Genomic DNA, 72089 nt, shown 5'->3' with positions numbered 1-72089 from the left:
GTGCACAATTTCTGGAAAAATAGTCATAAAAAACTAGAAATCATGAGGAACAACATGCAAAAATTCCCGTGCCATTTGGATCATTATTGATTGAGTTATGAATTTTGGAAGTGGATTAAAAAATAAAATAAAAACATGAAAGCAAGGTGCATGAATAGCATGGAAAAAATGTGAAAACAATACAAAGCAATTTTGGAAATAGCCAGAGCCAGGACTCGAACTGTGCTAACATTTGAATTGAGGCGCTCAACATATGAAACGCGCCGTTTCATTAAAGTTGCGTGGCAAGGCAAAATAATTTGGACCAATCAATCTGACACGCAGGATACACGTGGTCCAGTACATGGCCACAAACATAAATCAACATGCAAAAACGCGCTAGCGGGATCAAAAGACATTCTGGACAAGAAACCCTAAGATCTTCATCAACCTTCAACGTGTTCTTGAGCTCAAGAACAAAATCATCCAGAAAATTCAAAACAATCACACCATTGGATAGATCTTCCAACGTACATTAACATGCCATGCTCAATTTACCCTAATTCCACATGCATCAAAAATTTCGAGCAAGAGAAATTTCATGTATCAACCTTAGATCTAACATATCTCACTCGTTTATTCATGAAAATTAGTGAAACAAAGCTCAGTATACTAAGGGATGAAAGATCTACAGCATGCATACATCTATTTCATGAATTGTGAGAGTCGAATTCTAACCTTCAAGGAGATGCAGAACTGGATTTGATGGATTTAGGCTTGGCAATGCAGAAACAGATGATCCTAAGGTCTCATATGATTGAATGAATGAATGTTGATAGCTCAATCTTGCACGATCTTGCTTGAATTACCAACTGCCATGGATGAATGCAAAGTTCAAGCAGCTTTCAATTGCACGATTCTTGCTGGATCTAGCTTCAAGGATACTCCACAATGCTTCTATGAGATGAATCAATCAAAGAACATGCAAGGTTTTTGAAAGAAATTGATGAAAAGTGGGAGAAAAAGTTTGAAGAGATTTTTCAGATCTGGAAATTATGAAGTGTTAATGAAGTTTTCTGTTATGCTTTAGCTTTTATATGGCGTGCTAATGATGTTGGTTAATCATAATTAAGCTAATGCAAGTGGATTAGTGAAAACCAAGTGTTGATGCAAATGTGCAATTCACCTTATGCATGTAATGACCAATGCTACAGTGCACGAAATTCAATTGGAAATCCTTTCAAATGTTGTTTTGAACCAAATGCAAGTGGTGGGAAGTGAAAACAATGAGCCAAATTTAAATTACCACTTTCCCTCCAAAATTCAAATGGAAATGCAAATATTTTTGTGATCAAAATGCATGGCATATGATGCATGAATTGGATAGTACATATCAAGAGAGAAATGTTGCAAAAAGAACCATCTCATTTGGCCTTATGGTGTGAAAGTTATGCCTTCTTGAAGTTCAAATTCACTTGGCAAAGATTGATCCATATCTTCTCAACCATACATGAGAAATTCATGTTCTTGGACTTTTTGGAAATGGGAGAACAAGATCTTCAACTTTCATGTTTGACAAAATTTCATTTGAAGCATTTGTGATGATGTAAAATTGAGGAGAAAACCTTTCCATTTTTGGCAATTTTGAATTACAAGTCACTTTCTATTTTTGGACAGTTTTGTCCTGACTTTATTTTCTTCAATGTTGATGTTTGAAATGTCAAATGAGACTTGTTTGAACATGAATGAAGTATTTCTAACCACTTCCCACCTCCAAATTCAACAGTTGACTTTTGGTTGACTTTTGTGGACTAATAGATGACTCGGTCATGCACAGATGAATTTGAGCCTCAATCTTCTGATGAAATGGCTCCAAAATGAAACCCTAGCTTACACAAGCTCAATAAAACCATATGATGATCCCCATCTCAATGCAAACCCTCATCTCCTTGAAAAACCCTAACTGGTATAGTTCAACTAATTAGGGTTGACCAGAGGTCAAAACCCTAATCCCAAGGAACATGACCAGGCACAATGAACCTCTTGGTGATGATGCAACCATGATGATGGTGATGTACCACTTCAACCAAGATAACATCCAATCTCCTTGAAGAACCAAAAAAACCCTAATTGAAGCATAATCCTCAGATGATTAATGATCAATCCATGAGACCCTCAAGCTTGAATCTTTTCACCTCTTTACCTTCTGAACAAGACCTAGGAGGATGACTTGCTTATTGTTTCCACATGATATGCAAAGATGCAATGACTAATATCCTAAAAAATGAAAATGCAACATGCAAAGCTAGTCCCAAGAGAGGAAGGCAAATTTTGAGGTGTTACACATGCATCTTTATTATTGTCATTTATCTTTATCGTCATCATATATTAAAAACAACAAAAACATGAGAAAATGATAAGAAAAAAAAGATTCATTCCACTTATAATCAACTTGGACTTAGAGGATATTATTTAGGACTTTTGCTTGGAAGACCTTACCATTTCCATATCTTATGACACTTTGTCTTTGACTTTAGATTTCATTTGTAACTTACATACTGGTTGTAAGAATGACATCATGGAACTACCCTAGGGAAACATGTTTGTAAGACCATTATCCTTTATTAGCTTAGGTCACTTACGCACACACAAGGCTTTCTCTTGGGCTACCTTACAATGACACTCTTTTACTTTCTTGTTTGGTTACTTTGTATAGTTTATACATTACCCGATTTCATATTCAAATAATCAAACCCTTGATCCTACATCAAGTGGCATTTTCATAATCAAATTCAAAATATAATAAAATTACGATTAGTATTGTGTGCCATGAGCCTTAAGTGGTGGAGAATGAGTAAGAATGGAGTTTTCCTATCCTTACTCTGATTATTTTGGATACAAGACGTTTGGCTTGTTTATCTAGAATTTTCACTTCCGCCCATAGACTTTAATACAATCTAATCTCAAACTCCTTTCATAAACCCTTATTCAAGGTAAAATCAATATAACCCATCAAAATCATTTTTGTGCCTTAGGGCACCGCCCCGAAAACCCTTTTCTCAAAGGTAAAATCAACCAACACACAAACATTTTCTACTCCGAACTACGGAGCTCTGATTTCTCATCACCCGATGAGTGATACGTAGGAACAAGGGCCACAATCCTTGGTGAGCACAATAATAAAAAACCCAAAAACCCTTTCTTTCACACTCTTTTGTAAATAAGAATAGAAGTAAAAATAAGCAAGATAAATACCCACGTATGCTGACAACCTAAACGGTTCCCATGGAGTATCATGGACATGAGGGGTGTTAATACCTTCCCATTACGTAATTGACTTTCGAACCCAAGTCTCGGTTGCGAGACCGATTCTTTATCCATATTTGCACTTCCCGTGTGCACCTTTTCTTTTCTTTTTGAGGGTTTTATCGACTATTTTCCCTCTCTTTTCCCATAGAGGAAATCCAATAAAATTCGATGGCAACTTTTCTGTTTTGCTCTCTTGCTCCTTTCTTTGATAGAGAGCATTCTTTTGTTCAGTCTGTCCAGTTTCGTATACCGACCCCCTTTTAAAACCATGGTAGCGACAATGGGGTACACCCCACACCTCTGAAAACTCAAAAATAATTTTAGTTATGTTCGAAGATGAATTTTTGGACATATCTAACATCACATTAGTCATTGTATTTCAACCATTCATTCCATTTTTTCTAAAATCTAATCTAGAGATGCATCTCTGTATTTTCAAGAGTGAATTCAGAGATGCATCTTCGCAAAATCCCTTGTACTTATTTATGGCGTTTTTATTCATTGAATTGATTTATTTAACAACTAACTTATGATTTCGAAAATGCATATCCAGAAATGTCAAATGAAAAATTTGAATAAAACATCATCTTCTTCTTTCTCATGATCAAACTCAACTTCACTTTCAAACCCCTTAAAAAATTTCTTTCATTCTTAATCGACTTTTCAACACCAAAGCATAATTCATTTATTTTATCACATCAAATAGAGAAAACAAAGTTGGAATGTAAGATAAAGTTCATTCATTTCATCTTTCATTTCTTGCATTAATTTGATTTTTGAGCTGAAAAAAAGAATGTTGAGTTCGGATATGCTTCTCCGGACAAAGTAATCGTGACTTAGTAAGTCTATGGGAATCGTGACTATAAGTGCTCAGTCGTATCACGTAGTTTTAAAGATTATTGAACCCACAAGGACTAATAATTGAATGTATCGTTATCTAATGTTACTATATAAATCTAAGGTTGATGATCGTTCTAAGATTGGAGGGATGAAGAGAAATAATTATAACGTAAATAGAAGATTAATAAAGATATTTGATAAAAGGATATCGGTATGCAACGCATCAAACTTCGGGGATTCGATAAAGTGTTGGTGTAATCTTAAAGATCAAAATATTCTTCAGTAGAAATTATTTATAAAAAGGACTTAGTCTCACACTCTCGTTTTATTGACTCTGACCATACTCTTAAACCAGAATGCTTGGATCTCGCGGTCTCATTTTGAATTTAAAAGTAACTTTTGAATATGAATAAACTCTAATTAATCCTAAAGCGCTCTTGTTGTGTTTAGGATTAATGTCTAGTTTCAGCTATCTGGTTAAAATCTCAAACTCTCGTTCTTATTGATCGTAACCTTTGTTAGTTTTGTACTCTTGTACGAAAAGCAATTTTGAATAAAACAAGAAAATAAAACCGGAAAAGTAAATTTTATAAAAGTCAACACCAATTATTTACGAATCTCGTCGTTTCGACGGTCTTTACATACTGATACCTAAAGGTTTAGCCAGACATGGATCTGGTAACAGACATGGTATTCAGACAATCAGGCATACAATAAGGCATAAATAATTAAAATGGTAATTAAAATAAAACCTAGAATATAAATCGAGAACTTGCAATAAATCATGATTCTTCGAATTAAACAATGCCGACAAGCTAATTATCCTTTCACATTAAGCCCATTATCCTTTCACATTCATAGCAAGATAATTTGTTAGTGACTATTGTCGCATCCGCAAAAACCAACCGGCGGGCTAAAACAAAACAAACAGAGCCGCCACCATGCGTTATTTATCCCAAAAGAGGGAAAGGAAACGCTCGAGGTAAACCTGGAAAAGACATGGTCTCGCGACCAAAGAGAGATGGGATCGGGAGTCGGTTATGCGAAGGGAAGGTATTAGCACCCCTACGCATCCGTCGTACTCGACGGGATCCACGCTCAGAAAGAAAGGATAAGTTTGCTAAAACTGCTCACAAACATCACACACGCACACTGGAAACAACACAGGTGGAATAAGAGAGGAAAGGGCTCGCTAGGATATCGCATCCTATGCCTACGTATCTCATCTGGAATGAGAATCAGAGCTACCGTAGTTCGGCTCACGCACGCCGAAACAAAACCCACATAGGAAACCGACTGCCAATCGCTGGACTTATGTCAGACTCCCCATAAACAGGCAAACATGGAAACCGAATGCCAATCGCTGGACTTACATCAGACTCCACACCAACCAAACACACACAGGAAACCAACTGCCAATCGCTGGACTTATGTCGGACTCCAAGCAAACACAAAAGGGGTTAACCGGACACTGAGTCATCAAAAAGCAACAAAAAAGTTGAACAAACAAGCTAACAGGGAGTCTGGTACTCGAGCCTGCTAGCTGTCAAGCAAACACACACAAAAAAGGAAAAGGGTGAACACACAGACTAACAGGGAGTCGGGAACTCGAGCCTGATAGCTACTCAAAAAAAGAAAAGGGTGCCCGTAGAGATCTCGTACGATCTTCTGCCTACGTACCTCATCTGGTATGAGGATCAGGGCAACGTAGTTCCCCTTAACAGGGGAGAAACTTTCTCCTAACCAGAGACTGGGAAATGATAAACTAAAAGGGAGACTGACTCGAGCCTAATAGTTATCATGTAATCCACCATGGTCCTAGGTTGAGTTTTCTATCTAACTTGCACAGGCAGCAAGCTATCCTAAACAGGCAAAGCAAACATACACACAATTAGCACACACTATATACAAACAAAGTGGGCTCACACAAGGTTAGGCTGTGAAACACAAGCCAACTGGAGTCGGGTGTAGTTAGCTCTTAACCCTAACATTGAGAGTTAGGGTGAAGCAGATGAAATGGGAAGTGAAGATAAGACCTCGCAGCTCTTATCCCTGGCCTGGGAGAGCTTCAGACAAATGAAAGTGGGAGTTCAGAAAGTTGGAACTCTTCTCCACATATGACTGACACAGCAAAGATCTTGGGTTAATATCCACAATGCATCAACACAAGGTCTGCGAGCAAAGTGGATGACACACTGAATAGCAGGAGATGGATTGCACATCTCTTTTATCTGCCAATTGCCTTATCAAAGGACTTTTCCTGCTTGGCACAAAAATAAACAAACACAAGCATTGCCTCTTAAGGAGGACTTCAGACAGGTGCCTGCCCAAGTAACAGGACAGGTCTTCCAGACTACATGAAGTCAGAGAGTTATACCTATGTGGTTAAGCGACCAAGCAAAATCAAAGTTCAAATTGAACTTAAGCAACTTATGTACCTGTAGAAACATCACACAAATCAGTTCAACTGTACAGACAAACAGACAACATGAATATCAAACAGTCAAACCCAATGGGCAAAGGCATAAGCCAACAAGTCAAACTCAAATGAGTTAACAATCCTATAAAACACACAATGTTAGTAGTCAAAAGCAAGCATCAAATGCTCAAGTGAGGTTGCATCATGAACCATATAACCTGGATGTTCAACCTGAAATCAAAGCTCAAAGATGAGGCAAACCACTAGGGCAAGGCCTAGGGTCAAAGAGGGAGAAAAAATTCAAAACAGAACATGAAATTCAACATGAATCAACTTCAATCAATTAAGAACATAGTCCAAAAGGTCTCATGTCAATAGTATTTACCAAATTCATTTCATGAACCAAATATGGCAAGGTATGCAAGTTGAAAGCACATTGTGACATCAGATTGAACAAATGCACATTAAATCAAAAATGGTTTAAATAATTTTGAGAAAATTCATGGGTAAACAGAAAATACAACATGATCATCACACAAAAAATAAGAGCATTTGGACAACATTAGGCATGGTAATCAAATTATATAAGGCAAGGCAAGCACAATCAAGCTCAAATGTGACACAAATTGGTACATCAACTTAGCACAAGCGTAAAACAGAAATGGTAAAAGGTAAAAACCTCAAACCAAAGCCAAAACAACATTCAACATGTCTAGAATTAGTGTGCAAAATTTCACATCCATTGGATAAACCACAAGCATTTCACAAACAATTGAAGTTCAAGACAATTCAGAAGCTCACAAATGGCAATCCAGAAAGAAAAATCTCAATCAAATCAGAAATCAATCCAAAATTCCACAAAAAATCATGAACATTCACAACATCCATATCAAGCACCATACAAAAAATCAGAACATTTGGAATTCATTTGGCATGGAAAATCAATTATTCAAGTTGGACATCTCAAGGTGTGACACAAATTGTCACACCTAACTTAGAAAAATCATAACTCAGCAATGGCAGTTGATAAAAATGCAAACTCAACATCAAAATGTCCAGCAAGATGTCTATTTTCTACATGTAAAATTTCATGATCATTGGATAAGAATTGAGCATTTCACAAATGAAGAACCAAGGCAAGGTCAAGATATGCTATGTATACACAAACCCTAGGGCAAAAAATAAACCAGCCATGCACAATTTGCAAAATAATCTTCAAAAAAAACTAGAGAGAAAATGTGACACAATGCAAAAACAACCATATTTTTTGGATCAATTTTCCATTTGTTATGAATTTCTAAAGATAAAAAAAAATTAAAAAAATGCATGAAGAAGCATGTGGAGATAGCATGGAGAAAAATGAAATGAACATGTAGAAATATGGCAAAACCAGGACTCGAACTCGGTGCCACTTCAAACCAGGATTTGGCGCGCTGCATGGCAATTCCATGCAGCCAATCAACGTCCAGCGCTAGCGAAACATTAGGGAACGGTTTTGTGTGGCCTTTGGAAAGTGAAAACCGTTGCCTAAACTTATCATCATCATCTTCATGTGCGCGCTTCACGTGAACAGTAGGTGTTCATCATGATCAAGAACAAAATTTCCAGTTTTTGAAATTGGACATATCAATAGCTAGATCTTTCAATGCATAACAAGAATCCACAATCAATTTAACAAGAAACATCAAAACATGCATGAATCGAAGGATTTAAGTTTCATCATCAAAACTTCAAACGCATGGGTCTCACTCAATTATGCACGAAATCACTCAATTCAAAGTGCAGAATTATCACCATTAAGAGATCTACAAGAACATATCAACAATTTCATGAATTAATGAGGTCGAAAAAGTGACCTCTTGAAGTGCAGCTTTGGAATCCACGTGTTTCTTGGCTTGGCAACGCTCAAATCTTGCTCCAATATGCTTCTTGTAGTAACTGATGATGAAATGGATGCTTGAATGTGCATGAAGTCTACTCAATCTTCACATGCCATGGAAACCTCAAACCTTGAACATGAACACTTCAGCCTCAATTTCCTTTGAATCTTGATCCAAATATGCTCAACAATACCTCTGGATGATGAATGAACCAAGAAAGAATGCAAGTGTTTGAAGAATTTTGGAGAAAAAAATGAGAGAGAATTTTTGAGATTTTGAGAATTCTAGATCTAAACTTGGGAATTGTGAAAAACAGTTAGAGATTAGGGCTTTATATGCAATGCTAATCATGATTAATTATGCCTAAACCAAATGCTAATGAAATGGATTAAGTTTGGAGGTGTTTTGGCAAAAATGAGTTTTTCACCCTATGCATGAAAATGCATGGTGAACAGTATGAATTTCCACTTAATTTCACTTCAAATGATGTTTTGGAGCCAATGGTGAGGGTCACAAGTGCAAATAATTCACCAATTTCAAATTCCAATTTTTCCCTCCAAAATGCAAGTGAATTTCCAAATATTTATGTGAATGTAATGCATGTCATGTAATGCCAAATTTGGAAACTAGAGGTTAAAACAAGAACAATGCAAAAAGAGCCATCTCATTTGGACTTATGGTTTGAAAGTTATGCTCCTTTGAAGTTCCATGTTCACTTGACCAAGATTGATCCATATCTCTTAAACCACACATGAGAAATTGATGATCTTGGACTTTTTGGAAATGGGAGAGAAAGATCTACAACTTTCATGTTCAACAAAATTTCATTTGAAGCTTTATTGATGATTTAATCTTGAGGAGAAAACCTTTCCATTTTTGGCAATTTCAAATTATAAGTCACTTTCTATTTTTGGAAAGTTTTGTCCTGACTTTATTTTCTTCAAAGTTGATGTTTGAAATGTCAAATGAGACTTGTTTGAACATGAATGAAGTATTTCTAACCACTTCCCACCTCCAAATCCAACAGTTGACTTTTGGTTGACTTTTTGTAGTTGATAGATGACTTGGTCATGCACAGATGAATTTGAGCCTCAACCTCTTGACTAAATGGCTCCAAAATAAAACCCTAGCTTTCACAAGCTCAATAAAACCATGTAATGATCCCCATCTCCATGAAAGACCCCATCTCCTTGACAAACCCTGATTGGTATAATTCAACTGATTAGGGTTGACCAAAGGTCAAAACCCTAATCCCAAGGCACATGATCAGGCACAATGAACCTCTTGGTGATGATAAGACCATGATGATGGTGATGTACCATTTCAACCAAGATAGTGATCAATCTCGTTGAGGAACCAAGAAACCCTAATTGAAGCACAAACCCTCAGATGGCTAGTGATCAATTCATGAGACCCTCAGGCTTGCATCTCTTATCCTCTTCATCTTCTGAGAAAGACCTAGGAGGATGACTTACTCATTATTTTCATATGATATGCAAAGATGCAATGACTAATGTCATACAAGATGAAATGCAATATGCTAAGCTAGTCCCAAGAGAGGAGGGCAAATTTTGAGGTGTTACAGCTGCCCCTATTCAATCCACTGTGAACCTGTCGATATGAATAGCCTCAGCTTTCAGATGATCAGGGTGAAGGGTGATTGAATACCAAGAACAGACGAACAATTTGCACTCTGATGGGAAATAATTACCAATGCCTGTCAGAATCGGCAAAGAAGCAATCTCAAAAAGAAGAATCCGTCTGGTACGGAGAAAAGTCGGCCTGAATACCGGAACAGAAATACTGACCTGGATACATAAATAAATGGTAACACAGGAATAACCATGGCCTGAACACCGCTCGTCAGTCTGAATACTGAACATCATAATATGAGAGTATTAATATCGGTCTGAACACCGGGAGATTGGCCTGAATGCCCAACAACTGGCCTGAACACCACTTTGGTCTGAACATCACTTCGGTCCGGATACCGGAAAGCTGGCCTGAATGCCACAAGCTGCATCGATCTGAACTTCGGAAGCTTCTTCGATCTGAAAATCGGAAACTGGCCTGAATGCCACAAGTACGTCAACCTGATTGTTGGAAACTTCTTCGATCTGAATATCGGAAACTGGTCTGAATACCCACCTCGGTCTGAATACCGGAAAACTGGCCTGACTGCCACAAGTACTTCGACCTGATCGTCGGAAACTTCTTCGATCTGAAAATCGGAAACTGGTCTGAATATCCACCTCGGTCTGAATACCCGCCTCGGTCTGATCACCGGAAAACTCGTCATGCCCGTCAGTATCGGCAGAAATAAGAGATAGTGATACCTGAGGCGGCATGCGTGCCAACGACCCAAGCTGGGGATAACAAGCCATGAGCATGTCATCCTCTATTCAACCCTAGCAAACAAACAATTTGCGCTCAGCTGGGGATTATCCCTTTCTCTTTACTTTTTCTTTTCGAACCCCGAAACTTTCTGATTATCATTTCCATCTCCGCCCGACAGAAACTCTTCCTCTAATATCGCACTACTGGGGAATACTGTTGATTCAACACCCCGATGCTAAACTCCTCAGAGTAACATCTTCACCATCCGGCGAAACCAAATCTCAAGCGGCAACCACGGCTCGAGTAACTGATACTTGCAATGCTGCTGATTTCCCAACTAGCAAAACCACTCCTCAAACGGTAACCACGACTTGAGTAGCATCTTCATCCACTGGCGAAACCAAATCTCAAACGGTAACCACGGCTTGAGACTAGCTGATGCTTGCAATGATGATGCATGGTTATTTTTTAGCGTAATGCTCCATAATCATGGAAATGCTACGCAATTTATTATGCAATATGCTATGATCTCTTAAATGATGAATGCATAAAAAGGTATCCCCCTCAAGGGACTCTTCTGGGGAGCTCGAGGCACTCTGCTGAGGAACTCGACAACACTCCAATCTCCACCCTGCTGGGGAATAACACTGCTGCTGGGAAATAGGCCACCCTTACCAGAGATAACCTCCACTGATCCCGATCCGCTTGGGGACTTCGCTGGGGAAGAAACCACCAACGCACTCTGTGGGGATAACAATCTCCGACTCGCTAGGGATACAACAATCCCGACTCTGCTAGGAGAAACCACCACCAACAGATACCTCCGCTGGGAAACAGCGACCTTCAGGCCTGGCTGCTGAGGAAACACCGATCTCAAACCCGCTGGGGGAGATAACCATCCCGACCCTGCTAGGGGAAACACAGACCTTGAATCTGCTGAGGAGGTAACAATCCCCACTCTGCTTGGGGAAACCAGGAAAGTCTGGCGCAGAACACCGGTCGACTCGTCGAACCATGGCATTCATCGTCTAGATCCACTGTCAGCTTTCCAATTTTGAGAACTCCCAGACTCGTCTGGACTTTTCTGATTCATCACCTTGTATTCCCGACTTCTCCGTACTCCACGGCGATCGAACCCCTTGGATTTATACAGACTTTTCAATCTTCAGACTTTGAAGAGTCTTCTTGATTAATTCTCAAGGATCGTCGTACGTCTTTCCGTCGTCTTTTCACCATTCTCGACCATTCCCTTGTCCCTGATCGGACTCCACGGGGATTATTCGTCGAAAGCTTCCACATCACAACCTGCAAGTGAGTGAAAGATATCTAACAGCGCCTGCAAAAGAGATTGTTAGATAAAAACGTGCCCCAGGCGTGTCAAGATTTCAACACATGGGTCACTCAACCTTCCAAATAAGATTTCAAGTTTTCAATCTTATAAACATGCATTGGAAGGGACCTGTATGTCTTGAAATGCAAAGATTCTTTATCAAAATAAACGGATGTTTTTAGAATCAAAGCGGTTATGAAAACAAAAACAAAATTATTTGACTGAATATGCATTTTATTGATTGAAAAAGTGTGGCTCAAACTGAGCAATACAAAGGAAGCAATTCCTGAAAAGAGGTAATTGCGCACAAAAGGAAAAATCTATCCTAATGGCAATGTGAAACCGTAATCTCATCGAGTTCCAACTCAGTTACACCCCATATGTCCTCAGACTCTCCGTGCTTTCTGCCTTCTGAACAAGACGCTTCTGAATGATCCCTACCGGGGATTATCCATGTGTCATATCCAAAGTGCAAACGATCATGCCAGACGCAGTTGTTCGTTTCAATCCCTCTTTTGCCTGGACCGCCCTTTCGGGTTTTCAGTCCACCGGGATACCCTTTTTTGCCCAAGTCGCCTTTTCAGGTTTTCGACTTGCCGAGTGTACATTTTTCCTTTTTATCCCTAATTTTTGCCCGAACCTTTTTCCATTTTTTTTGGTTCGCCGGGATGCCCATTTTTGCCTGGACTATTTTATTCTTTTTGTCCAGCGGGTCTCTTATACGAAGTATTTTTTAACTGCGTCCGCATTCACAGGGAATGGAAAATCTTCGCCATCCATGGTCGTCAGCAACAAGGCTCCGCCAGAGAAAACCTTCTTGACCACGAATGGACCTTCATAATTGGGTGTCCATTTGCCCCTACGATCGTTTTGAGGAGGAAGGATCCTTTTCAGCACCATATCACCCACGTGATACACCCGAGGTCGCACCTTTCGGTCAAAAGCACGCTTCATCCGTTGCTGGTACAACTGCCCATGACAGATGGCAGTCAGCCTCTTTTCCTCAATCAGGCTCAACTCTTCATACCGGGTCCTTACCCATTCCGCCTCTCGCAATTTCACGTCCATCAGGACTCTGAAAGAGGAAATCTGGACCTCAACCGGTAGCACCGCTTCCATTCCATATACCAAAGAGAAAGGCGTTGCCCCAGTAGAAGTACGCACCGAGGTTCGATACCCATGCAATGCAAACGGCAACATCTCATGCCAATCTTTATAGGTCACAACCATCTTCTGCACAATCTCCTTAATATTCTTATTGGATGCCTCGACCGCCCCATTCATCTTCGGACGATAAGGAGAAGAATTGTGATGCTCGATCTTGAATTCCCGGCACAGTTCTGCCATCATCTTATTATTCAAATTAGAACCATTATCAGTAATGATTCTCTCGGGAACCCCATATCTGCAAATGATGTCTCTCTTGAGGAATCTGGCAACGACCTGCTTTGTCACATTCGTATAAGAGGCTGCTTCCACCCACTTGGTGAAGTAATCAATAGCCACCAATATGAACCGATGCCCATTCGAAGCCGTAGGCTCGATCTTTCCAATCATATCAATGCCCCACATAGCGAACGGCCATGGAGACGACATCAAACTCAACGGATTTGGAGGCACGTGCACCTTGTCAGCATAAATCTGACATTTATGACACTTCCGCACGAAATTGAAACATTGGGCCTCCATAGTCATCCAATAATAACCTGCCCTTAGCAGCTTCTTCACCATTGCATTCCCACTGGCATGGGTACCGAACGACCCTTCATGAACCTCTTTCATCAATTGGCTTGCTTCTTTATCATCAACACATCTGAGCAAGACCCAATCGAAATTCCTCTTGTACAAAACCCCATCCTTATTCAGATAGAACACCATAGCCAACCTCCGCAGAGTCTTTCGGTCCTTCTTGGATGCTCCCTCAGGATACTCTTGAGTTTCCAGATAGCGCTTGATATCGTAATACCACGGCTTCTCATCATCAGGCGTTGTATTAACAACAAACACATAAGTCGGTCTATCCAGACGTCCTACCTCAACACTGGGGAACTGATTCCACCATTGCACCTTAATCAAGGCGGCCAGAGTAGCCAAAGCATCTGCCAAAGGATTCTCTTCTCTAGGCACATGATGCATTTTCACCTTGGTGAAAAACGTCAACAATCTCCTCGTATAATCCCGGTATGGAACTAAATGAGACTGATGCGTATACCATTTTCCGTTAACTTGGTTAACAACCAAAGCTGAATCTCCATATATAACAAGGTTTTTGATTCTCAAATCAATCGCTTCTTCAATCCCCAAGATACAAGCTTCGTATTCAGCCACGTTGTTGGTGCACTCAAATGTTAGTCGGGCAGCAAAAGGAATATGGGATCCTTTCGGCGTAACCAAAACAGCACCAACTCCGCTACCATTCACGTTAACGGCCCCATCAAACATCAAAATCCATTCGGATTCAGGGTCAGGCCCCTCCTCCGGGATTGGTTCCTCACAATCTTTCGATTTGAGAAACATGATGTCCTCATCAGGGAATTCAAACTTCATCGGTTGATAATCCTCAATGGGTTGCTGGGCGAGGTAATCAGACAATACACTCCCCTTTATTGCTTTCTGAGAAGTATACTGTGTAAGAACAAAAATTGTTCTACAACAGATTCCTTGATTTTGATGATAACAAAGGATGAAACCAAAAATGGCACCCTAACGAAAAGTTTCTAAGTGTGCAGGATTCTAAAGAAAGAAGGAAGAAATCTGATGATGTCATCAGATACAAAACAAGATCAGATACAAAATATCAAATGATCAGAAGCATCTGAAGTGGAAACAATGTCAAGAAGTTCTAACTCTGAGCAAAACATCAAAGTATCAGAAGCATCTGGACAAGTAGTAAGCTCTAGAAGTTTTGACTCTGAACAAAGTTTTGTCTAACCTCAGAAGCTCTTGGCACTATCTGAAGAATCCATCAGAACTCACAAGAGATTAAACATCAGAAGCAAGATTCCAAGATTCTCCAGATACACAAATACTCTGAGCATGGAATTGCTAATCATGAAAGAGTAACGTTTAAGTCAAGAAAAGATTTGCAAATGGATTTCCTAATTGAGAAAGAGACGTTAATCTCCAATCTCAATAAAGAAAATACTACTTGTGGTAAGTAGTCATTTCAAGAAGAAAAAGTCATCCTGCAGAAGCTATTTATGTGATGGCGTAACTTCATCTCAATATCCACCAGTTTCAACTACTACTTCAACGAATATATAAATAGGCTGCAAATCAACCTTGAACCATTAGCAAGCCAACAAGCCAAAATTATACTGAAACACCAAGTCAAGAAAAACACTCCTTCTCTCTAAGATCTTCACGAAGCTTTTGCTTATAACGTGAAAAACTCTTGTTCTTAATACTGTAATATTTGCTTTCTTAGAAGCACTCTAGATTACATAAATCTTTCATTTATTGTTTGTTGATTTCCTCAAGTGACTTAGTGTAGTCTGTAAACTTGAGAGGACTAAGAGATTTTTCTCTTAGGCGTTGTTTGTAATCTTTCAAGATTAGTGGATTAAGTCCTTGTTGAAGGCGAAATCACCTTGGCCGGGTGGACTGGAGTAGCTTTGTGTTATAAGCGAACCAGTATAAAATCCTTGTGTGATTTTCATTTTGAAAAGCGCTTATTTTTCCAAACAATTCAAACCCCCCTTTCTTGTTTTTCTCACCTTCAATTGGTATCAGAGCTCCGGCTCTGTTATTGATTTTCTAATCAAACACTTAACCGTGTAGAGAGATCCAGTACGAGAAAAACAATGGCCCACTCAAATGAAAGAGATTCTTACAATGCCAAGCCTCCTGTTTTTGATGGAGAGAAATTTGACTACTGGAAAGATAGAATCGAAAGTTTCTTTCTGAGGTATGATAGGCTCTCTTCTCTATCTGACTGCTACTCGTCCTGATATTCTCTTTAGTGTCTGTCTTTGTGCCAGATTCCAATCAGATCCTAGAGAATCTCATTTAACAGCAGTTAAGAGAATTCTTAAGTATCTGAAAGGAACTCCTAACCTGGGCCTGATGTATGAGAAAACATCAGAGTATAGACTCTCGGGTTATTGTGATGCAGATTATGCAGGAGATAGAATAGAACGAAAAAGCACATCTGGGAATTGCCAGCTTCTGGGAAACAATCTAATCTCCTGGGCTAGCAAAAGACAGTCAACTATTGCTCTATCAACTGCAGAAGCAGAATACATCTCAGCATCACTGTGCACAACTCAGATGCTCTGGATGAAGCATCAGCTAGAAGATCTACAAATCTTTGAGAGTAACATTCCTATCTTTTGTGATAATACTGCTGCTATTTGTTTAAGTAAGAATCTCATTCTACATTCCAGAGCCAAACACATAGAAATAAAACATCATTTTATCAGAGACTATGTTCAGAAAGGGATAGTAACATTGAAGTTCATTGATACAGAACATCAATGGGCAGATATCTTTACTAAGCCTCTAGCTGAAGATAGATTTCTTTTTATCTTAGAACATCTGAACATTAAAAATTGTCCTGAATGAAGTATGGCTCTGAAAATGTAAAATGTGACTCTGATGTAGACAAATGTACTTCTGCCTCTGACTCTGATACTTCTACCAAGTTAAGAAGATATCTGAGTTAGAAATCTTCAAAAACCAATCCTTTGGTATTCCTGAAGATCAGATACATCAACATGTGGAGCACTAAACGTCTAAACCTAGAACTTCTAGACAGCTGTCAAAAGAAATCAAAGGTCAGAACGTTTGAAATCTCCTAGAGCAGTGTGCGTACTGTTGGGATTAGACATTCATTTATTAGCTGTAATCATTTTTCCCCCCCAAACGTGCTATTTTGATTTTTGTGCTAACGCTGGAATGTGTGTCGTTTTGCATGTTTTACTTAGAGTATATAAACATTTTTCTCACATTTCACACACTTATCACTCTCACTCACTCTAAAACCCTAAACCCTTCTCTCAAGCATTCTCTGCAAGTTCTTCATCTTCATCTTCTTCTTCACCATGGACGCTCAACAACAGCAAGTCTTTAACTTCTCTCAAGAAACGGAATCAACTTCTACTGCTCAAACCTCAAACACTCAAACTCCAACGGTTACAGGCGTCACCATCACCCCTGTTTACAAAGAACCTCACGTTCTTGACCGTGAACGCCATATCAACCTTTCAACCCCTTTTGAAGGTTTGGATGTGTTGTGCGAATCGCTTGTTGATTTCGACAACCTAAGAAGAAATGGCGTTGATCTCACTGGAGAACTTCGTCAACAAGGGTGGGAAAACTATTTCCAAAGACTTTATGGTCCTATTTACCCACTTCTTGTCAAGGAGTTCTGGAGACATGCTGATGCAGATGACAACTTCATCGTCTCATATGTTCTGGGGGTGAAGATTGTTATTACTGAAGGGTCTATTGCCTCCTTGTTGAACATGGAGCGAAGTGGAGGAAAAAGGATTTACAACATCCCTCCTAGGTCAAAGCGCATTACAGATGTGATAAACCCAACAATCTTCAAACCCAACGTTGAAGGAAACCCCTCTAAGAACAAGGAGCTGCACCAGAACCTCAGAGTGTGGCTGAAGATTATTCTGGGAACAATTCACCATCGTCCAGCCTCTAACTCTTCTGATTACATCAATGCAGACCAGAAATGCATTCTGTACTGTATTCAGAAGGGTGTGAAGATCTGCCTCCCTGCTCTCCTCTTTAGATATCTGAGAGATTCGGTCAGAGAAACCAGAAACAATATGAAGCCCAGATCCTACATTCCTCTGGGAAGATTGCTATCTGACGTCTTCATTGAGCATGGACTGGTAGACGAGCTGGAAAAGACCAAGCTGATGGATGATCTGGCAATAGATGTGGGGAAGCCTCTAAATGCCAGAAACCTCAAGAGTATGGGGATAATCAAGAAAATTCAAGTTAGGCCAACTTTGGATACATCCTGGGATAGCTTGAAAGATCAGAGGAAGATGCCTCATGGCCTTGCCAGATTCTTCAAGAATGAACCCAGAGACGCTGTTGCTATCTATCTTCAGCGTCTGCTGGAGGATGGTGTTGACATCTCTGATTTCAGCCTCGACGACTGTCTGGACTCTGAAGAAGACTTCGTCAGATACAAGAGAGGTCTGTCTGAAAAGAAGGTAGCATCTCAGGCAAAGAAGGCCAGACTCGGAGAAACTTCTGGAAGCAAATCTTCAGCGCCTCTGAATATCTCTACTGGTAAGTCTGTTCCTCCTGTTACCTCTAATCCTCTGATGGCTTCTTCTAACCCTCTCTCTTCACAACCTATTTATACCACCTCTGATATTTCACCCTCAATCACCAGAATCTCCCAACCTACACCAGTTCTAAATATAGCCCGTACCTTCATACCTCCCTCTAAACCTGCACAAACTCACCAAAGCACTTCATCTTCATCATCCTCAGCACCAGAATCACCCCCATATGTTTCCCTCTCATCTGACCCAGAATTTTCTGATCCTGATTCCCCAACCATAGCCACAATTTATGCTCATAGACTTGCTTCACAACAAACACAAACACAATCTGAAGCAACTTCACCTCCACCACAACAAACAACCACCATACCTTCTGAAAACCAACCCTCTGACCATCCCACTTCTGATATCAACCCACCAAACATCTCCGCTGAACCAGAACCAGAATCTGAACCTTTAGATTTAAACCCTCTTTATGCTTCACCCCAAACATCTGAACCTTCACCAGAAGCAGAATCTGAACCCCAACCTGAGTCAGAATCTGAACCTCAAACCTTAAATCTCAGCCCTCCACCTCATACCTCTGAACCAGAACCTGAACCTGAACTTTCTACACCTACCCTAAAGGAAGCCATCTTGATGATTGCAGAGGCTTCGGTTCAAAATGTCGATTCTCTGGTCACTAACTCTGAAATCAGTGATGATCCTAAATCTGTAAGGACACACTGGAACAGAGTCATTGGCTGGATGACATCTGAGGCCTTTAGACTGAAGGGCATCTCTGAACAAGTCAGAAATGGCTACATCAGAGATGCTGAGGCAAGACTCCAGGAGAGACTTGCCAGAGAGGCTTAAGCCAGAAGGCTGGAAGAAGAGAGAATTGCCAGAGAAGCAGAAGAAGCAAGAAGGATAGAAGAAGAAAGACTTGCTAAGGAAGCTGAAATCCTAAGGCAAAAGGAAGCTGAAGCAAAGGCTCTGGCAGATGCAGAAGCTCAAGCTGCTGCTGAAGCTGAAGCTCAGAAGGCTCTGATTCTGGGGGAGTCCTCTTCTGTGATTCCTACGGTTCTTCAGACTCTGAAAGAACTCAAGCAAGATCAGAATGAACTCCGGGCCAGAATGGACAAGCAAGATACTGTCAACGAAAACATCCAGAGCATGCTTGCAATGTTGCTTCAGAGAATGCCTCCGCCTCCAAACCCTTAGGCACTTAGGATTTATTTTTTTGGCTTGCCTGTTGTCTTTGTTTTTGCTATCTCTCTGACTCTGATGTTTTTCTTGTTGCCTTTGTGCTTCTATCTATGAATTCCAGTTTTTCTCTTGATTTATTTTCTCTTTACTTATTTTCTACTATGTCTTTTTGATTCTGACAAAAAGGGGGAGAAGTAATTATTAGCTCTGATGAAAATATTGTCTAAAACCTTAAGCATTCTGCAACATTTTTTTATAAACAAAAATTATCTAACTTATACTTAAGAAATTGCAGAAAGTTTCAGAAACCTCAGTACTTAAGAAACTCTGGTAAGAACTTCTGAACTCCCTAGCATTATCTCAGGGGGAGCTTCTGTCTATCTGATCTGATATTTTATATGTTTCATCTGCTAATTAAGGTTGTTTTGTCATCATCAAAAAGGGGGAGATTGTAAGAACAAAAATTGTTCTACAACAGATTCCTTGATTTTGATGATAACAAAGGATGAAACCAAAAATGGCACCCTAACGAAAAGTTTCTAAGTGTGCAGGATTCTAAAGAAAGAAGGAAGAAATCTGATGATGTCATCAGATACAAAACAAGATCAGATACAAAATATCAAATGATCAGAAGCATCTGAAGTGGAAACAATGTCAAGAAGTTCTAACTCTGAGCAAAACATCAAAGTATCAGAAGCATCTGGACAAGTAGTAAGCTCTAGAAGTTTTGACTCTGAACAAAGCTTTGTCTAACCTCAGAAGCTCTTGGCACTATCTGAAGAATCCATCAGAACTCACAAGAGATTAAACATCAGAAGCAAGATTCCAAGATTCTCCAAATACACAAATACTCTGAGCATGGAATTGCTAATCATGAAAGAGTAACGTTTAAGTCAAGAAAAGATTTGCAAATGGATTTCCTAATTGAGAAAGAGACGTTAATCTCCAATCTCAATAAAGAAAATACTACTTGTGGTAAGTAGTCATTTCAAGAAGAAAAAGTCATCCTGCAGAAGCTATTTATGTGATGGCGTAACTTCATCTCAATATCCACCAGTTTCAACTACTACTTCAACGAATATATAAATAGGCTGCAAATCAACCTTGAACCATTAGCAAGCCAACAAGCCAAAATTATACTGAAACACCAAGTCAAGAAAAACACTCCTTCTCTCTAAGATCTTCACGAAGCTTTTGCTTATAACGTGAAAAACTCTTGTTCTTAATACTGTAATATTTGCTTTCTTAGAAGCACTCTAGATTACATAAATCTTTCATTTATTGTTTGTTGATTTCCTCAAGTGACTTAGTGTAGTCTGTAAACTTGAGAGGACTAAGAGATTTTTCTCTTAGGCGTTGTTTGTAATCTTTCAAGATTAGTGGATTAAGTCCTTGTTGAAGGCGAAATCACCTTGGCCGGGTGGACTGGAGTAGCTTTGTGTTATAAGCGAACCAGTATAAAATCCTTGTGTGATTTTCATTTTGAAAAGCGCTTATTTTTCCAAACAATTCAAACCCCCCTTTCTTGTTTTTCTCACCTTCATACTGGATATCATATTCGGTCAAAATCATTTGCCATCTCGCAACCCGTCCGGTCAATGCTGGCTTCTCAAAAATGTACTTGATTGGATCCATCTTGGAAATCAATAAAATGGTATGAACCAGAATATACTGCCTCAGTCGGCGAGCAGCCCAGGCCAAAGCACAGCAAGTTTTCTCGAGCAGTGAATATCTTGTTTCACAGTCGGTAAACTTTTTGCTAAGGTAGTATATGGCATGCTCTTTTCGACCAGACTCGTCATGCTGCCCCAGTACACACCCCATAGACCCCTCGAGGACCGTCAAGTACAGGATTAACGGTCGTCCCTCCACAGGAGGCATCAGAATCGGAGGCTCCTGCAAATACTCTTTTATCTTTTCAAATGCCGCTTGGCAATCGTTATTCCACCTGACCGTTTGATCTTTTCTCAATAACTTGAATATCGGTTCACACGTGGCTGTTAGATGAGATATGAACCGTGAAATGTAGTTCAATCTACCTAAGAAACCACGAACCTCTTTCTCCGTTCTCGGTTCAGGCATTTCTCTTATTGCTTTTACTTTAGCAGGATCAACCTTGATTCCTTTTTCACTCACAATGAACCCCAGCAATTTACCGGACCGCACTCCGAAAGTGCACTTGTTTGGATTCAACCTCAGTCTGAACTGTCTTAGCCGGTCAAACAACTTGGCCAGATCTACCAAATGCCCCTCTTCTGTCTGGGACTTTGCTATCATGTCATCAACATAGCATTCAATTTCATGATGAATCATATCATGAAACAAAGTCACCATAGCCCTCTGATAAGTAGCACCGGCGTTCTTGAGACCAAATGGCATCACCTTGTAACAAAAAGTGCCCCACGGTGTGATGAACGTTGTTTTCTCCATATCATTTGGCGACATTTTGATTTGATTATAGCCAGAAAAGCCATCCATGAAGGAAAACACCGAGAATTGAGCTGTATTATCTACCAACACATCAATGTGAGGTAGCGGGAAATCATCCTTCGGGCTAGCTCTGTTCAGATCCCGGTAGTCCACTTACATTCTCACCTTCCCATCTTTCTTCGGCACCGGCACAATGTTCGCGACCCAAGGTGGATAATTAGTGACAGCAAGGAAACCAGTATCCCACTGCTTCTGCACCTCCTCTTTAATTTTCATGGCCATCTCGGGTCGAGTTCTGCGCAACTTCTGCTTCACTGGAGGACAATCTGCTCTCAACGGTAGCTTGTGCACAACGATATCGGTATTCAACCCTGGCATATCTTGATAAGACTAGGCAAAGATGTCGACATATTCTTTCAACAATGCCACCATTCTGCTCTTGACACTCGCCTCCAAAGCAGACCCAACTTTCACTTCTTTTCTGACCTCGTCGGTACCCAGATTCACAACCTCAACTTGCTCCTCGTGCGGCTGAATCACCTTCTCCTCTTGTTTCAACAACCTGGCTAATTCCTCCGGCAGTTCACAATCTTCTTCGCCTTCTTCTTCGGCATGATAGATCGGATTGTCGAAGTCATATGAGGGTGTAACAAGATTGTTATCAATGAGATCCGGAGAATGATCGCATCTGCATGAATGTTGATTCATGCATTGCTTTAGAACCGGAGCGAGACAAATTGAAAAGGAAAATGAAAACATTGCCATTTTTATTTTGTTTTTAAACTGCAAAAATAAATGAAAAACAGGGAACACCGCTTTTAATTGAAAAACATCCTTTTATTTATGATGCAAATTTTGCAAAATGAAACATGAGGTGGCCCTTACAATGAACCAGTACGTTTCGGGGAAAACGTATGGCTTCCATGCAAATAAAATTGAAAAATAGAAAAATATTACTCTTCGAGTAGAGTGACAGTGATGATCTTTTCAGCCTTCCAGTTCTGGACTTCCATCCCTGGTGCGCACGGCTTTATCCATTGATCAATCTCGCAGTCACTGTCAACTTTTTCACCCACCATACAGATGTGATCTGGATCCAGCATTCCAGCACTGGTGAATGTGAATGAAGGACGACGTCCTCTACCTTGTCCTGACGAGCCTCTGCCCGGCTGATAACCCACTCCGAATCGGTCTTTCTTGGCGGAGATGTCCATCATCTCTCCCCAACCTGGAGCTTCTCCACTCTTCACCACCTCAGCGGCTTGCTTATACGAAGAAATGGACGGCTTCTCCTCATCTTTGGCAAAAAAAGCATTCTCTACCTTGACGGTTTCGAATGCTTGACTCGGCGTTTCCCATATCTCACCGTCCATTTCAACATACTTGAACGATGATAGGTGGCTGACAAAGATGTCCTCCTCCCCACAAACGGTGACGACCTGCCCGTCCCAGATATACTTCAACTTCTGGTGCAAAGTCGAAGTCACTGCCCCAGCAGCATGGATCCATGGGCGACCCAACAGGCAACTGTATGCCGGCTGAATATCCATGACATAGAATACCGACTTGAACACCTCTGGTCCAATCTTCACCGGGAGCTCAACCTCTCCGAACACCGCCCGTTTTGAACCATCAAAAGCCCTCACTATCAGGTCGGTGGGCGTCAGAGTCAAACCTTCACAGTCCAGCTTCGCCAGGGCTTTCTTAGGCAACACATTTAAGGAGGAGCCAGTATCCACCAACACGTGCGAGAGCACGGCCCCTTTACATTCCATAGCAATGTGCAAAGCCCGATTATGATTACGCCCATCCACAGTCAGATCCAAATCGGTGAATCCCAGCCCATGACTGGCATTGACATTTGACACCACCGTCTCCAACTGGTTGATCGTTATCTCCTGAGGAACATAGGCTCTCTTCAGAATTTTCAATAAAGCCTCCCTGTGTCCCTCAGAGCTTAGCAACAAAGATAGAATTGAAATCTTGGATGGGGTCTGCTGCATATGGTCAACAAGTTTGTACTCTGACTTCTTGATGATTCTCAGGAATTCTTCCGCTTCATCATCAAGTTCTTTCTCCGACCCACCAGGCGCCGGTGTCACCACTGGAGTACCTTCATTCACTACTTGTTTTCCTCTTGCCCTGGCTAAAGCCTCGGCCTTTTCTTTCTTTTCTTTTTCTCCTTCCCCGCCTCTCAAAGTGTCAGGGGCAAACAACCTTCCACTGCGAGTGAAACCACTGGGTCCGGCATTATCCACCTTTGAAACGGTGGTTTCACTAGTAGTTTGATCCTCCAGCTTCTCCCTGTTACAGTACACTTCCCCATCATAATGCCATGGCACGGCATCATCTTTGTCATAAGGAATTGGCCCAGGTACCGTGATAGTAACTGGAGCCGCATCTGCCAGCGCTGACAAATCAACCGGATCAAAATAGATAGTTATGGTGAAGACATCCTCCTTCCCCAAATCAGCCTTCTCGAACCTGACGCTTCCCTCATCCATCAGCCTCTGGACAGCCTCCTTCAATGATATATACCCATCAGGAGCAACAATGCACGCAGCACAACATTCATCACAGCCCGGGAAGACCCCATTCTCTAACAGTAGTCTCTTGACCTCGGCCAACGGAGTCTTTAACTGGTCTACCTTCAACAGCCCAATTCTGCCCTCATCAGAGATTGCATTCACCCCCATTTGACCATGCGCAGGCATGGGATTAGCATTCACATTTGGAGATGGAGCAAAGTTGATCGCCTTAGAATCCACTAAGTCCTGGACCACATGCTTAAAAGCTTAGCAATTTTCTATATTGTGTCTAGGTGCACCCGAATGAAATTCACATTTAGTGTTCTCATCAAAACTGGCTGGCCTCTGATCAGGTCTCAAAGGAGCCAAAGTTCTCAGTTGGACCAACCCCAAATCCTTCAGCTTTTTCAACAAGAATGAATAGGTCACAGGTGGCCTATCGAATTGACGATCATTCATTCGTCCTCTCACCTGATACCCAGCCCTCTGCGGTCTCTGTTGAAATGGCTGTTGTTGTGGTTGTTGTTGTTGCTGTTGTGCAGGCTGATTATCGGCAGGAATGGTTACCGCAGCAGTGTGCTGGTAGTAACGATCCCTACTTTGTCCTCTTTGGGTATACACAGCGCTGGTGTCACCCTCTTTCTTCCTCTGACCGTTTCCAAAGGGCTTCTTCGATCCAGACGACGAAGCATTACCACCCTGGATTTTCCCCAGCTTCAACCAACTTTCTATTCTCTCTTCGGCCACCACAATATCAGCGAAGTTAGTAACCGGGCATCCAACCATCCTCTCAGCAAATGTCCCCTGAAGGGTACCCATAAACAAATCTAACATCTCCCTATCCACCAACGAAGGTTGAACTCTGGCAGCCAACTCCCTCCATCTCTGCGCATACTCTTTAAACCCCTCATTAGGCTTCTGAGACATACCCTGCAGTTGGGTACGACTAGGAGCCATATCAGCATTGAATTGGTATTGTTTAAAGAAAGCATCACCAAGATCCTGCCAGCTCTTAATATCAGAAGACTTCAGCTTGGTGTACCATTCCAGGGATCCTCTGGACAGACTGTCCTGGAAGAAGTACATCCACAGCTTCTGATCCATCGTATAAGCAGAAATCTTGCGGACAAAGGCCTGGAGATGAGTTTCTGGGCAAGAACTCCCATTGTACTTATCAAATGCAGGCGCCTTGAACTTCTGTGGGATCACAATCCCCTCAACCAGCCCCATATTTGACATATTGACAAACCCCGGAGTAGCATGACTTTCCAGAGCCCTGATTTTCTCTGCCAGCAACTGAATCTCTTTATTTGGTGGTTGGACACCATATTGACCGAACGGTTCATTAAGCATGGAGAATTGATCTGCTTCTCTGTCTTCCTCCCTATCCTCTTCAGCCCCAAAGAAAGGAGGAAACAAATTGTCCTTCAGATTATTATCCATCGGACCCGGTCCACCACCTGTGGCAGTACCAAAACCACCAGCATTGTTAGTCACTACACCCACAGTTGTCCTCTTTCCACCGTCCCTAGAACCACCAAGACCATGGTTAGAGACACCATCCAGATTGACACCACTATTGGCAGCTGAAGCCCGCTCGAGCTTCTCCACTTTATAAGCCATTGCTTTCTGGCCCACAGCAAAACCTTGCATGATGTTAATCAACTCATTCATCTTCTCTTTCAGCTCGAGAACATCTGTATTGGGTAGATCCATCAGTCTAGGTGTATTGCGTCTGGTAAAATATCGGTGCGGACGAGTTGTGTGCAAGGGAATGACTCTACGCGCACGAGCAATGATTCCTGAAACAACCAAGCACGTTAGAAACCGACACCTGCAAAATAGAAGACAAGTTACTATGATTAATGCATGAATGCAATGTCTATCCACATGAGGAACATTTTGTCCTTCGATCATGGTTTCATCGAGACAGATAATAATCTGGCAGCAATATTCTGACATTCATCGAATGAGTTCATCATACAGATCAGAGATATATGATTTAGCAAAATACCACTCAACCATGTGTGTGCTAGGTGAGTGCATACAGGAAAGCAAATAAAACTTGAAGATCAATCACTGAATGAAAACAACCACTGCATATCAAAAGTGCACAATAAGTGCCAGAGTCATACATCAAGTCTGATACAAATCAAATACAATTCTCCAGAATTAGAAAGAAAATACAAACAAGTGAATTCCGTCAATAGGCCTGACGGTAATCCACACAAATGACAACAAAAGACTATACTGAAGAAGGCCCCACAGAAGGCTCCGCATCATCAACCATCTTGGTAAATTTCATGGCAAACCTGAGCTCAGTGTTCTCCTGCTGCAATCTCCCCACCTCCTTCTGATGAATCTTCATCTGTCTGAAGTAATGATCTCTCTCAGCAAGATAATGATCTCTCTCGGCGATATAATGATCTCTCTCAGCAATGATCTTTACCTTCTCTGTTTCCTTAATCTCCAGCTTTGCCTCCCACTCAGCGATAAGGACTCTGACTCTGTCTTCCCTTTGATCCCTCACAAGGATTTGCCTCCTCTTCTCATCTTCAATGACCTTCGAAGCTCTGGCCAACCTCTCCTTGGTGATGTCGTGCTCCCTTATGGATGACTCTAAAGCTTGGCTGACCTTGCCATAGTAAGCGGTATCCATCTCAAAGCGCTTCACCACAAGAGCATGCATCTTATCCTGGTCTTCCATTCTCCCTTTGATCTCCTGATTAGCCATCTGAATTTGAGCAACACTCATCTCCAATTCAGTCTTCTCTACCTGCAGCCGATCTCTCTCTCTCTTCATCTCTAGGAATTCTTCCATACTGACGGAAGAATGGGATTCCCCAATCAACGGATACCAAGGATCAACCACAGGAAATGGTAGACAAGTGAGCTCCACTCTCTTACTGAGCCAGTCATCAAACGGAGGAAAAGACCTGTTATTAGCTCTACCCCAAGAAAACTTGCCTTTCCTTTGAATGCTGCGCCATGCATCAGATACTTGCCTTAACCTGGCCTGATTGCCCTCAACCGGGAAGTACAAAGTTTCCTGAATCTCACTCTTGAGAGGAGGAACCTCCATAGCGAATCCCATTTGTCTCTTAAGAAGTGTCGGGTTATAATTAATGCAACTCTGGACTCCTATAAGAGGCACATTAGGAAAACTCCCACAACTGCAAATGAAATCTTGTCCAACCCCACTACTGTGAGTCCAAGCTATGTCTTTGGCCCGCAAACCCATTAACTTGGTTGCCCAATTGACAGTATGGTCAAGGAGAACAAAAGCACCCCTGGAAGGCAAATATCCCATAAACCATTTGTATAATAGCTGAGCACAACACCTAATCAATCCCCCACGCCTCTTCTCGTTCCGATTATGGACCGAGTAATAGACATCTCCAACCAGAGTAGGAATAGGATTCCTCTGAACAAACAAACGGACGGCATTAATATCCACAAAGTTCTTCTGGTTAGGGAATAGGATGATACCATAAATGCTCACAGCAATCAAAGCACAGACAGCTTTCCAATCACCCAAAACAGCATGCTCCTTGGCCTTAGCCTCTAGGAAACTCAGATGAAAACCAGGCAACTTCCCCTTCTCTTTCAAACCACCCTTAATCATCTCCGGACTCAAATAAAGAACATGGGATATCCCACCAATATCAGGTTCTTCCTTAGTAGCATAGAAAGGAACCTGATTTCTGATCTGAATACCCAAGATACCAGCATAGTCCTCCATCAAAGGCCCCAATAAGTAATCCGGGAAGACGAAACACCTCAAACCAGGGTCATAAAACTGGAGAAAAGTATGGACGGCGCTCCTATCCCTGTCAGTGAGCCTGAAAACCATCTTCAGAATACCCCCATACGTCTCACGGAACAACCTCACATGGTCGGGTGTAATCAATGCCATCATATCTCTCAGCGCGCTGATCTCTGGGTCGAAGAAACTATAGACAACATCATCCTTCAAACCGGGCCTCATATCTGAGCAAAGAAGTCTCTCAACCAGGATCTCAATCAAAAATGTCCCTGCATATGGATAAACATGAATTAGATGCGGATAAATGCAAAATAAGGATGATGCTGATGTATGAATGCAATGCATAGTGCCATCCTCCAAGTCATCTGATCATCTGTTGCACTGAGTTACGGCCTCTGAACTGATCACACTCATATGAGATACTGAGCAATCAAAGATCCAACTCTGGGTTCCGAAATAAACGGAACTGGAGAATACACCATCATCATCACCACCAGAGATTCTCTGAACAGATAACCATAAGACCCTCTGAACCAGCCCGGGGAATCCTGAAATAAACGGATCCCCACTGATAAATAACACGGACAGAACTCCGGCGTCTCTGAAATAAATGTCCATAAATCCGACTTATAAATAGGACTCTGATCAACGGCTGAACCAATAGTCACCATCAAAGTCACCATCAGAACATGCATCTGTAAGAATCAACCCTCCCCTCACAGGTAAATTCTAATCAGGTCATCCTAAGGCGGATAATGGTCTCGATAATCGGGCAATGATAGTATGCAGACATAGGAACCCACCCCAAATCACAGGAACCAACCTGTACAGAAGACCCACCCCAAATCATAGGAACCAACCCCAAATCAAATGATAGTATGATGCATGCAGACATTTATGCAAATATATACACAACATAATAATCATACATGCAATAAATAGAGCAACACAAGCAACCAAAACTATCCTAGAGAACGCTAGGAGAGACTCGCTTAGGGAAGATGGACCAGCAAAAGGTCAACTTCTGTTGTCCCCAGCAGAGTCGCCAGCTGTCGCATCCGCGAAAAACAACCGGCGGGCTAAAACAAAACAAACAGAGCCGCCACCGTGCGTTATTTATCCCAAAAGAGGGAAAGGAAACGCTCAAAGTAAACCTGGAAAAGACATGGTCTCGCGACCAAAGAGAGATGGGATCGGGAGTCGGTTATGCGAAGGGAAGGTATTAGCACCCCTACGCATCCGTCGTACTCGAAGGGATCCACGCTCAGAAAGAAAGGATAAGGTTGCTAAAACTGCTCACAAACATCACACACGCACACTGGAAACAACACAGGTGGAATAAGAGGGGAAAGGGCTCGCTAGGATATCGCATCCTATGCCTACGTATCTCATCTGGAATGAGAATCAGAGCTATTGTAGTTCGGCTCACGCACGCCGAAACAAAACCCACACAGGAAACCGGCTGCCAATCGTTGGACTTATGTCAGACTCCCCACAAACAGGCAAACATGGAAACCGAATGCCAATCGCTGGACTTACATCAGACTCCGAACCAACCAAACACACACAGGAAACCAACTGCCAATCGCTGGACTTATGTCGGACTCCAAGCAAACACAAAAGGGGTTACCCGGACACTGAGTCGTCAAAAAGCAACAAAAAAGTTGAACAAACAAGCTAACAGGGAGTCTGGTACTCGAGCCTGCTAGCTGTCAAGCAAACACACACAAAAAAGGAAAAGGGTGAACACACAGACTAAAAGGGAGTCGGGAACTCGAGCCTGATAGCTGTCAAGCACAACACACTCAAAAAAAGAAAAGGGTGCCCGGAGAGATCTCGTACGATCTCCTGCCTACGTACCTCATCTGGTATGAGGATCAGGGCAACGTAGTTCCCCTTAACAGGGGAGAAACTTTCTCCTAACCAGAGACTAGGAAATGACAAACTAAAAGGGAGACTGACTCGAGCCTAATAGTTATCATGTAATCCACCATGGTCCTAGGTTGAGTTTTCTATCTAACTTGCACAGGCAGCAAGCTATCCTAAACAGGCAAAGCAAACATACACACAATTAACACACACTATATACAAACAAAGTGGGCTCACACAAGGTTAGGCTGTGAAACACAAGCCAACTGGAGTCGGGTGTAGTTAGCTCTTAACCCTAACATTGAGAGTTAGGGTGAAGCAGATGAAATGGGAAGTGAGGATAAGACCTCCCAGCTCTTATCCCTGGCCTGGGAGAGCTTCAGACAAATGAAAGTGGGAGTTCAGAAAGTTGGAACTCTTCTCCACATATGACTGACACAACAAAGATCTTGGGTTAATATCCACAATGCATCAACACAAGGTGTGCGAGCAAAGTGGATGACACACTGAATAGCAGGAGATGGATTGCACATCTCTTTTATCTGCCAATTGCCTTATCAAAGGACTTTTCCTGCTTGGCACAAAAATAAACAAACACAAGCATTGCCTCTTAAGGAGGACTTCAGTCAGGTGCCTGCCCAAGTAACAGGACAGGTCTTCCAGACTACATGAAGTCAGAGAGTTATACCTATGTGGTTAAGCAACCAAGCAAAATCAAAGTTCAAATTGAACTTAAGCAACTTATGTACCTGTAGAAACATCACACAAATCAGTTCAACTGTACAGACAAACAGACAACATGAATATCAAACAGTCAAACCCAATGGGCAAAGGCATAAGCCAACAAGTCAAACTCAAATGAGTTAACAATCCTACAAAACACACAATGTTAGTAGTCAAAAGCAAGCATCAAATGCTCAAGTGAGGTTGCATCATGAACCATATAACCTGGATGTTCAACCTGAAATCAAAGCTCAAAGATGAGGCAAACCACTAGGTCAAGGCCTAGGGTCAAAGAGGGAGAAAAAATTCAAAACAGAACATGAAATTCAACATGAATCAACTTCAATCAATTAAGAACATATTCCAAAAGGTCTCATGTCAATAGTATTTACCAAATTCATTTCATGAACCAAATATGGCAAGGTATGCAAGTTGAAAGCACATTGTGACATCAGAATGAACAAATGCACATTAAATCAAAAATGGTTTAAATAATTTTGAGAAAATTCATGGGTAAACAGAAAATACAACATGATCATCACACAAAAAATAAGAGCATTTGGACAACATTAGGCATGGTAATCAAATTGTATAAGGAAAGGCAAGCACAATCAAGCTCAAATGTGACACAAATTGGTACATCAACTTAGCACAAGTGTAAAACAGAAATGGTAAAAGGTAAAAACCTCAAACCAAAGCCAAAACAACATTCAACATGTCTAGAATTAGTGTGCAAAATTCACATCCATTGGATAAACCACAAGCATTTCACAAACAATTTAAGTTCAAGACAATTCAGAAGCTCACAAATGGCAATCCAGAAAGAAAAATCTCAATCAAATCAGAAATCAATCCAAAATTCCACAAAAAATCATGAACATTCACAACATCCATATCAAGCACCATACAAAAAATCAGAACATTTGGAATTCATTTGGCATGGAAAATCAATTATTCAAGTTGGACATCTCAAGGTGTGACACAAATTGTCACACCTAACTTAGAAAAATCATAACTCAGCAATGGCAGTTGATAAAAATGCAAACTCAACATCAAAATGTCCAGCAAGATGTCTATTTTCTACATGTAAAATTTCATGAGCATTGGATAAGAATTGAGCATTTCACAAATGAAGAACCAAGGCAAGGTCAAGATATGCTATGTATACACAAACCCTAGGGCAAAAAATAAACCAGCCATGCACAATTTGCAAAATAATCTTCAAAAAAAACTAGAGAGAAAATGTGACACAATGCAAAAACAACCATATTTTTTGGATCAATTTTCCATTTGTTATGAATTTCTAAAGATAAAAAAAAATTAAAAAAATGCATGAAGAAGCATGTGGAGATAGCATGGAGAAAAATGAAATGAACATGTAGAAATATGGCAAAACCAGGACTCGAACTCGGTGCCACTTCAAACCAGGATTTGGCGCGCTGCATGGCAATTCCATGCAGCCAATCAACGTCCAGCGCTAGCGAAACATTAGGGAACGGTTTTGTGTGGCCTTTGGAAAGTGAAAATCGTTGCCTAAACCTATCATCATCATCTTCATGCGCGCGCTTCACGTGAACAGTAGGTGTTCATCATGATCAAGAACAAAATTTCCAGTTTTTGAAATTGGACATATCAATAGCTAGATCTTTCGATGCATAACAAGAATCCGCAATCAATTTAACAAGAAACATCAAAACATGCATGAATCGAAGGATTTAAGTTTCATCATCAAAACTTCAAACGCATGGGTCTCACTCAATTATGCACGAAATCACTCAATTCAAAGTGCAGAATTATCACCATTAAGAGATCTACAAGAACATATCAATAATTTCATGAATTAATGAGGTCGAAAAAGTGACCTCTTGAAGTGCAGCTTTGGAATCCACGTGTTTCTTGGCTTGGCAACGCTCAAATCTTGCTCCAATATGCTTCTTGTAGTAACTGATGATGAAATGGATGCTTGAATGTGCACGAAGTCTACTCAATCTTCACATGCCATGGAAACCTCAAACCTTGAACATGAACACTTCAGCCTCAATTTCCTTTGAATCTTGATCCAAATATGCTCAACAATACCTCTGGATGATGAATGAACCAAGAAAGAATGCAAGTGTTTGAAGAATTTTGGAGAAAAAAGTGAGAGAATTTTTGAGATTTTGAGAATTCTAGATCTAAACTTGGGAATTGTGAAAAACAGTTAGAGATTAGGGCTTTATATGCAATGTTAATCATGATTAATTATGCCTAAACCAAATGCTAATGAAATGGATTAAGTTTGGAGGTGTTTTGGTAAAAATGAGTTTTTCACCCTATGCATGAAAATGCATGGTGAACAGTACGAATTTCCACTTAATTTCACTTCAAATGATGTTTTGGAGCCAATGGTGAGGGTCACAAGTGCAAATAATTCACCAATTTCAAATTCCAATTTTTCCCTCCAAAATGCAAGTGAATTTCCAAATATTTATGTGAATGTAATGCATGTCATGTAATGCCAAATTTGGAAACTAGAGGTTAAAACAAGAACAATGCAAAAAGAGCCATCTCATTTGGACTTATGGTTTGAAAGTTATGCTCCTTTGAAGTTCCATGTTCACTTGACCAAGATTGATCCATATCTCTTAAACCACACATGAGAAATTGATGATCTTGGACTTTTTGGAAATGGGAGAGAAATATCTACAACTTTCATGTTCAACAAAATTTCATTTGAAGCTTTATTGATGATGTAATCTTGAGGAGAAAACCTTTCCATTTTTGGCAATTTCAAATTATAAGTCACTTTCTATTTTTGGAACGTTTTGTCCTGACTTTATTTTCTTCAAAGTTGATGTTTGAAATGTCAAATGAGACTTGTTTGAACATGAATGAAGTATTTCTAACCACTTCCCACCTCCAAATCCAACAGTTGACTTTTGGTTGACTTTTTGCAGTTGATAGATGACTTGGTCATGCACAGATGAATTTGAGCCTCAACCTCTTGACTAAATGGCTCCAAAATAAAACCCTAGCTTTCACAAGCTCAATAAAACCATGTAATGATCCCCATCTCCATGAAAGACCCCATCTCCTTGACAAACCCTGATTGGTATAATTCAACTGATTAGGGTTGACCAAAGGTCAAAATCCTAATCCCAAGGCACATGATCAGGCACAATGAACCTCTTGGTGATGATAAGACCATGATGATGGTGATGTACCATTTCAACCAAGATAATGATCAATCTCCTTGAGGAACCAAGAAACCCTAATTGAAGCACAAACCCTCAGATGGCTAGTGATCAATTCATGAGACCCTCAGGCTTGCATCTCTTATCCTTTTCATCTTCTGAGAAAGACCTAGGAGGATGACTTACTCATTGTTTCCATATGATATGCAAAGATGCAATGACTAATGTCCTACAAGATGAAATGCAATATGCTAAGCTAGTCCCAAGAGAGGAGGGCAAATTTTGAGGTGTTACAACTATGATCTCATCATTATTTGTTTCTTTCTTTTTAGCACTTTGGCTCAAATAACAGTAAAGATGGTTATACCGTTGGGCTAAATGATCGGGTGAGGGTCACCTAACTTAGAAGGGACAACATTTTTTCATACATTTCGTAATTTTTTCTTTTTTTAAGTCTGAGATCATACACTTATTTGCATTGACTTCTTGCGTAGTGTGTGCTTAGAATGGTGCTGACTACTAGATAAACTACTTAAGGAATATTAAAGGATAGAATTTAAGGCTATGGCATGATAAGTACTCAAATCGATCTTATACTTGGGAGATTTAAGGTGTTAAAACGATACCGATCTTGTAAAGTTTTTCCAAACCTCTACAATTCAACCTCAATTTTATTTATAGGTTAGAATTTTCAAAAGATGTATTGTACCTCTAAGTCTAGATTTTTGCAAAAAAAATTGTATGGCTTAAGCAAATAGGTGAATTAGTAAATAACGGAAGCCACGCATAAAGATCCGACAGCACATTGATATTTGACTCGACTGACACTTAACAAAAATAAAATAACAAAAGGAAATAACAATAATTTAAATCTACCTAGAAAGCGATAAATAAAAGCGGTAAAGCTTCATCCCCCATTCTTAAACCGTGCATTGTCCCCAATGCAACGACATAAGGTAGGAAAGAAAGGTAGAACCTGGGTAACCTGCTACTGGCGCCTTCTGCCACGTGTACGTGCATGTCCACCGTTTCCTGGTTGGTAAGGTGGCGTATATTCTTGTAGATCTTCCACATGCACTGTCAATGTTATCATTTCATCTATCAAGCCAGACATGTTCTGTTCGGTTTTGAAAGCGTAGTCGTGTTGATCATGCTGCATCTAGAGAAGTATTTGCAACATTTATGTTTGTTGAGCTTCCATATTTTGGATTTGTAGGTCACGCTGAGCGTCTAACTCGCTACACCGCAACAGTTCAGCATAGATCTCATCAAGAGTGGTTGGTGCCACATTTCTTCTTCTGGGTCTTTGGCTGGAGGATGTACCTGCAACACTTTCAGATGGCATATGTGTGGTGTGTGGGTCAGTAGCGGGAGTAGCTTGCTCTGAAATATAATCCTCGTCGGTGTCCCCGCCAGCAGCTACATTCTCAGGAATGTGCGTGGGGACCGGATCATTAATATAACAAAAAAATTCATGGTTACGCACATCTGTGCGAGTTGGATTTTGGAGGATGAAATTGTGTAACACATTATTTGCAATTATTAGATTAAACTTACCGTCTCTCCTTCGTTTTACCAATTTCATGCTCCTCGTCATGTCAATGTCAATGGCATGATGCGGGAGCGGGGTTAGTTGGGAGAATTTTTCTTCGAGTCCTAGGACTCTAGCTATGGAGGTTATTAAACCTCCAAAAATAATCGGCCCTCTCTTCGCATTGACAATGGCTTGCATGTGAGAGAACATAAAATGGACGATATTCACCTTTTGTGGAAGGAAAGTGGCGAACAAATAAAATATTTCTTTTTCGTTCACCTTGTTAGAGTTTGCTCGACCAAAAATGGTGGACGCCAATATTCGGCAGAAATATCGGATAGCCGGATTATGAGTTAAGGTGGCTCTGTTTCCCTCAAAACTATGGGTTACTGTACCCGTTATTGCCCTCCAAAATGGTTGAAAGGCGTGTTACCAACCCTTAGTATCTGGGACCTCACTTACTACGCCATCCCCATGGGGAAATTGTAGCAGGTCCACAAGTTGGGAAAATGTAAAGGCATATTCAATGTTGAACAAACGAAACTGGACAGTCCCACTGGAACAGTTTGTGTTAGGTCTGGGAGTAAAAATTAACGAACTTAGAAATTCTAGTGTTAATTAAGCATAGACAAGGTCCTTAAGAGATAGGAAATAATTTAAATTTAAAGTATCTAGCATATAGTTAACACTATATTCCTAACGCAAATAAGCAGGGTTCATCGGCATACCTTGTTGATTCGATTTTTCTTGCGCTAAGAGTCGTGTACGCATTTTCTTGCAATTCACCTGGTTTGCCGTTTCTGAACACTATTTCGTATTCCCTCATCTGTGCCATGATGAATTTTACACTTCTTGTGTAATATAGTGAGAATATAGCAAGAGAGGGGAGAATTATGCTTATGAGAGGTGTGGTTTGTGAGATTATGTTGGTGGTATATATATAGATGGTTGTGGTTGGAAATTGATGAATGAAATAAATTTTATTTATAGTCTTCAATGTCGTGGTCAAAGGATGTGAGAGTGGTTGAAGAGTTTTAATGGAGTGTCCAGCATGCAAGGGACAAGGCATTGAAAAGGGATCATGTGACATTAGTACAGCATAGTGCATGTGAACGGTAATGTAGTGGTTGGCGCCACTTTTTATGCATGTGGCGGGCGCCACTAGGGACTTGTGGCGGGCACCATAGTCTTCACATGGGCGCCACAGCCTGTGTGTGGCAGGCGGCACATGCAATGTTGTTTGTTCCCATGTGTGAACCTCTTTATGGTTTTGACCATAATTTTTCCATTTCAATTTTTTATTGACCGACATTAAAGTGGTTGTATAATTAGGTAGAAGAAAACCAACATAATATATAAGTAGGAATGAGAAACAAGATATGGTAAAATGATATTGAAACGTAAAATTGGAAAATAAAAGAATGAGGTAGATAGTAAAAGATGATATAATTCGTCTACTCGAATAAAAAGAAATCAAGTAAATAAAAATTCCCAATGTAAAAAAAAATTCCAAACAAGAAAATAAAATAAATGTCAGTAAATCGGTAATGTTCCAATTAATTAGCCATTACGACGACTGCTGGTAGGAGGAGCGAACGAGTAGAAGTGTTGGTAGATGTGATCCAGGTTCTCAGTCACTACATCCATAAAGTCGTGGAATTCCACGCGTAAAGTGATCAGCTCGCCTCTCAGGTTGGTGACTTCTGTCTAGACAACTTCGATGGCGGCAGCATGATCGATACCGGTGTTAATTAGAAATTCGAACACATCTGGGCCTAGGTTCCTAATGATACCGATGTTGAAACAGAATCGGATGTCCATAGGTCGTATAACCCTGATGAATGGGTGTTTCAGTCAGATGGCATTTGCTATCATGGTCACTAAGCCTCCCACTAAGATTGGTCTATGGTTATCATGTGCTATACAGTCCAAATTATATATCATGAATGTAACAGCGTTAACAGGTTGGGTCTGTGATGCACAATACATTATAAAGAGTTTGTCTTTGGACACGGAGGTTCTGTTTTGTTCCTTTCCAAATAAGGTGTGAGCTAGGATCTTATGAAAGTAACGAATGACAGGGTTATGGATGTTCTCGGAATGCATAAGATCCGGCTCGGGATGGTCGTTTCTTGTGATGTTACCCCAAAAGTAATCTAATTCAAGGTCTACAAGCCTGTCTTCCTGGGTAATGGTAAAGGTATCAGGACCATTAGGGCATCCTAGGAGTTCAGTTATTTCTCTATGGGTGTAGCGGTAGTCATTATCGAACAGCCTAAAGGTGATGAGGCCTTTGTTAAATCCCATACCATGGTTTGGCAGGTAAACTAGGGAGCTTAGGAATTCTAATGTCAACCTATTGTAGGAACTAAATTTTCTTTTGATAGCAAAGGTGTCCCAGCATAGTTGGTTAATTAGGAACATAACATTATCTCTTATACCTAATTTGGTCATAGTAAGTCCATCTGGGTATATGGTTAGTGTCATTTCTCTCTGAGATAGAGCCTTAAAATGTCTCTTTTGACCTCTGCCTCTGAAGACTATATCCATGTAATCTACTTGTTGCAGTGTGATGGTCAGTAGATAGATACAATTAAGTAGATAACAATATTAAGTTAGTAATGGTCAATAATAAGGGAAGATACCAATTGACTTTATGAAAAATAAGAAAGAAAGAAAAATGAAAAATAAGCAATAATAATAATAATCAGAAGTCTAGACAATTGAGTTAATAGTTAAAAATAGAGTGTGGGTTGTCTCCCACCAAGCGCTTTGTTTATTGTCATAAGCTCGACAGAAATAGAATAGATGTTAATCTGGTAAATGAGTGGGCGGCTCTGCAAGCTTTAGATTTGCGATGAAATCATTGTTATCAATGTTGTTATGATGTTTCAAACGCTGCCCGTTTACTGTAAATGGTTTGCTCGTTTTTCCCTTTATCTTTATCGCTCCATTTGGAAAGATATTGGTAATTTTGAAGGGACCCGACCACCTAGAACGAAGTTTTCCGGGAAAGAGTCTGAGGCAGAAGTTAAACAGAAGTACTTTGTCACCTTCCTTAAACTTTTTCCTTGATATGCAATTGTCGTGCCATTTCTTAGTTCTTTCTTTATAGATCCGGGCATTCTCATACACATCTAGTCTAAGTTCTTCTAGTTCATGGATATCTAATATTCTTTTTTCGCCTGAGGCAGTATAATTGAGATTAAGGGTCTTAATGGCCCAATATGATTTATGTTCTAATTCTACCGGCAAATGACATGATTTTCCATATACTAGTTTAAAAGGTGTGGTTCCTATTGGGGTCTTATAAGTTGTCTTATATGTCCATTGGGCTTCGTGTAATTTTTAGGACCAATCTTTCCTAGAGGTGGCAACCGTCTTTTCTAAGATTTGTTTGATTTCTCGGTTCGAGACCTCTACTTGCCCACTCGTTTGTGGGTGATAGGGTGTTTCTATACGGTGTCGGACTCCACATTTCAGTAATAGCTTTTCAAAAATCTTTTAAGTGAAATGGGATCCACCATCACTGATGACAAGTCTCGGCATGCCGAATCTATATTATGCACTTAAAGAGTCTAATTACCATTCGTGTGTCATTCGTTGGAGAGGATATAGCCTCGATCCATTTTGATACGTAATCGGCCGCAACAAGGATATACTTGTTACCAAAAGAAGATGGGAATGGTCCCATAAAATCGATTCCCCAAACATCGAAGACTTCTACTTCCAAAATGCCTTTAAGTTGCATTTTGTCGCGTCTAGATATGTTATTAGTGTGTTGACATCGGTCGCAATTGATGATGGTGATGTGGACATCTTTCCATAGAGTGGGCCAAAAGAGGTCGGCTTGCAAGATCTTAGCGCAAGTCTTCGAGGTGCTTGCATGTCCTTCATAAGGAGCAGAATGACAGTGGGAGATTACGTTTTCTACCTCATCTTCGGAGATAAATCGATGGAAAATGTCGTTGGTGCCTCTCTTGAAAATAGAGGCTCATCCCAATAGTAATGTTTAAGATCGTGGAAGAATTTTTTCTTTTGTTGGTAAGTCAAGTCTGGTGGAAGCACCCCAGCTGCTAAGTAGTTGACGAAATTAGTGTACCATGGCAGTGTGGTTTTAGTGAAAATTGCTTCCACTACCTCGTTTGTTTTGGTATCCTTATAGGTTAATGCACATTTAGCTGTATTGCTTTCCATTTGGGCTATGAGTCTTTCGTAAGGGAAATCTTCGTTTATAGGCACTCGTTCAGGTTCAGTACCTTCCATTCTTGACAAGTGATCGGCCACGACGTTTTCAGTGCCCCTCTTATCCTTGATTTCTATGTAAAACTCTTGTAATAGTAAGATCCACCTTAGGAGTCTTGGTTTGGCGTCCTTTTTATTTAACAGGTACCTAATTGCAGCATGGTCGGTATAGACAATTATCTTTGCTCCTACTAGGTAGGAACGGAATTTATCCAGAGTGAACACTACGGTTAAAAGTTCCTTTTCTATGGTGGTGTAGTTCATTTGTGCAGGGTCTAGGGTTCTACTTGCATAGTATATTGCATGAAGTTTCTTATCCCTTCTTTGTCCTAAGATTGCGCCTACAGCATAGTCACTAGCGTCACACATGATTTCAAAGGGTAATCTCCAATCGGCAGTTGCATGATAGGTGTGGTGATAAGAGTTATTTTCAGTTGTTCAAACGCCGCTAGGCATTTGTCATCAAAGATGAATTCGTTGTCTTTCATCAATAAGCCAGTCAGTGGTTTGGTGATTTTTGAGAAATCTTTAATGAATCGCCGATAGAAACCGGCGTGTCCTAAGAAGCTTCGTATTTCTCTTACGGTTTTCGGAGGGTAAAGGTTTTTTATAACTTCTATTTTAGCCTTGTCGACTTCAATCCCCTTATCGGATACTATGTGTCCGAGTACGACCCCTTGTCGGACCATGAAATGGCATTTTTCCCAATTTAGCACGAGATTCACTTTTACGCATCTTTTAAGTACCATTTCAAGATTCGATAAACAGCCTTCAAAGCTCTGTCCGCATACAGAGAAATCGTCCATGAAGACTTCCATGATGTCATCTATAAAATCAGCAAAATTTGACATCATGCATCTTTGGAATGTTGCGGGAGCGTTACACAGTCCGAACGGCATTCGTCGGTAGGCGAATGTACCATAAGGACATATGAAGGGCGTTTTCTCTTGGGCGTTAGGATGAATAGGAATTTGGAAAAATCCCGAATAACAGTCTAAGTAGCATAAGTGAAAATGCTTAGTCAATCGTTCAAGCATTTGATCGATAAACGGTAAAGGAAAATGATCCTTCTGAGTGGATTTGTTTAATTTTCTATAATCAATGCACATTCTACTTCCAGTAACCACTCTTTGTGCTATAAATTCTCCTTTTTCATTATTAACAACTGTGACGCCTCCCTTCTTCGGTACGACATGTACTGGGCTGACCCATTGACTATAGGATATTGGGTAGATAATACCTGCTTCTAACAGCTTTTGCACTTCTTTCTTTACTATATCACTCAGAATGGGATTTATCCTTCTTTGATGTTCTCTAGAGGTCTTATTGTCTTCCTCTAGCATTATGTGATGCATGCATATGGAAGGGCTTATTCCTTTTAGATCTGAGATATTGTAGCCTAAAGTAGTTGGACATTTTCTTAAAACGTGTAGGAGCTTTTCAGTTTCTATCTGCCCTAAGTCTGGATTGACTATTACAGGTCGCTCGAGTTCAGTGTCTAGGAATTCATACCTTAGATTTTTGGGCAGCGTCTTAAGTTCTAGGGTTGGTTTCTTTGGGAAAGGCATATGATCGGGCGTTAGTGCTAGGCATTCGCTTAGGCTGTCATCTTGGTATTCCTCACTCCAATTTTCATCTTCAAAAGCAGGAGGCCTTGGAATTTTCAGTATTTCGGAGTATGATGTTTTTTCATTCTCCATTTCTCTTATACATCCGTCGATGACATCTAGTAGACAACAGGTAACGTCTATAGCTGGTGCCTTTAAGAATTGCGTCAAAATGAATTCGACTTTTTACTCACCAACTTCAAAGGTTAGCTTGCCTTTCTTAACATCTATAATGGCTCCGGCAGTAGCTAGGAATGGTCTTCCTAATATGATGGGGATGTTGGAATCCTTTTTTATATCCATGATTATAAAATCAGTAGGAATATAGAATTGTCTTATGCGTACCGGAACGTTTTCTAAGATACCTACGGGAAATTTAACAAAACGATCTGCAAGTTGTACGGACATCCTCGTAGGTCTTAGTTCTCCCATTTTGAACCTTTCGCATATGGACAAGGGCATTAAGCTAATACTGGCTCCTAAGTCACATAGTGCTTTGTCTATGACAAACTTTTCGATTACACAAGGTATGGAGAAACTACCTAGGTCTTTCAGCTTATGAGGCATATTGTTTTGTATTATGGCGCTACACTCAGCAGTAAGTGTAACGGTTTTGTTATCCTCTATATTCTTCTTGTTAGATAAGATTTCTTTGAGAAACTTAGCATATGACGCCATTTGAGTGATGGCTTATGTAAAGGGTATTGTGATATTCAATTGTTTTAGAAGCTCTACGGATTTTTTAAATTGCCCTACACTTTTAGATTTAACAAGTCTTCGAGGATAAGGGATAAGGGGTTTATATGGTGGTGGAGGCACATAAGGTTCTTCTTTCTCTATGGCCTCTTCGTTTTTATCTTTCTCTTGATCGTCTTCCTTCTTAGTTACCTTACCAGGGTCGTGGTGCATGGATGGGATTTGAATTATAGGGTCGGTCTATCTGTCTAGTTTTGTCCCACTTTATAGTATAATAGCATTTGCATGACCTTTCGGGTTTGGTTGCGGCTGTCCAGGAAATGTGCCTGCAGGAGCAGCAGTAGGTGCTTGTTGTTGAGCCACTTGCAAGATTTATGTTTCCAACATTTTATTATGGGTGGCTAATGCGTCTACCTTGTTTGTTAACTGCTTGATTTGCTCACTAGTGTGTATGTTTTGATTTAGGAAATCCTTATTTGTTTGGGCTTGGGTAGCTATGAAGTTTTCCATCATTATTTCTAGGTTTGACTTCTTGGGAGAATTTTGAGTATTTGTGGCAGCTTTATGATATCCTGGTGGTACAGCAGGTGCTTGGTTAGGTGCATACAATGCATTATTGTTTTTGTATGAAAATTTAGGATGGTTCTTCCAACCTGGGTTATAGGTGTTTGAGTAAGGGTTTCCTTGAGCATAGTTTACTTGGTCTGTGGAGGTTCTTGTCAAGAGTTGACATTCTGGGGCAGCATGCCCTAGAACTCCACATATCTCGCAATTTGGTGATGCGGCAGCCACGGTGGTTGCGGGTGTTATGGTCAAGTTGTCTATCTTTTGAGTAAGAGTGTCTACCTTGGCGTTGACATGGTCAAGACTGCTTAATTCGTACATACCGCCTTTCGTTGGAGGTTTCTCTAAGGAGGTTCTTTCGCTTCCCCACTGGTAATGATTTTGGGATATACTTTCGATAAGTTGATAGGCATTATTGTAGGGTTTATCCATCAGTGTGCCACCTGCGGTGGCGTCTATCGTCAATCTTGTGTTGTACAAGAGACCGTTGTAAAAGGTATGGATGATCAACCATTCTTCTAGACTGTGATGTGGACAAAGCCTCATCATGTCTTTGTATCTCTCCCAAGCTTCAAAAAGTGATTCATTATCTTTTTGTTTAAACCCATTTATTTGGGCTCTTAGCATAGCCGTCTTACTAGGTGGGAAATATTGTGCTAAGAAAACTTTCTTCAACTCGTTCCACGTAGTGACAGAGTCGGATGGTAGAGAGTGGAGCCAAGCTCTAGCTCTATCTCTTAATGAGAATGGGAAAAGACGTAGTCTTATAGCTTCGGGGTTGACACCATTTGCTTTCATTGTGTCTGCGTATTGCAAAAACACTGATAAATGTAGGTTCGGGTTCTCCGTGAGACTGCCTGAAAATTGGTTTTGTTGCACGGCTGATAACAACAAAGGTTTTAACTCGAAATTATTGGCCTCGATGGCAGGGGCAATGATGTTGTCATGTGGTTCATCTTGCGAAGGGATTGCATAGTACTTAAGAGTACGGTTTTGCGGTCCTTCGGCCATCTCTGGTCAAATAACTGGTTCAGGAATAGGGATATTAGGATCGGGAAGATCTAGCTTGATATGATGTTCTCGTATCAGGTCTCGTATCCGGCGTTCTAACCTTAGATAAGGCTCAGGTTCGTAGAATGGTAGCTTTAATTTCTCACCTTGAGAGTGAGTCCTTGGCATACACTCGACAAGTTAGAAAGGGAAATTGAATTGTTTGTCTTAGTCTATACTGGGCAACACTGGAGTTACGATATCGACTAAAATAGTCCCTGGCAACGGCGCCAAAAGCTTGATCACGACTTAGTAAGTCTATGAGAATCGTGACTGCAAGTGCTCAGTCGTATCGCGTAGTTTTAAAGATTATTGAACCCACAAGGACTAATAATCGAATGTATTGTTATCTAATTTTACTATGTAAATCTAAGGTTGATGATCGTTCTAAGATTGGAGGGATGAAAAGAAATAATTATAACGTAAATAGAAGATTAATAAAGATATTTGATAAAGGGATATCGGTATGCAACGCATCAAACTTCGGGGATTCGATAAAGTGTTGGTGTAATCTTAAAGATCAAAATATTCTTCAGTAGAAATTATTTATAAAAAGGACTTAGTCTCACACTCTCGTTTTATTGACTCTGACCATACTCTTAAACCAGAATGCTTGGCTCTCGTGGTCTCATTTTGAATTTAAAAGTAATTTTTGAATATGAATAAAGTCTAATTAATCCTAAAGCACTCTCGTTGTGTTTAGGATTACTGTCTAGTTTCAGTTATCTGGTTAAAATCTCAAACTCTCGTTCTTATTGATCGTAACCTTTGTTTGTTTTGTACTCTCGTATGAAAAGCAATTTTGAATAAAACAAGAAACTAAAACCGAAAAAGTAAATTTTATAAAAGCCAACACCAATTATTTACGAATCCCATCGTTTCGACGGTCTTTACATACCGATACCTAAAGGTTTAGTCGGACATGGATCCGGTAACAGACATGGTATTCAGAAAATCAGGCATACAATAAGGCATAAATAATTAAAATGGCAATTAAAATAAAACCTGGAATATAAATCGAGAACTTGCAATAAATCCTGATTCTTCGAATTAAATAATGTTGGCAAGCTTTGGCAATCGAGTACATTGTTCCAATCGAATTCAAATGCGTAAACAATAAGTTGCAATAGTCCCCGGTGTGGAGAATCTATTGCTTTTACAAAGTAAGAAACTGCCTAAGAAAACTAACCAAAAAATTCTGACTAAAAAAGTGCATCCTAAGAAGAGAACCGACCTTCCTTTATATACTTTCCACTTCCATAGATTGTAGCATTCGTTGGTTGAAAAGGTGAGTGAAAGTCATGGCTAAGATTGTGGAGGTCGTGGCTAAAAAGGTGGAGAGAGAGTAGGGGAGAACGGGTTGTGACGGTTACCACAACCCTAGTCTGATCTTTGTGGCGAGCGCCACCTTTTGAGGGATGGGCGCCACCACTTCCTTGCTTTATGGCGAGCGCCACACATCCAAGTGGTGGGCGCCACATGCCCATTTGGTTTGGTGGGCACACGCTCTCTAGTTTTCTCCATTTTCTTCTCTTTTTCTTTCCTTTTTGCTATTTTCCACTTTGCTTGTTTATGCGTCTTTTATTCGATAAACATAAAATAATGTGTAATAATATGTGTTAATCAAGTAAAAAGCAGTGCATATGAAGCCAAATATACGATACGTTTTCGCGTTATCACAAAGTTTCATGTGTTCCAGAGATGCATATCCAGATTTGTCTGATACTTTGAGTTTTTAATCTTTTTTTCTATTGTTAGTATTAGATATTGTGCACCCAAATATGTTTTTCAAAGCTACTGTGAGGAAGGATGTTAAATCCAATGAAGTGAAAGATGATATTAAAGTAGGGGTTAAATCGTATGAAGTGAATGATGATGTTCAATCGGATGCTAGACTGGTTGTTATCGAGGTAGATATTCATGAACAATTTATAAATAGACAAGAGTTAATTCTTCGTGAACATATGCTACAATGGGTTTGCATGGAGACCGGGAAATTGGGGTTTGACGTTGTAATCGGAAGGTCTGAAAATGGTTCTAATAGAATGAGAGCATTTGTAACAATGAGATGCGAAATAAGTGGCACGTATCATCCACTGATTTGGAAGTTGAAGCGTGATGAGATTGGATCGAGAAAATGTGAGTTTCTGTTTAAGTTGTGTGGATACCGTAAGGTGAATGATACATGCAACTTTAATATGGTTTTTGGTAAGTAGAATCATGCCTTATGTCACAAGTTAGTTGGTCATTCCATTGTATATCTCCTTATTCTAGAAGAGAATGAACTTGTTTCTAATATGACATTAAACATTGTGGCGCCTAAAAACATACTTGTAATTTTGAAACATAAAAGACCTTAAAATGTTTTAAAAATCAAACAAGTATAAAATGTGTGTGCCCGAAACAACAAAGAGGTAAGAGATATAAACTTTTGGATGATGGATACCATGTTTATAGATACAAACTTTGTAAGGATAAAGTCATTGTTCGAGATATATTTTGGACTCATCTTGATTCTATTTTGTTGTTCAACACATTTCCCATTATGCTCATAATTAATTCAACGTATAAGACCAATAAGTATAGGCTTCCACTTCTGGAAATTGTTGGTGTTACTTCGACGAAAAAGATGGCCTTTGCATTTTTAGAATCCGAAAAAGAGGAAAATGTTACATATGCTTTGGAAATGTGCAAGATTGTGTTGAAAGAACAAGAAAACATGTCAAATATAATTGTCATTGGTCGTGACACCGCATTGATGAATTTGGTAGCAAAGGTGTTTCTTACAACGTAAGCATTATTTTGTAAATATCACATAACCAAAAATGTGAGTAGTCGACTAAAACCTGTGGTAGACACCAAACAAATCAAGGTGAATATGGAAAAATGGTCAAACTTCGTGTGGTGTTGGAAAAGATAATGGATGCCTGGAATGATATAATAAATTATTTCACTGAAGAATATGTAATACATTTCAGGAGGGCGTGCGCAAGATATTTGGATTTCCGGAAAATATGTTGAGAGTATTATTTTAGATCAGGTGAAGGAGAAGATTGTTTGTGCCTTGACCGATCAAGTTAGACATTTTGGCAATACAACAATTAACAGAGTTGAATCTGCACATGCTACACTGAAAAATTAGTTGGGAAGCAGTAAAGGTAATTTTTGTCAAGATTAGAACTCAGTGAACTAAATGTTCTGAAACCAACATAATGAGATACAAACATCTTTTGGTCAGAGCATTATTGTGTTAGAACATTGATTCAAAGACAACATCTTTTATTCACAATTGGATGGCAACATATCTCAGATGGGATTGAATTTTATTTTCACGAAGACAAACGAGCAGATAAAACAGATTCATATAACATCAAGTGTAGTTGCACACTTAGGAAGACGTACGGTCTACCATGTGCTTGTTCAATTGCAAAAAAAAAAATGAAGGTTAACACACTGATAAGTATGCATGAGATTTACACTCACTAGAAAAGACTATGGTTTGATGATGATAGTGTGATAAAGGATGATAAATCAAACATTATATTTCATGATCGAGTGGGAAGAGATCCTAAAGAGACGCGTCAAAGCTGATAACAACATAAAATTGCATATCAAAGAGAAGTTGAGGAAAGATTGCCTATCTTGAAACCACGAATTTGAAACCACCTTCGGAACCGGTTATAACGAATGGTATCCCTAAAATGGTCAAACCGACCGAGAGTGACAATTCTACGAGACATTATCCTTCTTACTTTGAACATTTGACTCACATTTTCCGGATTCTCCAACTCCTAAATCTAAAAAAAATAAAAATTCAAAGGTGCTCGTGTTAGCAAACCATCCTCCCCCAAATCATCCACATCGAAGATATGTCACTTTTTATGTACAATCATTAAATATATTGTAGATGTTGAAGGTGACGAAAACTATGGTTTTCGAGTTGTTTCAAATTTGTTCAGTAAAGGAGATGAGGACCACTAATTTTTTTGTCATCAACTTATATAAGAGTTGACGATACATAGAAAATCATACACATCTCTATACGGAAAAGAAGAAAATTATGATGCAATTTGCAATCTTCTTGTTCCTTGTGTTATTAGTCCTGTAACATTTAAAAAAATAGATGTGCCTCCCTGAAATGGAACATCTTATAGTAAGTGTTTGTGCTAGGATGCGTATTGATCTGACAAAATATGATTTCTCAAAAATAATTTTTCAATTCGGAGTAGATCACCTCGGAATTCATTCAAATGCATCATGTGTATTTAGTTGCTTTCAAAAACACAACATTTTTTAAATTTAGACGAAATCGGAGTGTCTTACACCAAAAACATCATTAGAGTGGGTGGCACATTTCACAAAAGAGGTTGAAATTTGATCGGATCACTTTCTGAAAATGATAGAAGAGTTCACCAAATTGAGAGATATCGAAAAAGAATCAAATAAGAAAATGTCAGAAGAAACCACCAATAGATATAAATTTATGTGGTGACACGTATTTTAATATATTTAAATTTTTATTTAATATTTTTATATGTCATGTTGTCAATGATATAATCTCGATATAATTTGAAACATATTTAATGTATATTCTACATTATGATCATAGAATTCTAAGGTAATTTTTAGACCTTTTTTTTTTCAAAATTTAATCTTGATATATACTGATTTTGTATGAATGTCATTTTAATTAAAATAACTAAACAATGAATTTTACAAATGTACATATTCATAAAAACTCTTATTTTATAAAAATAGTGTGTGTCTGAATATGTATACGAAATATGCCTTGATGATAAGATTTGTATAAATTTCAGATCTCTTATCCCATATTTTTACAAAAATATAAAACTATATATCCCTATCTTTCATTTGTGTATTCCAAAGATGCAATTTAGAATATTCTAAGACATAGTTTTTGTTAATATAAAATTCAAATTAAGTATCTTTCTACAATATCTAAAAAATTGAACAAGTTCAAATATCACTAACAATCGAGAAAAGATATGATCATCAAATTAAACTCAAGACAGATGAAAATTTAAAAATCATGTAAAACATATTTACAATTACTCATCAAATGCCTATAATTTAAATGAATGTGACGATTGCAAAATCTATAAAAATATTCTAAAGATATTGCAACGTACTAAACCACTTATTTGTATTGAAATTTAATGTTATATTTATGTTATCTATGTAATATTAAGTATTTGAATATTAATCTGTTTTATTTTTCCAATATTCTACAATTATTCCTGATTTTACTTAACATAGCATATTCAGAATATATTTCAAAAATAAAGATGACTCCTCAATTTGCACGGATGAATGTGTAAAAAAATGGTGTCCAAAGAAAAGAGAGTTGTGACTCTTTCCGGTTGTGTGGAAGAACCCCATGAAGTGTAGGGAGTACTTCCCTAAATGTTACCTCTGCCTCCTATAGGTTGTGTTGTATTTACCGAATTGAGTGATAAATCCTTCAAATATCTTTAACATCGTCCACACATTTTTTCAATTTATAACAAAAGTACAATCATAAAGTCGGTAGAATATATCCACAAGTCATATACAGCCTCATCTAAGGTGCAAAATTTGTTGAGCAACATTATAGAAAAATATGATTTTGCTCCAATACAAGACTAAAACAGATTGTACACAATGAATAGAATTCCGCAAACTCTCCTCAAAAATTCAATAAAACTTCGTAGCCTCAGGGGAGAAAGAGAACATATGGCAAGACATGATATCTGAACTTCTACATTAATAAATATGCATGGATCACCTAAGAAATTCATTACAAAGCCACTGCGAGTAAGACTTGAATGATAGTCTCCATCTTGCCACAATCGCCAACACTATCTCAAAGTCAGTATGTGACAAACCCAAACTGAGCATCCCAATATGGGTAACATCATTCCTATGATAATTAGTAATACAGTATACACACCAGGTCTCACTAGCAAGACAGATCAACATGCTGCAACATTTTGGGGGAAATCACAAACTATCAATGGTTTTTAATTGCATGAATCACTGTTGGAAGTAAAGGCTTCAAAAATGATAAATCACTAGAATAAAATTATAGAACACCACATACCGTGTTTTGATCAAGGTCCTTCAAAATGTACTTTTTCTTGGCTAAATGATTGGATACGTGCAATTAGGTCCTGTTTAAGTGACATGGGAACCTGTGATATGAAAGCACTCTGGGCATCTCGTATTAACTTCCTGCAAGGCATGTAGAGCATATCCAAGTCAAGAATTATAACCAAAGGCAGTGAAATCTCATTTAACGTTCACATACTAAGAAATGCTACAGGAAATTTTTAGGGCATATTTTAAAAATTTTAAAGAAAAAACAAAGCACCCAAAAAAGAACACTTAAAAGACTGTACCAAAAAAAGAACACTTTAAGAAATTCATTATACTAAAACTGGGGTTTCGGCAACCCTTGGTTTCTTCATTCATTTTTCAATTGAGAAATGATACTATGCATCTACCTATCGGAATAATGCACTATGGTCAATTGGGAAAAGTTGGGATGTCAAGGCAAAGTCGCACTATGAATTAGTTATTATCATAAGCTGCACAAAGATGGCCATAAATGGACATGCAATCACAAAACGAATAGCAAACTTCTGCACAAATACTCTGCGCAAGACCTACCAAACTAGTTATAAATTTTGAACAATCATATGGCAATAAACTAATAAGTGTATTGATATAACTAAAAATCAAGTACGAAGTAACTATTTATTTTGTAGTTCATTATTAATATCTCTTTGGTTATTTTATACTTTTATGTAATCATGAAAAAGATAGAACTACAAGCACAGATCGGAAATATTTATTTTGCAAGTTTATTTTATATTTTATATACTTATATTTAAATGTTCACAGAAGAAGCTCAACTTCTGACATCCGAAAAGAAAAGAAAATAAAAGAAAGAACAGGGGTTATGCTATGGTGGGTTTCAGCCAGAACAGCGAGGCCATGACAAACAGACATGCAGAGAGGCTCCAATCTGAAATGCAAGGCAGATAGGCTGCAAAACAGTGACAGACAGCCCAAAGGCTCAAACCTGCAAACCAAAGAGACCCATCCCAGAAGTCAGGCTGAGGACAGAGTGCTAAAAAAGTAGAGATGATATGTTTCGATGGAACGGGGGGAAGGGGTGGATCTTACAAAGTTTGGTGAGTGGAAAATCATGAATTTAAGTCAATACAGAAGATTAGGGGTTTCTTAAACCAGGATGTTCCTGGCCCAAGTTGCTCGAAGGTCCAAAACTCAAAAAGCATGCTCCAATCATATGTTTCTTCAATTTGCAAAGCAATCTAAGATAGACACTTCCGTGATTACAGTGAAGAGGAAAGCTCGTTGAATCTTATGAGCTAAAAGTTCACACAACTTTGACAACATTGCAAGACATTCATGTAGTGTAGGAATCATTTGACTTTTAGTTTCTGCATGTATAGATCTGTTCACTTGGAATCCAGACTATTCTATTGCAATTTAATTTACAATTTTTTCTTTATTTCTTCGTATACCCCTCCAGCCATCCATTATTCCTTAAGTACCACAAGTTTCATCCAGTAGAACCCAGCCCATTTTCCCATTATCACATGGACAAACATAGACATGAGCAAGCATCAAACCTACCAGCCACCCATTATTCCTTAAGTAGCGCAAGTTTCATCCAATAGAACCCCGCCCATTTTCTCATTATCACATGGACAAACATAGACATGAGCTGAGCAAGCATCAAACCTCCAGATCTAACAGTCTAATCACAAACCTGCTATAGCAGGTCACCTGGTTACTAATATAGGTAACACAGGTGCAATCATTTGTAACCAACTTTCCAAAATAACCAAAAGTTAATTTTAACAGAAATGGAAGCTCTAACTAGCTCAAACTGATAGGAACTTGAATGATGAAGTGGGCCTTGATTGTGGGCCCAAGCCCAAAATATGGAGTGTACACAAGGAGAATGGGAAAAGGGATGAAGAAGGGGGACGTGGCCAAGTGATGCATGGAATGCATGAGGTAGTTACTACTTAAGTGTTAGCAGAGACAGAATGAGGTAGGAAGGAATTCTGTTAGAGAAATAGTGGGGCACCATACTTGGTGACTGAGGGAAAGCGTGTGCTTCCTTGAGGGACTGATATCACTATCAGTTTGTTATTCCATTACAGTTGTTTGTTAGCCATACAATTCCTACTGCTTGTAATCATTTTTCATCATCTGAATACGATTACAACTCCTTTTTCTTTTCACTGTTTCACTATATCTTTCTAATACCCATCACTGACTAACTCTTCTCTTCAATCTAACATGGTAACACAGGGCTCTGATACCATGTTAGGTTGGAGAGAAGAATTAGTTAGAGCTTCCATTTCTGTTAAAACTAACTTTTGATTATTTTGGAAAGTTGGTTACAAATGATTGTACCTGTGTTACTTATATTAGTAACCAGGTGACCTGCTATAGCAGGTTTGTGATTACACTCAAGGTGACAGATGTCCGTCTTGAGTCTAGAACTATTCCTAGCTAAGTAATACTCTAACAATCCGCTAAAACGGCGCCGCATAGTGGCCGCTATGGCGGATTTTGGCTCTCCACTATGGTCCGCCATCGACAACACTGGAACAAACAGTACAGCAAGAAGAACCATTGAACAGAGAGGACATACGGTATTGGGCATCAATTTCATTTCAGAAACGTAATAAAAGGTGGAGGAAATTGAAAATTTCAGACTTCGATGCCACTTGGGAACCGATTGCTACTATCGTAGAAACATGTTTAGGAAACAATAACATACAACACGGTAGGTATCCTACATCAGAAAATTCTTTCTGGTTAAAGGATAGAAACCTAAACTTCACAATAAATAGAACCTAGTATAGGAAAAGAAATTCACAAGTATCAAAAAATTAAGGCATCATATCCTAAACTTCATAAGCTCACGCAGAGAACAAACAGTAGAGCAAGAACCATTGAACAGAGAGGACATAACAGAGACTCAGAACAGAGTAATTAATGGAGGCTTAGAAACAGGAAAATAGAATAGTGACTCCGTGCATACCACATAGAGTAGTAACCGAACATTCAGAGAACAGAAAGGATTAAATTAATGGTTATGAAAACAATTGAAGCCGTTGATTAGGTCAGGAGCAACTTAACAGAAGCAAATGTGCTCAACAATGAAAAAAAAATGCAATAATATTAGGTCAGTGCTCATATAGGCAGCAGAAGCCTTAACTGAAAGGTGTCACCACATCAAACCAACCCACAACAACATTGGGTCAGCGTTCACTCCGGCAGTTGAAGCCCAAACTTTTGGTCACAACTTGAAACAAACAAAAAAGGTGTAAAGCCAGTGCTCATTCCGGCTACTGAAACCTTAATCTGGAAGTGTCATAAATTCAGATCAAACTTAAACAATATTGAGCCAGCGCTCACTCCAGTATCTGAAATTCTAATTGAAATGGATTATGGCGCACAACTTCAACCAAAACAAAATATGCCAGTTTTTGTATCAAAGGTAGCAAATACTTGAAGCAGACAACATAAAGATGTGCAAACAGACCAAAGATGTTCACAAACAGTGATAAATGCAGAAAAAACCCAAAACATTTAACATGAACAGTGAACAATGCACAACAAACAATGACTAACAACAGCAAGGAGGTCCCAACAACACATCTTAAAAGTGGGACCCACAAGCTGGATGTTCCCTAACAAAACAGAATGGGCAAACAAGTTTTTGGACTAAGACAACAAGAACTGAGACTGAATCCGAGCCAGGCACCGGAAAGGGTAAACAGAATGGGTAAACAGAATGGATCTTTAAGTTGAACTGGACTAAGACAACAAGAACTGAGACTGAATCCGAGCCAGGCACCGGAAAGGCTGCCACGCTTGAGTGTGTTGATCTGTTTTTGTAGTAGAAAATTTACGGATTGCGTAGATTGGGAGATTCTATACACAAGAGAGGTGGTTGTGACAGAAAACACGTCGGAAAAGGTTTCCAGTGACAGCTAGTGGAAGTGGAAAAGGACGGAAAAACATCAAAAAAGAAAAGAGGAAACTATTATATTTCCAACCTCTTGGGAACTCTTCGGCATAATAGTGGCAGGACTGTTCAAGGAGTTTCGAAATAGACTCTGGTTATCATGTCGAAGTTGTGGGATTTTAGGCAAAAGATAGAGAGAAAAGTATTCATGATAATAGCAAAATATTGACTTGATACAGAACAGTCAATATTAATCCCTGTTTATTAACTTCGACTCAATCATAAATCAAGAGCAAAACATGATATTAATGAGAAATGCAAATTTTAATCTTAAGAGATAGTATAAGACAGTATAAAAGATAGTATAAAATAGTATAAGATATTTTATAATATTCTAACAGCCCACATTGTTACTGGGCCTTCCTCCTCCACTTCCATTTCGCTGCCAATTTGTGAAGGAAGGTGATGACATGGCGTGGCATAAAATAGTGGATTTTAGGCCTTCCACCATCCACAGTCGATAACGCTACCAAGAACAACTAGTTAACTAAACTGTAAGGGCCGTGTAAGAACTCGGCATGGCAGATGGTTTTTTTTGTTTTAGGGTAATTGAGAAGAGGGGAAGGAAGGTATTACTTTATATTTTAGTGGTTTTGTTTAATTTTTTGGAGGGGAGCAAAATCTCTCCCAGGCTAATTTTAGCTCTCCTAAAAAGCAATATTTGGAGGGGAGATAATATATGTTGAAATTTTGACGTATGCATCCCTATATTTAATGTGACTTTAAATATTATAAGGGTGAAAATATAATTTAACACTTTTCCATCATTGAAATTTACCCCTCTCCCCCTTATTGAACTAAACAAGGAGCATTTAAAAATCCATTTCCTCCATTGAACCAAACACACAGCATTTAAAAATCCATTTCCTCCATTGAACCAAACACACAACATTTAAAAATCCATTTCCTCCATTGAGCCAAACATACACTAAAGCAACTCACCTGGAATCTACGGTTATAGTTTAAAAAATTAATTACATACGCACCAACAATGTAAAAAAGTTTCCCACAAACGTCCTATCACATTTCACAGTCCTACTAATCATAATATTATTTCTTAAAACTTATTTACACTATGGCACAGTAAAATAAAACTAACACTACTGTTGCATAATGATTAAACTCTAGTTTAAATTCATTCTCATACAAACTTTAAAAGTAATAGTGAAAACGGTTTTTTTACTTTCACGGATTTTGCTACATCCATGTTAATGTGAAATGTCAATATTCAATAGTCCAATGCATAAAGCAAAATAAAATATGATCAAACTTACCTTTTATCATCACTCGTTAAATTCTCCGCTTCTCTTTCGTGTAACCTTTTTCTCATACTCATATACTCTTCAACCTTATCTACCCAGCCACATGACCTCAAACCTGACTTTACTTCTTTTCCAAGACTGGTTTTGAAAATACAGTATCAGTATCAGGCATATAATAGCTTTATTAGTGTAAATGTATTGAACTGAGTGTCAAAATAAATAGATGAACAAGATAGCAACTAGCAAGAGGAGTTAAGTACAGAATGATTTAACAAGAGATATCCAGAGAAAAATATAACATTATCATATTTTAGCATGTGAGATACTGAATAAAGAGACGAGAAAATGAAGAAATAAATAATGAAAAATTAGGTTATTCAGAACACCCACTAATTATTGATCATCCTTGGATTTGAAGGGCTAGGTGGACTGTATACCAATTACCAAATGGCATCCCTTACCCGGCAATAAGGCAATCCAGACAATAACAAATACCAAAGCCTCAATAAAATTAAGATTCCAAGAAGAAGAAAATTCCAAACATAGCTAACTTAAACAGTCTGAACTGAACCACCAAATTCTAAACTCGTTTATGAAACACTGTCAAAAGTATAAGAGGATGCATTTCGATTTTCAATATATATCAGAGAGCATAAAACATAGCTAGGCATCATTGAAGATTCAAGTTTTCATTTTATACCCAATAATCAAATAAAATTAGTACGAAAAAAATCAATAAAAGATTGAGTTAAGGTATATATGATCATACATGTCTTTCAGTTCTTCAACTCTAGCACGAGACTGGTCATCGTGTGCAAGCAAAATGCATGGAGCCTCCTGTACTTTTCTCTTATTCCCTAACATTTTAGATTTGTTGATGACACCGTTACTTTCTCGCTTAAAGTTGACGGGCCCTGTACCTGATATTACTTTGATTCTATCAATATCTTCCGGAGGATCTGGTTTTACACAATCGGTATCAACCGTCTGAATACCAGCGTATCCATTTGTTACTGTGGACTCCTTTCTTACCGAGTTGTTAGCAGCATCAATTTTATTTTTGTCAAAGCCATTCATGGTGGGTAATGATGAAGAAGGATCTTTCCTACCATTTTCCAAAGAAACTAAATCTTTTGCATGCCCATTTGTTAGTAATGGCTGACTACTAAACATGTCAACTTTCCCATTGACACTTGCATGAGCAGGACTTCTTTTGGAAATTGAACTACCATTAATGTCAAATTTCACTCGTAAGCCAGAAGGAACTTTAACAATCTTAGATGCACTCGGCATATCTTTCCAAGAAGATTGATCAGAATTTGATTTTGCTTGCACTGTTTTGAGTTGTACATCAACCTTAGAAGATTCAGATGTCTGACTCCCATTGGAATGATAGGGCTTTACACCATTAGATGCAAGAGAACTACTAACTGATGCTGACTTTTGGTTAGTTCGAGAGAAAAAGAGGATATAAACCTTTTCAGACAAAACTTCTTGCAGGGTTGCAAGTGTTACACAAGAATCATCACAGCAATACCACCGACCCATTGCATCCTGTGAACAGAATAGAAAAGTACAACCTTAACCATAAATTAACGTATTGACTACATAACTTGCATTTAGATAGACTACAAATCCACAAACCTTTACATAAGCGTAGTAGTGACCAGACTCCGGTGAGTATCCTGAATGCACAATAGTACCAAAGAGCTTATATTCTGGTTGTGGGTCCTACACAAAAAAGATTGTTAAAAAAAAGCGAAACATAATATTAGAATAAGGGAAAAAAAGGCAGACTACATAGACCATGGAGTACCAGGCTAACAAAAATATAAACAGAATCATTGTTAGTCTTCACCAAGTAATTAATGTTTTTAAACATTAGGGCCGAGGAGGTTAAGATTTGGTAAGTAAACGCTAGAAGTGAAAAAACAGAATTGTGCAATGTAATAAGGACGTGTGGGTTAGTGTCTACCACGTAAGAGGACCAATCACTCGGAAAGGGAAACATAGGGAGAGTGTGCCAGGGAGGAATTAATTCTCTGCTGTTCTATTTCCCTTCTGGGTTGTAAGGTGGGAAGAGGTGCTTGCAACCTTTGAAAGAGCTGTGCTCTAGGTGGTGAAAAGTACAGTATTTATCACACTTTTCCTTTTCATTCTCTAACAGAGTGATTCGTAAATGTATAGTATTGTAGCACCCTTGACATCCCACCTTTAGTTTAAAGTCTTACGCAAGTCCCACTTTTTCAATTAAATACCACCACAAAGTATCTACTAGTTGTTATTTAAGGGATAATTTACAGTTTGTATCCTATAGATCTATAAACAAAAGTGATGTGCATGAAAGAGGTTTAGAAGTTAGCCAAGATCTTCAAGATCTCAGAATGCAAACTCACCTTATATTTTATATCATAATGTTAACATCAAATACAATTGAACAAAAACCAAACACGGTAAAGATTGAAGAATGTTTAGAATTCTTCATTGATTCCAGATCCTCTATCATTAATGTATTCAATACTTTTAGGTATTAAAAAGTGCATAATACTGCAAACTTAGTATTTTACAATCACACAGAGCGGTTCCAATTCATACATACAGAAATGCTTTTGTACCTTGACACATTAGTCCATGATCACCAAACAAAGGCATAATAGCAATCCCATCCCACAATTGATCTAATGATAGAAATTTCTTCTTAAAACTTGAGCACTCTGCTCCAACCAAATACATTGAATATAACAAGCTGCCACAGATCTTAATAGCAATACAAGTATACAAAACTTTTCCACACAATACCAATGATCTCATAACTAGGATACACTGAGTTAAAACCTGACAACCATCCAATTCATAATTACAGGATTTCCATTTTATATTGAATTCCCATATGGGGATTGTATGTTTTTCTTAACTACATCAGGTTGCGAAAGTAATCCCTATATTGAAAGCAAATTACATCCGGCAGACATATAATTTATAAACTATATAACAATAAGCAATTGCACCTAAAGTAGATGTCCAAGAAACCTCTCAAAATCATATTCTCCACGATTTTAAAGAAAGTGTCATTTCAGCCAATCATATACAAAAATAAATTCCAAAACCACAATCAACTCAAAGGTTTTCCCAATCGACCCAAAGTCTGTCAACTACCACTCAATATGGTTCACATGTCCAATCATCACATTTGATAGGCTTCTTCACAAACCGGTCATTATGTGTGTCATTTGCTTCCAAAATTGTAATCTTCAGTTCTATAATTTTCTCGTGAAGAATATCTAATCCTCTCTTTGTATTTCTCTTCTTTCTTAATTAATTTTCTTTTTTATTTTAGCAATAACTACAGTTACAAAAACTAATACAGCGGATACGAGCTACAAGAAGCGGTAAAACTAATCATGTATGATTAACCAAACAAATTTAGCTAAAATAAACATAGATAATTATTGGAAAGCTTCAGCAGAGACATTTGCCCTCCTGATTTTAGACAATAATTTGGATAAGTGGAATATCAAAATCTGCAGACTACAGAGTGACAAGCTTAAAGAAATAACCAGACACAGATATCTAGCTAGCATGCCTTAAGCACCAATTATTATGTCAAGTATGCCTCAATGTGCAAAAAGTGACACACTATCACAGTAACTACTTCAAAACAAACACTAAATATACCTGGCTTGCTTTGGACATGAAGCTAGAAAGCACCAAAACCTCTTCAAATCCAACAGTCTTATCAATCTTGCCACCCAATATGCCCTCAAATCTCTACAATCCAAATTCATCAACACGCCATCATTACAAAAAATAAAGAACAACAAATTACAAGCAAACCTAAAACAAAGAACAGCAATATACCCAACGTTATCAAATGGAGGTGATATAGCACGGTGTAGCAAAATTTGCAAAATAAAAACACTATGGTTCCGCAATACGCTATTACAATATAACCACTGTTTCAAATAGTGGCTATCAGCGCCATAGGCACTATAGCGTAGCAAAATTTGAACAGATTGATATTGTCCCACAATTCGCTATTTAGTACAAAGTATTGTCAAATAGACACTATAGCAGCGCTATCGCACTATAACATAGCGGAATATGAACAAAAAACTATTCTCTACGAAATCTGAATATAACCAACCAACCTTGAGCTGTATCACAAGTACATTAGGTGCTTGAAGTATAGACATCTGCTTCTTAGCCGTCACCAACTTCTTACAACTAAACATCATCCACAAATCAATTAATAAAACCCTAAGACTAAGAAAACAAAATTGAAAAGGAAAAAGGAAAGAACACACACTGACCCATCACATTTGTACTTATTGTTTCCATCTAAAACCTCGGGCTGAAAAAATTTCTGCATAGAATCCCTAAGGGAATTACTATGAAAAACATCGAGACTAATATCCATTATCTCATCAACTTTATTTGATTCGTATCCACAACTGAGACACTTAACCTGACTCTGCAAAGCACCACCGAAAATCTCCTTCACAGCGGAAGCACCACCGTCACCGCCACCGCCTCCTTTCTTTCTAAGCTTCTTCAAACGAAGACACGAGTTATGACAAGCATCAATAACATAACGAAGAAACTCGTGCGCGTCCTCTTGACGGCCACAACGGAAGTGCTCAGCAAAGAGACGTAGACAGCTTTGGATCTTTGAAGGAGCGTCGGAAGTGAGATCCACACGGAGCAACCGAGCAATTTGTTTCTCGAGTATGCAGAACGGACACGAAGAACCAGAAGAGTCGCCTGAAAAAGATGAAAATTAGGTTAGGTTACAGAAATTACAGAAAACTAAGGGAAAAATAAAATTAAAGGGAGAGAATTCTTACAGAGAGACGAATGTTGAGAATGGAGACAGAAATTGGCGAGAGGAGGAGTAAAAGTGAGACACTGAAGAACGCTATTGAGGTAACAGGAGTTGCCAAGGTTACGAAGACCTATAGGAGGAGCGTTTTTGCGTTTGTGAGGGAGAAGATTAGGTTGCCAGGTCATCTGCAGAGCCATCAGCGCCGACGGCGACAACACAGTGAAGCCACCACAGCATTGGACGGTGTTGCCGTCGTCGATGGGGACCTCAACAATACTGAACGCCGCCAACGCCACCGCAATCGCATCGCGCGAATTCGATAGCTATAGAGGTTCCTTTCAGTTCTTCCTTTCCCTCTCTTTGTTTCTGTTATTTTTTATCTTTATTTTTATTTATTTTTTATTTGTATTTTTTCTTCTAGGACCTTCTTAGTCCTTACCATAATTTTGTTTTTTCTGTTACCGAGTTCTTACAATAGTATAGTACTAAAAGATAAATAAATAAATAAAACAGTTAAGAAAGAGGAAGATAAGGAAGTAGAATATAAAGAAATTTTGATTTTTTTACTCAACAGTCAATTATATTTGTTATAAAAATATATTCCAATCAAATATGTGTAAAAATCTTTCAAAATAGCATGTATTTTAGGATCCGAATAAAAATCCTTGAAAAATCGGAGATTTTTTATAACATTATATATGTCTTTATGCATCACGCAAAAATACAAAAATACAAAAATATTTCTCAGGTTTTAGAGATGTAGTTTCGGACCATGCAATACAAATTCAATGTAGATCATTTTAAGTGACGTCATATAAGTTTGGTTTTTTTAATTTCGAAGATGCATTTCTAGAATTTTTCAAAAATATATTCATAATTGATCAATCCAATGAAAATTCTAAAGATGCATCTTCAAAATTTTGGAGTAGAATTTTGAAAATTATTGTCACCTTTGAACATTGTTGGTGTTTGTATTGTATCTGATGTAAAAATTACAACAAAAGCATTAATTTTTAATCTTTTAATATTCATTACTAAATGATGAATATGAAAACTTACACTCTACTGTTAAAGTTACATATGTTAGAGAGGATTGTATTCACGGTGATTTTGGCATTCATTATTCTTTTATTATTGATTTTTTATTCACTTTTGCATTATAGTCAATTAGTTTTCTTCAAAAGAAATATCTAGTTGGATCTTTTGAATTGTTAAACCAAAATTATGTTCTTCCGTCACATCAAAACACAATCTCCTCAACAAAAACGCAATACAATATAAACAAACAAAAATACATCATCAACAATAACAACCACATAGTAATCAACTATCAAAGTTTCAAAAGAATATCCACATTCACAATAACCCAAAACATTATGATTTCATAAATCACTGCAACCACAACATGTCAATTCATTTAAGTATTATAAACACACTAAATTTTACTTGCATAAGATAAACACACACGAGGAGGCTTCAAGGATTCTGGTCTATTTTGTATTCCTCTTCTATGAGGAGAAACCTACAAGACAAAGGCAAAGCTCCAATAGTAAGTAGGATGCAGAGGTCAAAACTTAGTAATCCATTTAAAGTAAATACGGAAATATAATCACAATAGTCAAATGAGTATTGGGTAAATAGGTATATCAAGCAAAGTGAGTAGATCCTAGTGTTGGAAATTGTTTTGCAATATTAGTTCCAAAATGACAAAAGAGTTTTATTAGTGCTCAGAATTTTAGTTATTGTTTTGTTTGAATTTTGAATTCAATTTTCATATCTTTTCATGAAATAGTGTCATATATGAAACATTGTGTTTTATGGTGAAATGGTGTTGTTTCATCAAAGGTTGCAAACTTTTGAAACAACATCCACATCTCCTATAAATATATGATTCTATTCAGAAAAATAACACAAGAACTAAAAACGTATTTCTCTTCCAAAATTCCAGAAAAAACTTCCTTGCATTTCGGGTTCTTCACTTGTCTTGTGCAGACTCGAAATTAAGGCTGATATTATCCTGAGTGTTCTTGCATTTTCCAACTCTAAGACATAATAAAAGAGTGCTTGAAATACTTTTAAGGAAAATGATTCTCAATCACGATTTAGTCCTGGATCCATTTAATTTTACCGAATTTTCTAACAATCTTAAAAGTATTTGTAACATAATGGCTTCAGACGCTGCTGTTTCAAGCATCAAAGTGATGAACCAGGATCTTGTCAAGTTAGATCGATTTGATGGAACAAATTACACAAGATGGCAAGACAAGATGACATTCCTATTGACTGCCCTGAAGGTTCACTATGTTCTTGATCCCGACCTACAACCAATACCTGAACCAACAGAAAATGATTCGGAAGAACTCAAGAAGGAGCGCAAGAAACGCAAGGAGGACGAACTGCTTTGCCGTGGACACATTCTGAATACTTTATCTGATCGTCTCTACGACCTCTACACAGACAATCCATCGGCAACAGAAATATGGAAGGCACTAGAATTCAAGTTCAAGGCTGAAGAGGAAGGTACGAAGAAGTTCTTAATATCTAAATATTTCGATTTTAAATTCTTAGATTCTAAGCCCATTCTTCCCCAAGTGCATGAATTGCAAGTTCTGGTCAATAAAATAAAGGCAGTAAAAATAAACATCCCTGAGACCTTCCAAGTCGGTGCAATTATTGCAAAATTACCACCTTCATGGAAAGGCTACTGAAAGAAATTGTTGCACAGTTCCGAGGACTTCTCCTTGGAGAAAATTCAGAAACATCTTCGAATCGAGGAGGAATCGAAGGAGAGGGAGAAATCAGAACCCCCTACTCATTTCAAAACAAACGCTGTGACCAACAAGGGAAAGAAGAGACATGATGGCATGAAGAGTCATCTTGGACCAAAGAAAGAACATAACAAGTTCAAGAACTCTGGCGGTCATAAAGGTCCAAAGAACGGATGTTTCGTATGCGGTAAACCTGGACACTATGCTCGAGATTGCAGACAAAATAAAGCAAAAAATGAGATCAATGCAATTCGATCAGATGATGACATAATTGCTACAGTGAGCGAAATTATGGCAATCAAAGGAAAAGTTCAAGGTTGGTGGTATGACACTTGTGCTACGGTGCATGTTACTCATGACAAGGCTGCATTCAAAACCTATTCTGAAGCAATTGATGGACAAGAGGTACAAATGAGAAATGAAGTCCGCTCTAAAGTTGTTGGAACCGGTTCGGTCGAACTTAACTTCACTTCTGGAAAGAAAGTTACACTTGTAAATGTGCTTCATGTTCCAGACATGAATAGGAATCTTGTTAGTGGGGATTTATTGGGAAAACCGGGTATTAAATCTGTATATGAATCGGGCAAACTTATTTTGACCCGTAATGGTGTATTCATTGGAAATGGATATTCCGCAGAGGGAATGATCAAACTATGTACTAATGATAATATTATTAATGAAATTTCTAATTCCGCTTACATGCTTGATTCTGTTTCTTTATGGCATAATAGATTAGCACATTGTGGTATTAGTTCTATGAAGAGACTAATTAAATCTGGACTAATTTCATGTAATATAAAGGATTTCAAAAAATGTGAATTATGTGTTGAATCAAAAATGATTAAGAAACCTTTCAAAAGTGTTGAAAGGAAAACGAAATTACTTGATCTTGTGCTGTCATACCCCAAAATTTGCCCGTTAATTTTGCAAGACATTTTTTAAGACACCCCAACTTATTTTCCAAGGCATTGACCTTAAAGGAACCAAGACCCAACTCACAGATGGCCAAATCCAGAAAATGGCCCAAACTGGCATGCTCGCTAGGCGAGCAAATCCTTCGCCTAGCGAACCCTTCGCTACAATACTCGCCTAGCGAAGCTTGCGAATACCAGAAAATTCTGGGCTTCATTCTGAGCCCATTAGGTCACAAAAACTATTATAAATACCAAGGACTTCATTCAGAAAGGGGAACGAAAAGGGAAGGAAAACAACAAAAGGAGACGAACCGGAACCCTAGCAATCAAACCTTGGAGGCTAACCAAGAGGATTCAGAGCAACCCTGAAGGAAACCCTGAAGGCAACTCATCTGCCTAAAAGGTTACCTCCGCCCAACTCAATCCGATACCAAAAGTGACCTGCCAATTCAACGTTGCAATTCGATTGCAAACAGGTTTGCGCATCACTACTGTTTTATGCTTCCAATCTGTAATCTCTGAATACATAATGCATCATGATTGAATTTCTGGACATGTAATTAGAGTTTGCATGTGAGTTTAAATGTGCCTGAATATCCTGAATGTTTGACCATGTTATTTCTATAATTGAATGCCATAAGGCATGCAGCATGCTGAGATTGTACTGTTCTGAAATTCAAAACCCGCAGCCGCTCGCTAGCACATCGCTAAGCGAGCATGAAGCGAGTATTCGCTAAGCCTTCGCTAGGCGAGGCAGAGGCGAACGTGACAGTCGCTAATATTTTGACTGTTTTGTTCTATGCTTATCTGATCTGTTCTATTTTAATCATGCGTTATTTTGCCGGACATTCCTACTGTTGTGTTTCTTTTGTGGTGTAATCCTCGATTGCACCCCCATTTGGTATTCTGACCTGTTTGCTGAATATTGTAAGGACTCACATACTCCCGAAGAGGGCAGCTTGCTAGGTATCCCACTTTATTTGTGGGATACCCTTGTGGAGATTCATCCTATTTACCTAATTTGATTTTAATGTGGAGATTCATCCTATTTACTTAATTTGATTTTAATGTGGAGATTCATCCTAATTACTTAATTAATATGGACCTAATTACCTAATTGATTACAATTACCTAATCGATTGTAAAATATTGCCTTTGAATATGTGATCTTGGACCTCTCTTTGTTGCCTTACGATATTACGGTATTACGGTCATATCCCGCGAATGTGGGGATACACCTAGCAAAGACCCTTCGGTTAAATCACCACGTCCCTATAAAATAAATCATAGTCCCTCAGATGTTGCCTGCGAATATATAATTTTGTCCCTCGATGACCCTTCGTTGTAGCCTACGGTTAAATGATGATTGTCCCTTCGAATGCTAAGGTATCCTTACAAATGGTGCCTTCAGTGACCAATCGATGACCCTACAATGACCCTTTTACATCCAAAGGGTAAGACTACTTACTTCTCAATAGTAAGGACAGTTTTACCCTCATAAGGATAGGAAATGCCCATAAAGGCCTTGGGTAGGTACAACCCTTAATTGCTGACTCACAACCTAAAACAATTTTTCACACCTCACACCTTTCAAAACATCTTTTAGAAAATCACCACTTGGTATACATTCATACTAGAATCATTACCGAGTTATATTTTTCTAAACAACTTTCAAAACTAAACGAGATAACCACTCTGTATACATTCATACAAGAATCATTATAAAGTTATATTCTCCTTTTAAAACCTTTTCTAAGCAATTCACAAACACTTTTTCAGACAAACATAAGTGATCAAGCAATTAAGAGCCCATGGATAACCATGGATACAAAGGGTGCTAACACCTTCCCTTTATATAATGTACCTCCCGAACCCAAAATCTAATTAAGGTCTTTCCTGTTCTTTTCCACCTTTCCTTATTGGATAAAAGAAAAGTCGGTGGCGACTCTTGCTAACCGCGACATTTGCTTTCCAAAGCAAAAACACCAAAGTCAGTTCACCGTATGACAGAACTGGCGACTCTGCTGGGGATACTTAAAAAGAGAGGTTGCCTTAAAAACAAGATCACTTATTCAAATTGTCTGATTTACTTTTAAAGGATCTGCTTGGGTATTTTACGCTTGAGTGAAAGATCCTACACCCGGATCTAGTGTACCTTAGGTAAGTAGCAAAAGATCATCGCGACTATCCGGCGTATACTGGAATGGTTAAAATGATGGCTACGGTTAATGTGACACTTTGGATGTCCTGATGTTCCTCATGTTTACTTGAGGAAAAATTTGGCTTCCGCGTGGTATCATCAAAGCATTAACCAGACCTTTAGAACCCTAATTGACTCATCCTAGCCATTAGAAAGTAGTGAGATAACCGGCTTCGGTTCCGACTGAGGCTGGTTGAGACTCGATACTACACTCTTTGAGATTGGACTTTAGGGAAGCTTCGGTCAGCCACTTGGTGTTGCACTGAAGTGGACTTAAAGGAAGGTCAATGATTTGAGATCCTTCTAGAACCCGGTTACTATTCTAGGACAGGTTGAACCAACCAAACTTCAGTTGGGAGGGTACTTACCTATGGAACTCATGTAAGCCTTAAAACCTAGGAATGATTGTTGCGTGACTTGTTTGTGCTTGTTGTTTACATAACATCATAACATCATAACATTGTACTAACCATTTCAAGGACTTAGGGATTTAGCTTTGCTCTGTTAAACAGGTTATGGCTTCCAGAAAGACCATTCGGATCAATTTTGTAACAATCTCTCCTCAACTAAAGGATCTAGTGTCAGAGCTTCCTGATCAGGCTCAGTTCATCGAGAAACATGGTTCTCTCCTCAATTTGGTTACCACTGGTTTCAAGGAAGATATGATGAGAGTTTTATTCCAGTTCTTTGACCCTAAACATCATTGCTTCACTTTCCCAGATTATCAGTTGGTACCCACATTAGAAGAATTCTCCAGGATGCTTGGGATACCTATCCTTGATCAAACACCTTTCAGTGGTTTAGAAAAGATTCCGAAGTCTGAAGAAGTTGTCGCGGCTTTACACATGACAAAGTCCGATATTGAAACCAATTGGGTAACAAGAAGTGGAGTTAAGGGTTTACTTGCCAAGTTTCTGATAAATAAGGCCCGAGAATTCTTAAAGGTTATGAATGTCCATGCTTTCGAAGACGTTCTAGCATTACTAATCTATGGTTTGGTGTTATTTCCTAATCCAGACCAATTCGTAGACGTGAATGCTATTAAGATATTCCTCACTCATAACCCTGTGCCTACCTTGCTCGGAGACATTTTGCATTCCCTTCACACTTGTACTATGAAAAGGCAAGGGACTCTCATGTGCTGCATACCTTTATTATCTAGGTGGTTTATTTCGCACCTTCCTCAATCGGTCTTGAAGAATGAGCAAAATCTGAAATGGTCTCAAAGGATAATGTCGCTCTCCCATTCAGACATCCGTTGGTGTCCTCATCTCAAAGAAAATGTTATCATCATTGACCGTTGTGGAGAGTTCTCTAATGTACCACTCCTGGGGATAAGAGGGGGTATTACTTACAATCTAGCTTTAGCCCTACGTCAGTTTGGTTATGCTCGAAGAGATGGTCCACATGAAATAATTCTTCAAGGCACTGTGTTTGACTATGACAACGACTCTCAAGATCTCCGCCAAAGGTTTGTACGAGCTTGGGGCATGGTGAAAAGAAGTACTTTAGGACCGAAAAACTCTATTCCTATGGAACCTTATCTCAGATGGGTACGCGCCAGAGCTCGTGAACTTGTCATGCCATACCTTGCAGTCGGACCACTGATTGTTGAACCAGAAGTTGAAGGAGGTACTCCTCAGATCATTCCTTATCCAGATATGCCTACCGATGTTGAAGAATTGAAGAAATCTTGGATCCAGTTGAGGGAGGAAAGGGATACTTTTGAAGCACAGTTCTGTGCTGAAAGGAAGAAAGTATTAGAGCTCACCAGCCAGCTTAATGAGGAACGAAGACTCAATACATATTTTCGCCCAAAAAGAAGCCGTCCCTGGGAGATTTGAGCTTTCATTTATTTCCTTTTGTAATGAACATTGATTAAAGAAATTATTAATAAAAGTTTCCCTCTTCTCTTGTGGTGGTTTACGCAATGCTAAATTCCAGTAGTCCTTGAAAACATTTCATACATTGCATAGCATGACATAACATTGCATAACAGGTATCCTAAAAGATCAATATTCTCACGATCTTCCTTGCAAACAGAAAAATGGCTCTCAAACAAACTGTCAAAGATCTCTAGGCTCAGAATGCTCAATTCCAGGAGATGATGCTGAGCTTATCCAAGGGGCAGGAAGAACTGAAGGCTCTCTTGCTCGAGAAGAAGAAAGGCCAGAAACCTGTGAGTTACATTAACCCGGGAAGGAGGCGTAAAGGACAGGTTGCAGGAGTCAAGATTAGACTTCCGAAGGATCAAGAAGAGAAGACAGAAAATGATTCGGAAGATGAGAATGTTGATCTCTTCAACTCTGAGGACGACGATGAAGATTATGAGAATGAACAGTACTCTCCAAGAGATGGCAAGTACAAGTTGCTGGAAGAACGTATGCTAGCTATGGAGGGTCAGAAGGCGCCCGGTCTGGATTTCGAAAGCTTGGGACTGGTCTCTGATGTGGTCATTCCTCGCAAATTCAAGATCCCCACTTTCACTAAGTACGATGGTGCGTCTTGCCCTCAGATGCATTTGAGAGCTTATGTGAGAAAGATTCAGCCGTATACCACTGATAGGAAGCTATGGATCCATTTCTTCCAAGAGTCTATCTGGCACACAGTTGGAATGGTATTATCAGCTCGAAAGCTTTAACATCCGCACCTGGACTGATTTAGCGACAGCTTTCTACAAACACTACCAGTATAATTCTGAATTGGCGCCTACTCGGCTACAGTTGCAGAATATGACTATGGGATCTAAAGAAAGCTTCAAAGAGTATGCTCAAAAATGGAGAGATTTGGCTGGCAGAGTCAAACCCCCTATGACTGATCGAGAATTAGTGGACATGTTCATGAGTACATTGACTGGCCCGTTCTACAGCCATCTACTGGGAAGTTCTTCATCGGGTTTCACTGAACTTATATTGACAGGTGAACGTGTTGAAAGCGGCATTCGAAGTGGAAAGATACAGGCGACTACCTCTGCAAGCACCAAAAGGTCCTACCAGGGGAGGAACGAATCAAATGCTGTGTATGGTCAAAAGAGTCGTAACAAGAAAAATCGTGACCATACCATTGGAGCAGTTACGATTGCAACACCGCCATCTCAAAACTTCCAGCACAGACAAGACAGGCCAAGAAGGCAGTTCACCAAGATCAATATGACTTTGGCGCAAGCACTGCAGGGTATGCTAAAGGAAAATTTAATTACTCTCAGAGATCCTCCTACGAATCCCAACATTACTTCTTCTCGTTATAATCCCAATGCCAGGTGTGCATATCACTCCGATAGCCCCCGGCATGATACAAACGATTGTTGGTCGTTGAAGAATAAGATTCAGGATATGATCGACGCTGGTGAAATTGAATTTGATCCTCCAGGGACTCCTAATGTCATCACTGCACCTATGCCTAACCATGACAAGACTGTTAATGTTGTGGATGACAATTCTCACATTTCTAATGTAGCTGATTTAACATCTCCTCTCCTGATCATCAAGAAGAATTTATTGCAAGCTGGTTTATTTCCAGGTTGTGCTGAAAATTGCGATCGTTGTGTACTCCGACCCAACGAGTGCTTGAAGTTGAGGAATGGTATTCAACGGCTGATGGATGATCGCACAATTCTCTTCGAAAAGGTTCCTAAGGTGGAAAACACTACTGAAGAAATATATGTGATTGCTAGGTCCAAAGTTCCAGTGAAGATTACCGCTACTAGAGTACCTGTGAAGATTACTGCTGAGCCCAAGGTAGCTCCCCTAATCATTACTGCACCTGGCCCAGTACCGTATTCCTCAAGCAAAGCCATTCCGTGGAATTATGAAGGGGATGTTTACATCCATGGCGTAAAGCAAGTTGGTAATTCTGCTAATCCTAATGACATTGTTGGGACTAGTAAAGTTACTCGAAGCTGAAGGATCTTCTCTCCAGAAATCTCACCTCCCGCCCCTGAAACTCGGGGAAAGGAACCAGCAGTCAACCCTTCTCAGCCAGAGACGCCGGTCGAGGTTACTACTGAAGATGCTGCCAGGCAGGAAATGGAAGAAATGCTGAAGATCATCCGCAAAAGTGATTTTGATGTGGTAGAACAGCTGGGGCATACTCCGTCTAAAATTTCGATGTTATCATTGTTGTTATCTTCTGAATCTCATGCCAATGCATTGATCAAATTCTTGAAGACCTCTCATGTACCTCAGGAGACATCCGTCGATCAGTTCGAAAACTATGTTGCTAACCTGACTGTTGACAATGGCTTAGGCTTTTCTGATGCTGATCTGACACCAGCAGGAAAGAATCACAATAAAGCTCTGCATATCTCCATTGAGTGTAGGGGGATCACCTTGGCTCATGTGTTGATCGATAATGGCTCTTCTTTGAATGTGCTACCGAAAGCTGTACTCGATAAGCTTGACTATAAGAGCATCGAATTGAAACCTAGTGATACTGTGGTGCGTGCGTACGACGGTGCAAAAAGTGTTGTCCATGGTGAAGTGGTTCTCCCTATCAAGATAAGACCTCAAGTCTTCAATACTACCTTTCACGTGATGAACATCCGTCCTACCTATTCATGCTTGTTGGGACGCCCTTGGATTCATGGGGCAAGTTCCGTAGCTTCATCTCTCTATCAAAAGCTAAAGTACCCAATAGAGGGCAAGATTGTCACTGTGTGTGGAGAAGAAGAATATATTGTCAGTAGTGTGCAGGCCTTCAGATACGTCGAGATGGATGGCGAATTCTTTGAGACTCCCACTCAGTCATTTGAAATGGTTCACCCGCTCAGTCCTGTCCTTAAGCCAACTCCCCTTGTGCCCAAGGTTATTCGGGCTCCTCCTGCCATGATTTCTCTGAAGGACGCTCAAGCCGTGGTTGAAAATGGTGGTCGCACTGGTTGGGGTCAACTGATCAACCTACCATACAAGTCTGACAAGTCTGGTCTGGGATTTAACTCTGAAAGGATGGTCAAAGATCAGGTTAATGCTGTAGAAGATGCTGATAGCGATTGCGACCTGGATAGCTGGATTTTTCCAACAATCGGTGACGGACTCAATAATTGGAAGGCTGAAGACACTATCCCGATTTCCTTTAGTCAGGAGTAATTGTTATTGTCTATTTTAGTGTTGCAATTTTTTTTTAGTTTTTACAATTGAACTTCTTAAAGCATTGTGTCTATGCTCGGGGCACAATAGCTAATTTATTAAGGGTTTTGTCATCTTCATAAGCATATTCACATTCAATAAATCAATGGACTTTTTGCATTCAAATATTGCGCTCTTTATCTTTCCTGTCATCTTCCAAAAAAGCTATGTTTCTTACACACACTCACGTAACAAATTGCAGATCCATACCCACTCTGGATCCTATTGATAATAGTTCTACTACTGTTTATTATGACTTTGAAAATCCGATCTACCAAGCCGAGGACGGAAGTGAGGAAGATTGTGAAGTACCTGGAGAACTTGCCCGACTGTTACTGCAAGAAGAAAGGATTATACAGCAGCATGAAGAGTCAATTGAAATTGTAAATCTGGGTACTGAATTGGACAAGAAAGAAGTCAAAATAGGAGCAGGCTTGGAAAACAGTGTCAAAGGAAGATTGATTCAGATGTTACATGACTATACAGAGATTTTTGCTTGGTCGTATGAAGACATGCCAGGACTGGATACTGATATAGTAGTGCATCGTTTGCCGATGAAGGAAGATTGTCGTCCTGTTAAGCAAAAGGTTCGTCGCATGCGTCCTGAAATGTCCGAGAAAATCAAAGCCGAAGTTATGAAACAATTTAACGCCGGTTTCCTAGCCGTTACTTCTTATCCTCAATGGGTTGCTAATGTGGTACCAGTGCCGAAGAAGGATGGTAAGGTGCGAATGTGCGTAGATTACAGAGATCTGAATAAAGCGAGTCCCAAAGATGACTTTCCACTCCCGCACATTGATGTTCTGGTGGACAATACCACTCAACACAAAGTATTCTCCTTCATGGATGGATTCTCGGGTTATAACCAGATTAAGATGGCACCTGAAGACATGGAGAAAACTACGTTTGTGACGCAATGGGGCACTTTCTGTTACAAAGTAATGCCATTCGGTTTAAAGAACGTTGGGGCAACGTACCAGCGTGCTATGGTGGTTTTGTTCCATGATATGATTCATCATGAAATAGAAGTATATGTGGATGACATGATAGCCAGATCTCATACTGAAGAAGAACATCTCGATCATTTGTACAAATTGTTTGAGAGGTTGAAGAAATATAAGCTGAGATTGAACCCGAACAAATGCACCTTTGGAGTAAGATCTGGTAAACTCTTGGGATTTATTGTCAGTGGTAAAGG

At 39.2% G+C, this 72089-nt stretch overlaps 1 protein-coding gene and 1 non-coding gene across 4 annotated transcripts; one reads left to right on the top strand and one right to left on the bottom strand.

The window, feature by feature from the left end:
• The first annotated feature begins 43194 nt into the window (after positions 1-43194).
• Positions 43195-43301, top strand: LOC127117028 (small nucleolar RNA R71). The gene has a single exon (XR_007801791.1). It is a non-coding gene; the product is annotated as a small nucleolar RNA R71 (small nucleolar RNA).
• A 5910-nt stretch (positions 43302-49211) lies between these two features.
• On the bottom strand, positions 49212-60263 carry LOC127120291 (ubiquitin carboxyl-terminal hydrolase 25). Of its 3 annotated transcripts, XM_051050879.1 has the most exons (10): positions 59909-60263; positions 59530-59825; positions 59375-59427; positions 59213-59288; positions 58740-58832; positions 56709-56795; positions 55834-56618; positions 55077-55202; positions 49825-49955; positions 49212-49704 (listed from the first exon to the last, which is right to left on the bottom strand). In XM_051050879.1, exons 1-9 carry the CDS (start codon positions 60081-60083, stop codon positions 49835-49837), a joined length of 1812 nt encoding a protein of 603 aa, XP_050906836.1. In that variant the 5' UTR covers positions 60084-60263; the 3' UTR covers positions 49212-49704; positions 49825-49834. The 3 variants fall into 3 exon arrangements, with proteins under 3 accessions (XP_050906836.1, XP_050906759.1, XP_050906694.1); XM_051050802.1 differs by having other exon boundaries at positions 49212-49731; positions 59375-59825; XM_051050737.1 differs by having other exon boundaries at positions 59375-59825.
• Positions 60264-72089: the final 11826 nt, after the last annotated feature.

This window comes from Lathyrus oleraceus, chromosome 1, assembly GCF_024323335.1.
Source record: "Lathyrus oleraceus cultivar Zhongwan6 chromosome 1, CAAS_Psat_ZW6_1.0, whole genome shotgun sequence".
NCBI classification, from domain to species: domain Eukaryota; kingdom Viridiplantae; phylum Streptophyta; class Magnoliopsida; order Fabales; family Fabaceae; genus Lathyrus; species Lathyrus oleraceus.
This window is presented reverse-complemented; position numbering and strand designations above follow the sequence as displayed.

Excerpts from the sequence above, each read along its gene's own strand:
- LOC127120291 (XM_051050802.1), bottom strand. The coding sequence starts at position 60,083 with ATGGCTCTGCAGATGACCTGGCAACCTAATCTTCTCCCTCACAAACGC. Across the intron at positions 59,289-59,374 it reads AATAAGTACAAATGTGATGG|TTGTAAGAAGTTGGTGACGG; the intron begins GTCAGTGTGTGT and ends GATGATGTTTAG. Across the intron at positions 49,956-55,076 it reads TTAACGAGTGATGATAAAAG|GAAGTTAATACGAGATGCCC; the intron begins GTAAGTTTGATC and ends CATGCCTTGCAG.